Raw genomic sequence first — 60,388 nt, 5'->3', positions numbered from 1 at the left:
AACCCGAGTCCTCAGCGCCGTAGGCAGCAATGCTAACCACTGTGCCACCGTGCTGCCCTACTTGGTGATATTATAATGTTTTGATTGCTCTGCCTGAACTCAAACTGAAGATCACATTCAGATTGCAGGTCTGATGTTAAATTGTTTGGTGCTGGGGGTCTGGAGACGTGTCTCCAACGTGACGTCATCTGAGGTTATTAGCGTCGCACAACATTTTCCAGCAAGGCAGCAAAATGGAGATCGTTTTCCTGTGAGGTTATAGTTTGGTGCCTGAATGGCATTACAGAGTGACTCACTGTTTCATTCATAACTTCCCACCAGTGCATTCTTAAAGAAATGTAGTAGTTCAGATAATGAATCTTGATCCACAGTGTATTTAGCACTAACTGGAAAAGCAACATAATTTTATTCCCCAATATTGAAAACGCATTGACAGCTTAGCTTGTATTTATGGACATTTTGAGAAAATAGATGCGCCAGCAGCAGCTGACTTTCAATAACATAACGGTTTACTCATAACAGGTTTCTTCCTTTAACTTCCAACAAAATCCTTGCAGCTATAATTAGTAGGCATGAGTGTGGGGTTAAGACGATTTCTTTTTCTCTGCGAAGCACTCAGTTTAGTCCATAAATTTTAAGTGGCAAATTGGAATCATCTCTCAGATCATCCAAGGTCACAGAATAGTTGGAATTCCAATCTCTTTGAAACAGTGTCATTAGCTGATGGTGAGCTGATACACCAGCCTCTTCGTTATCTTCTGCAGCCTGATTAATGAGCAGACCCACTCCAGTTGTAGAATTGAAATAGTCAAAAGACCAATTTGAAGTGCCTGCAAGCCAATAAGATTTATTTAATAATTAAAAATAGCATTTACTGTTTGAATCAAACTAGAACCACCCCTCCAATCCAAAATCTGATGAGTGTACATATATAAACACAATTAGGTGCTGAATCTCTTTTGCAAGCCGACCGATTTGTTGAGTCTGCTACTCTCTAATTCCAGATGATACGGTGGACTGAAATTTCCTAACCTGCATTTTTAAGGTCAGGGGGGCTCGGTCCCCACCATCCGGAGAGGCGACAGGTCAGCTTCCATTTTACGCTCTCACCAATGTTGATCGGCAACAAACAGAACTTTCATGGATCACCGGGGGTGGGAAGAGGGAGCCACCTGACAACCACGAGGCACAGCGCTGCAGTGGATGGAAGAGGCAATGCAGCAATGCACCTGGGACTAAATGTTGGGATATGGAGGCCGGATAAATGATAGGGGTCCTGGCGAGGGGAAGGTAGGGGATGCCTGGGCTGGGGGTTGCAAGGGGAGGGGGCGATTATGGTCCAGGCGATAGGCTGGGGGATGAGGGAGGGGGCTTCAGATACAGGTGCACACCCCTTGCCCCTTTTCTCACCCAAGACGTAAGTTTAAAAACTTTTCTATTCCCCCCCCCCCCCCCCCCCCCCCCCCCAATCAGCCCACCAGCCTAAAAATTTGGGCTGGGCGAGAAAGGCCCATGGGGGCTTCCCCTACAGATGTCCTGCCTACCCCACCAGAAGATTGTTTCCAGGTCAGGATGAGTGGGCTCCTGGAGTGAATCCCATCCATGCAATTTCACACTCCTCCCGTCTCAAAATTCAGGCCTATTACTCATACAAGGGGTTCACGTTTTAACCTCCACCTTGATTGATAATTAACTCATCTATACCTATCAAATGGTCAGGTGAAATTCCATTATTGTCTTGGAGTGAATTTGGGGGGAGAGGCAGGTTTGTGTGGTGATAAGGATGAAATATGTTTCAGCAAATTAAAATATATGAACAACGAGTTCAGGGATGAGACACACCAGGCAAATGTGACCGACTAAGGTTGCAATTCTGTATTAAATTAACAGATATACTTTTGGGGAAGATATTGACTGGTGGTGGCCGTTGAGGAGTCAGTGGGAAATGCATCCCCACCAAGCACAGCTGTCCCGCAGTCATTTAATATTCCGAGCAGCACTAATTGGCCTCTCACTCAGGAGGATGGCTTGACTCAGAGATCTGCCAGCCAATATGGACAATAGTTCGAGCACAACATGGAGGGGTGGCCATTGCTGGGTCTACAGGCAGTCCCATCAATCTATGTCCTGGAGCCGGAATGTACTTAAGTTCTGGGGATGCGTCGTGGCAAGAGAAGGCCCTGGGGGGCTGGAAGGAGTGCGAGTTCCTGATGGAGAGGTCTGGTGGTAGGAAGCGCCCAGTGGAGGGAGATCAAGGGGAAGGTTCAATGTGGAAAGGAAGCAAGTGAGTGAGTCACCCCTTTATCCTTCTTGCCCAAGGCCCAAGAAAGTGTAACCTGGTGGGCTTGCGTCCCCAATCCTGATCACCAGCCTGGAATGGGACGAGGCCTTGCCTGCATTCCATAAAATAGAGGGTGGGTCAACCACAGGGGGGGGGGGGGGGGCAGAAGCAGGGGGGGGGGGTAAGAGGGAAGAGACAGAGAAGAATAGAGGGGAGCTAGGGAGGTGTGGTTGGGAGGGGGAGGCAGGGAAACGTTAACAAACTTGGCATCCACAGGAACAGAGAAAAAGGAGAATACAGGTGGAAGACAGGAGGGCCGGCTGAAGCGGAAGTGCACACGAGGTGACAACGGCAGCGAAATCCGTCCAGGAGAAGCAAGGGACAATACCAGCACCAGACTCATTTGAGTATTGCCCTCCGTAATTGTCTCTCTGGTACCCAAATTTATATCTACCCCCCCCCCCTCCCCCCAGTCTTCACCCCACATGTATGTAAATAATTTTGCCAAGAGTACAGAGTTGCTGCTGTTGAGCGGGTGCATAATACCCGACCAGTTACTTTTATTTTCTCTTTTTTTTTTCCCTTTGTGATTTGTGTGCATGTGCCCTTCTCTTCTTCTATATATATCATAGAATCATAGAATTGACAGTGCAGAAGGAGGCCATTCAGCCCATCGAGTCTGCACCAGCCCTTACAAAGAGCATCCTCCTCAAGCTCACGTCTCTACCCTATCCCTGTAACCCAGTAACCCCCACTTAACCTTTTTGGACGCTAAGGGCAATTTAGCATGGCCAATCTACCTAACCCGCCCATCCTGTGTACATAACAGCAAATATACTTTGTTCAAAAACTCAATAAAAAAACATTTATAACAAAAAAATAGAGGGCGGGTCAGGAACAGGCAGGAAAGCAACCGAGGGAATTTAATGGGCCCACCCGAACTCTGACTGCAAACACATCGGCAGGGCCATTAAACTGCTGAAGCTCAGGTTCAGCGAAACAGCTAAAGCATATATGCAAATGAGAATACATAAAACAGATGAAAGATAATTGACCACAAATGCTTAGCTGGATTTCATCTAGAAGGCAGAAAGTTTGAGTTGGGAAGTTTCCCAAATTGGTAGACCAAAATGAGCCTTATTTTGGCTCTGGGAAGGCAGGGGCAGGATGAGGTTGGACCCTCTGGTTCTGGAGGAAGTTGGAAGATGGCACAGATGCGAGTCCTAAGCAGGCTGATTAAAAAGCCCATCTGAGTTCTCTGGAACTTCATCCAAGTTCTATGAACCGCTGTTGGGCCCTCTTGCCTTAATCCCTCAAACCCCATCCTCCTCCCGATGTCCTCTGTGCCCCATGGCAGTTCCACAGTCGCTCTTCATCCTTCATGCCCACAACCCAGATGTACAAAAGAACTAATGAAGCATATAATAACAATAGTAAGTCTTGAAATGCACTTAGAAAACACCCATTCAAAATCTACTTTGACAAATACTGCTGCTCTTAAAATCCTGTAAAAGTATCAATCAAACAGAGCCATTATAGTTTTAATTACAGGAGTTGAACCCTACTTTGCACCTCTTTAATCTAATCTGAATAAACATCCAGGCATTGAAAAAAAACAGTTCAGAAAAAGGATAATTTATAATCTCATAAAGATGTCAATTCACCAAAGCAAACACTCCACTTAACTCCCCCCTGCTGAGTTAATCCATTGGAGTTCAGCCAAGGATTCGTAATAAGGCCATCTGAAGAAACAGATGTCTGGCCATCTGTTTCAGTTGATACAGGTCACAGATTTAACTTGTAGCTCGGTGTAAATGGATCCACTGTTAGAGCTGGGGAACTTAGTGGAGGAGAGGAGATTATTGGAGAGAAGGCAAAAGATGACAGTAAATAATCAAAGTTAAAAATGTAAAATAAGGAGCTGTCCTGGGAGCTGCTAGCTGAGGAGCCATCTTGGAATCTATGCACAATAAATTGAATACTACTGAGATAATTACTTCCTCGTCAACTTTCTCCTAATCGGGCAGCACGGTGGCCTAGTGGTTAGCACAACCGCCTCACGGCGCTGAGGTCCCAGGTTCGATCCCGGCTCTGGGTCACTGTCCGTGTGGAGTTTGCACGTTCTCCCCGTGTCTGCGTGGGTTTCGCCCCCACAACCCAAAAATGTGCAGAGTAGGCGGATTGGCCACGCTAAATTGCCCCTTAATTAGAAAAAATAATTGGCTAATCTAAATTTATAAAAAATAAACTTTCTCCTAATCATCAGTATAACGATGGAAGGAGTCATTGAGATAGTGCCATCATCTGACACGAACTCACCATTATCTGATCACTGTCACTCATTCAGATTCAGATTCTGCTAGAATGTCTCCACTCTAGAGCTCATGGCAATGTTAAATAGAACATGGACACAACAACTGAATATCCGTGGAAATGTAAAAGAAGCTGTCTCAAGGTCAGGGCAATATTTAACAAAATATAGTCATCACGTCCTCCTAATGAATAAGACCTGGGCCACCATTTTCAATTGCTGCATGAATGATATTGCTTCCACCAGAAAGTCAGGAGTGTCAAGTCAGTTTGCTGATATTTCCAATCTTCAACTCCATTCACAAGTGCTTCAGTAATGGAGCCAACCCACAGCAGAACTTAGATAGCATCCAGGCTTGGGCTGACAAGTGATAGATAACTTTCACATCTGCAATAAGAGAAAGTCTCAGCAATTTTCCCTTGACATTCAACGGCACAAACGTCACCGACTCACTTGCCATCACCATTCTTGGGTCAACGCTGAGCAGAAGATGAATGAGCCCAGCCTCCTAATCTCAACAGCATGGCAACAAGGGTACAGCAGAGGCTGGTTGCTCAGCAATGAGTGATTCACTTCACGGTCCCTTATAGGCTTTCTACCATCCACAAGGCTCAAACCCAGAGTCATTGGAATGTTCATCACTTGTCTGGATGGGTGAAACCTCAAAAACGCTCAAAATGTTCAAGACCAGTTCACTAGATTGGAGACATTTTCATCCTGTGCAACGTTCACACTGCCCACACTGCAGCTGCAGTATTTTCAACATACAGGATGCACTGCAGTAACTCATCAAGACTACTTACAAGAGCATTTTCCTCTGCTACAACCTTTCCAACTAAAAGAGGCAAGTTGTGGGAACTGTTGTTGGAACGCCGTCAAGTCCAGCTTGCACACCATCCTGATTAGACATTCATCACTGTGGCCAGTACCCTGGAATGCACGACCTAAAACTGCCTGGGAGCACCATCAAAGTAAGGACGTAATGGCTTAAGAAGAAGACCCTCCACTGCTTTCTCAGGGCAATTAGGAATGGGCAATAATGGCGGCGTTGTCAATATCATTCGTGTCCCAGGAACACATTTTTAAAAATCCAAAGGATGACTTTAAAAGTTCTGTCACATTTGCAACATCGGCAAACATCCTTGAATAATTTCAAAAGCAATTGCAAAATTCGAATAGCAAATTTGAAAGTATTTACCTGGAAATTTCCTCACTGTGTTATTTGGAGATGTCGGTATTGAGGATGATGACCCAGTTTTTACTGCAGTAAACATCACTCATGCACCAGTTCAATCAAAGCTTAATACATGCCTAAATTATCCTTTAAACTTATTTTTTAATTGCTGAAATATTCTAGAATACTTGATGGCACAATCTTCCCATGTTTCTCATTTATCTTGGGCTTAGGACATATTGCATGGAAGATAAAATGCTTACCTATATAGGCAATGTTTTCTGTAACAAAGTATTTGGTGTGACACACTCTCGCATAAGGAATATTGCCAAACCTTCCCACAGGAACGATGAAGAGTCTCTGCAGAAGGGTCACATTTGTGAGGCATTGTTAAGGAATTGACTCACTATTCATCAACAATTAATCCAAGCTCAGCGTAGCTACAATAAACCCCTCAAAAATAATTATCTGCTAGAATTTTTGGAAGTCCTAAGAACTGTAATCAAACATATTTTGGAATAAATTGAAGATTAACAACAATTTTCGAAACACTTTTCTAACATCAATATTAACATTAAGTTACTTCATAGCATGAGTTAATAGTTTAAAAGACAGGTGTTTATCCCACAGATAATTTGTCCTTTGAACAACTTAGCCGAGAATGAATACTTTTTTGTAATTATAAACGCTGTTAGTGAAATAAAGCATTATTCACCACATCAAAATGGACTTTCTTGATACTTCCTAGAGCTTGAAGTGACTGAAGGTAAGCCAGCATGGATGTATCGGTATGTTTCCAGTAACCAATCAACATTTGAACATGAACATGACGTTCAATAGCTGCTTTCCTCAGTGAGTCATCAATGTGTGGCCAATATCTAGATTGCAAAGTGAGATTTAACATCACACACACGTTTCAAACATCCATGAAACAATAACTTGTGCATCCCTGGTGCACTGGTAAATTACTTACAAGACATTTTGTAGAAAACGTGATGTTGGAAAGTATTCCATGACAGAAACGTACAGAAACTTCTTTGCAGCATTGATACCACTGAGAATAGCATCAAGATCAGCGGTTCGACCCTTTGCACACATCCTGGGAGGTGAGCTCTAGAAGAAACAACAGTTTCCAATTGGTGCTTGAGCATTTTTCTATTCAATTACAATACAGTGGCTGGTTATTAAATGGCTTAATATTGTGGTTTCTGTTTAATGTGAAGTTACATGGTTACAAAGGGCGGGATTCTATCTTCCCGCTGGTTATCAATGGGATTTCCCATTGTAACCACCAGTCGTCCCTGCGGAACATGCTGGCTGGGGTGCGCTGCCGGCGGGAAAATTGAATCGCACCAACCAGAGAATTCTGGCCAAAGTATCTATACCAATTGCACTCTTTATATCATCCTGAATCCTATTTTAAATGCACCGCCTTCTAGGAACTGATTAACCGAGAGACATTAAATGGTGGCACACCATTCAATCCTACAGGATTAACCCCGTCCTCTAGCTTGCTCCCAAACCTATGGGAAAAGTACGGGGTAGAGAGCTGCAGGAGGAAAGGAGCAGGGAGGGATGGGAAAGGAAGGAGAGACAATGGGAATAAAAAGTGGCAAAGGGAGTAACAGGAGAGGAGAGTGAGGAAAAGGGTGAGAGAGAGAAAGAGAAGAGGAAGGAAAGATGGGAGAAAAGGAGGGGAAATGGAAGGGTAGAAAAGGAGAGCTCAACAGGAAAGGGGCAGGATTAGGGTGTGGGGGAGCCCGAGGGGAACAGGTGAAGGGAAGAGGAGGGGACAGTTGGAGGAGTGGGAAGATAAGAAGGGTAGGGAAACAGAGGGATAAAGCAAAGAAACAACCTCAGCTGTGTGGCAGGCTGGAAGCATTGGCTGGTAAGTGTTGGGAGCATATGAATTTGTGACTGAGAGATTGGGGACATTCAGTCTGAGGAGACATGAGCATCACCCTCTCACTAGGTTTCCTCTAGAGTCACGTAAAAATTACAGGATGGAAACAGAACATTCATCCCAACTCTAGGGTCCCAGGATCGATTCCTGGCTTGGGTCACTGTCAGTGCGGAGTCTGCACGTTCTCCCCGTGTGTGCGTGGGTTTCCTCCAGTTGCTCCAGTTTCCTCCCACAGTCCAAAGGTGTGCAGGTTAGGTGGATTGGCCATGCTAAATTTCTCTTAGTGTCCAAAAAGGTTAGGAGGGGTTATAGGGTTACGGGGATAGGGTGGAAGAGAGGGCTTAAGTGGGTCGGTGCAGACTCGATGGGCCGAAAGGCCTCCTTCTACACTGTATGTTCTATGTTTTATGTTCAATGTCCTCAATGGTGTTGAGCTTCTTGTGTGTTGTTGGAGCTGCACTCATCCAGTCAAGTGGAGAGTATTCCATTAAACTCCTGACTTGTGCCTTGTAAACGGTGGACAGGCTTTGGGGAGTCAGGAGGTGAGTTATTTTCTACAGGACTCCTAGCCTCTGACCTTCTCTGGTAATAACAGTATTTATATAATAATAAACTTTATTGTCACAAGTAGGCTTACATTAACACTGCAATTAAGTTACTGTGAAAGTCCCCTAGTCACCACATTCCGGCGCCTGTTCGGGTTCACAGAAGGAGAATTCAGAATGTCCAAATGGCCTAATAGCACATCTTTTTGGGACTTGTGGGAGGAAACGGGAGCACCCGGAGGAAACGTATGCAGACACGGGGAGAATGTGCAGATTTTGCACAGATAGTGACCCAAGCCGAAATTGAACCTGGGACACTGGCGCTGTGTGGCCATAGAGCTAACCACTATGCTACCATGCTGCTCAATATGGCTAATCCAGTTCAGTTTCTGGGTATTGGAAGGATTTTGATAATGGGGGTTGAGTGATGATAATACCATTCAATGTCAAGGTTCGATGGTTAGATCCTCTCTGATTGGTAATGGGCATTGCGTGGCACTTCATACACTCCAGCCGGGATTCTCCGAGCCTCCACGCTGCAATCGCGCTAGGCGCAGGGGCGGCGAATGGGAGTCAGACCTGCAATCGGATCTGACGCCACTCCCGCGATTCTGCGGGGACCGTGGTTGTCGCAGAACCGGTCGGGGGCCATTGAAAGAGGCCCCCGCGGTGATGCTCTGCCGATAAATGGCCGAGTTCTCGCCAGCGTGAGTTACTCATGGTTCCACCTGGTGGTAGCTCGGAGTGGCGGCTGCGGGCTCAGTCCGCGGCCGTTCTGGTGGAGGGGGCGGGGGATCCGTCACCAGGGGGAGGCCACCAGGACGGCCAGGCTTGCGATTGGGTGCCACCGATCGGCGTGCGTGATCTCGGGGGGGGGGGGGGGGGGCCTATATTGTTGGGGCCGGCTCGAGGTTTGAGTCTGCCATGTTGTGCGGGGCCGCTATCACAGGCGGCCGCTGTGTGCATGCGTGACCCGTGGCTGGAAGTGCAGGGCCCTGTATCAGCAGCCGGAGCTACGAGGAGCACCCCGGGGCCCTGCTGGCCCCCTGCAAAATGGAGAATCACTCTGAACTTTCTCCAGGAAGTTTCATAGCGCTTCGCGCCCGTTTTCACGCGGGCGTGTGGACATAGCCCCATTATCAGAGAATTCCTCCCTACATATTTATATGATGTACGACACTGAGTGGCCACTTGTTTCTCACTGGCCTAAGTCTTTTACTGACATCATGTGTACAGTGGGGTGATGGTGGGGTGTGCGAGGGGGCAAACACAGTTAGCTCAGTTGGTTAGACAGCTCGCGTATGGTTCAGAATGATGCCGATATGTGCAGGGTTCAATCCTCATTCCGGCTGAGGTGGACAGAAGCATCTCTCCCCATCCTGCCTCATTGTAAAAGGCAGGGTTCAGCAACCCTGAATAATTGAGGAAGGAGAGGGACATGCCTCATTACTTCTCTATTTGCAGGAAAACGTTGCACATAAGACCAGAGGTTGGATTAAGCAAAAGAGAAATCCTTTAGCTCCCTTCGCACATGTAGATGCAATGTTGGACCTGTGACCACAGACAACATGAAGTCCAGCAGGCTGGCAAATGTCAAGGATGGTGTCTTTCATTCTTTCCTTATTCCCTTTGCCTTTCACAATCACTCACGTGCAGCAAAATACCACACAAACAACATTATCATAGAATCATAGAATTTACAGTGCAGGAGGAGGCCATTTAACGCATTGGGTGGGGTTGTCCAATAATGGGGCTGTGTCCCTACGCCGGTGTGAAAAGCAGCGCCGACCACTCCGGCATCAACGGTCGGCGCCAGAGTGGTCCCCGCAGCTCCAGCCGGCGCGGAACGGCCGGCGGGGGTTATCTGGTCCTGCCGTGTGGGACCTGAGTAACCCACGCCAGCAGGACTCGGCCGAACATGGCGGCCACTCGGCCCCTCGGGGCCTGGAGAATTGCTGGGGGGGGCACTTTCAACGGCCCCCGACCGGCGCAGCAGGAATCCCAAGCAGGCACCCAAGAATCGACGGGGGAGAATCGGGAAGCCGATGTCGGGGCGGCAGGGGCACGATTCTCGCGACCCCCGGGGATTCTCCGACCCGGTGCGCGGTGGGAGAATCCCGGCCATCATTTCTGCACTGGCCTTTGTAAAGAGCACCCTACATAAGCCCATGCCTCCACCCTATCCCCATAACCCAGTAACCCCACCAAACCTTTTGGACGCGAAGGAGCAATTTAGCATGGCCAATCCACCTAACCTGCAGGGCTTGGAGGAAACTGGAGCACCCGGGGGAAACCCACGCAGGCATGGGGGAGAACGCGCAGACTCCGCACAGACAGTGACACGAGGCTGGAATTGAACCCAGGTCCCTGGAACTGTGAGGCAGCAGTGCTAACCACTCTGCCCCTCCATGGTAGCATTCCTTCAGAGGGTGCTTCTCAGCCATCACAGTAAAATATAGTTCTTCTTCCGAAAGTGCCTAATCCCCCTCTACTGAAAGAGATGATGCAGATCCGTGTAACAACACTGAAGCCATCATTAAAGTACACAGCCTGTAACAAAGGCTAGCACAGGTATATCCACCACAGGATTCACATAGTGAATATCAGCTTTGTCCACCAGGTAATGGGCACAGATAAGCAGAAGGTACTGAAGGCAGTGAACAAGCAGCAGGACCAGTCCATGCTGTAATCCAGACCTCAAACGGTCTACATACAAAAGAAAGATGCAAACAGATCCTGCAATCATCATAAATTAGCATGTATATCAGCACCAACGTTTTGATAAATGTTAGAGGCTGTATCGTCCGACAGCTGCATTTCTTCGAAAGCATAATATTTGTGACTACTCACCGACAAGTACATTTTCGCGGCAGTTCCATTCAGTTTGACTTCAAGAGGTGTTTCTTTGTTAAAATGTGTCGAATAGAAAGGCGGCCAGGGTGAGGGGATGGTGGCATTTGGGTGTCCGAGGCTCCAGTAAGCATCAAAGATTTTGGAGAAATCGTTGGCAAGGCAACTGCAGTTGTAAACCACAGCACCCAACTCTTTCACCTGTCAGAAATTACATTAAATCATCTGTGACCATATCTGATAATGTAATTTGGGTTAAATCACCCACATCAATGTAGTTTAATCAGGCAGCACCAACACAACCGGGCCACTTTTGTATCTGCTTCAGATCAATTCTCGGTGGTTGATTTTCTCAGCATGTTGCTTGTGATCTGAACAAGGCCTTTTATGTCTGCCTGATTCAAATCAACCAAAGCATGATCAGATTTAAACAATTTGAGGTTGTTCTTAAACATTTTAACCATTACGTTGAACTACTGCTCCCATAGCTGATGTAAAATTGTATCTGATTTACATTGCTAGGAACTAACAACATCGATGTATTCCAAAAAATTATATTTCCTATCATCTGCTACATTTAAGGCCAATGAAACAAATCAATTGCTGATCTTAGTAACTACAATATCTGGGGCGGCACGGTGGTTAGCACTGCTGCCTCGCGGCGCCGAGGACCCGGGTTTGGTCCCGGCGCTGGGTCACGGTCCGTGTGGAGCTTGCACATTCTCCCCGTGTCTGCGTGGGTCTCATCCTCACAACCCAAAGATGTGCAGGCTAGGTGGATTGGCCAGTAAATTGCCCCTTAATTGAAAAATAACAATTGGTACTCTAAATTTATTTAAAAAAAATATAATTTCTAGGTTTTAATGGTGTTATGGACATCATGGACTGGATTCCCTGATTTTGAGGCCATGTCCCCACCCAGCATGGGAACGGTGACGTTTTACAATAGAACAAATGGTGTAAAACAGCCCCTGATCCTCCATTTGGCTGGGGGCTAGTATCAAGGCAGCGTGGAGCACCCAGCTCTAGCGGCCGATACGGTGCCGTGCAACATGGCGGCGGACGATTGCGGACCAGGCCCGCAAAATAGTCCCCCACATTGGCCGGCTCGCGTCCCCGGACAGCCACCCAACAGTGCCCCCGTTCCCTGATAAAGACACCCCTGCACACAAATCAGCCCTTCCCGACTGAGTCCGCTGCCACCATGCCGAGTTCCCGACGGAGTAGACGACACGTGACCGACGCCGTTGGGAACTCGGCCAGTCGGGTGCAGGGCATCGGGGGGTGGGCTTCAGGCAATGTCCTGAGGCTGTTGATACGGCGCACGGCGCACTCAGAGAGTACGCCGCTTTGGAGGGGGCGGATCATCGCCCGATTTGATTATCTGGCTGATTGCCGAACGTGATTTTGGTGTTTGAAGAATCCGGCCCTACATTTTTTTTTAAAGTTAGCGTGCCCAATTCATTTGTTCCAATTAAGTGGGCAATATAGTGTGCCCAATCCGCTTACACTGCACATCTTTGGGTTGTGGGGGTGAAACCCACTCAAACACGGGGAGAATGTGCAAACTCCACACGGACAGTGACCCAGAGTCGGGATCGAACCTGGGACCTCAGCGCTGTGAGGCAGCAATGCTAACGATTGCACCACCGTGCTTCCCTGCCCCACATTTTGTAACTTCTATCACTTTAACATTGAAGCCAAGGGAGGAACCGAATAATTCAACTTAAATTGATGGAAACATCATTCAATGATCCCATTTGACTCAGAAGACTTTTCATAATTATTTTTAAGTCTTGCGCTGGGTGAGAGCTTGAGTGTATTAGGGGTAATCATTTTAAAGACATACGCACAGTTTGGATACTCATGGGGTTGATTTTCAATCCGCATAATTTCTGGGTCCTGTACCTGCTGTACCTGCGTCTCCAATGCAATGCTATCTTTAAATGCAGGTAATTTAACTGGACAGGACATGGTTTGGCACCCAATCATTGGCACTGATCTCTGGGAACTGACTGCTAAGTACAATCTTCCAAGGCAACCAACAGGCATAACAGCCATGATCTAATTGAGTTGAAACCATGCATTTTAAACACACTGGTCATGACCATATTTGTTCACTGGTCAGGCAATGCAAGAGCATCATGTCACAAGCCAGCTAACCTTCTTTTGTGTTGTAAGAAACTGGGGCGGGATTCTCCGACCCCCCCGCCGGGTCGGAGAACTGCCGGGGGGCGGCGTGAATCCCGTCCCTCCACCGGCTGCCAAATTCTCCAGCGGTGGCTTTTTGGCAGGGGCGGGAATCGCGCTGCGCCGGTCAGTGCTGCTGGCAGCGCCCCCCCCCGGCGATTCTCCGGCCCGCAATGGACCGAGCGGCCGCCCATTTTCGGCCGGTGTAAATCAAAGCAGGTCTGTACCGGTGGGACCTGGCTCTACGGGCGGCCTGCAGAGTCCTCGGGGTGGTGGGGGTTCTGGGGGGGGGGGGGGGGGCACAGTGGCCTGTCCCGCGATCGGGGCCCACCAATCCAAGGGCTGGCCTGTGCCGTGGGGGCACGCTTTCCCTTCGCGCCGTCTGCTGTCAACTCCGCCATGGCCGGCGCGGAGAAGAACCACCCTGCGCACACGCTGGGATGATGCCAGCACATGGCCGGCGCAGAGAAAAACCACCCCGCACATGCGCCAACTCTCGCCGGTCGGCGGAGGCCCTTTGGCGCCGATTGGCGCGGCGCCAAGCCCTTCTGCGCCAGCTGGCGCCGGCCTAGCCCCTGAAGGTGTGGATTCCTCCGCACCTTCCAGGCGGCCCGACAGCAGAGTGGTTCCGCCACTCCTCGGAGCCGGTATGGCCCATCCCGCCGGTTAGGGGAGAATCCCGCCCGTTTTCTCAAGGTCAGGCAGAAGCAGAAAGATGCCAATGCGGCATGACCCCTCTCTCTCTCTCTCTCATGTGAGTCTCTCTCTCTCTCTCTCTCTCTCTTACCGTCCAACTTGCAAGTTTGATCCCTGTCTGTAGTTTGACCATCTACGTGCTGCGGGCAGAGATTTTTTTTGAAGAAATCAACCCAATAGTAGCTATCTCCGGAAGAAAAGATAAATTGACTACCTGGAAGCCAAATCCTGAGGGACCACTGATCTCAGCCTGGACCCACTCAAGTTATCAATCTACAAGATCCATATGATTTTAATCTTTACTGGGCTTCAAAATAGCAGAACCTATCCTCCCACTTTGGAATCGATTTTGCTTGTGAACTTGGAAATTGGAACCTTTTTATTATTTTTGCATAGACCATGTTAAGCATGATAAATATGATTTTCCTTTTTAAAAATCCTCAAGGAAACCTGTCTGTTAGTGTCCTTTACAGTCACAGCATGTAAACAGTTAACGTTCACTGAAGTATCAAGCCTTATCCTTTAAACATAATTATTGCAGTTAAACTAGGAGGGAGGAATGAGTGGAGCCATTCCATCTCTCCTCACCTGATTGTAACAATTAATAAAAATTGTGACAAAAGTGGACTCGTCTTTAATATTATCTAAAGATAAGAATTGGATAAGACTATCCTTACAATAGAATTGGAGATTGAGGATATAAAGTTGAAAGAGTAATTTCCTGTTACAAAAAAATGAACATGTTATTAATTGGGGACTTCGGATGATGTTGGACACTCAGGAGTTATTATACTTACCTGAGTTAGTGCTCTCCAATCCATATTAGCACTGCCAATATATATATGCTTTTTATCGACAATCCAGAGCTTTGTGTGAAGCACACCACTCAGCAATTTTTGAAAATTCACCTTCCTTATCTGTACTCCTGTAATTTAAAATAGTGTGTTCAAAATATGGAGCTTGGTGGCAAATTCTACGTTATTTTATCACCAAGTAATACCAATTAAATATAACAGCTGAAGATAAATCTTTATAAACGCGCCTGTGAGTCAATTTTCTTATTTGCTGGTTAATTTATCTTTTATCAATTATTTTCTCATTTTAATTTGAGCCTGAGCACACTTACAAATGTCCAGCATGGAGCGTATAGTAAGAGAACAAAGTACCACAGATGCTGGAAACCTAAGACATGAACAGAAAATGTTGTAAATACTCAACAGGCCAGGCAGCATCTGTGGAGAGAGAATCAGAGTCAAAGCTTCAGGTCCTCGATCTTCACTAGCTCTGATGAAGGGCCACTGGCCTCTGTTTTCTGCACAGATGCCTCCAGAAGTGCTGAACATTTCCAACACTTCCTCTTTCTAGTGCAGCAAAAACAATGGGCGGGTTTCTCCATTGCCCAACGCCAAAATCGTAATTGGTGATCGGGCAAAAAATCGATTCCGACGCCGGTTGGACGCCAGTTTGCGATTCCCCCTCCAAACCGGGTCATCGTGACATGTGTCGCGTGCAGTCGCAATGCCATTGGCGTCTCATCGGCTGGCCCACCAGTGATGCCCCACCCCCCCGATGGGCCGAGTTCCCGACGACTCAGGCCACGTGTAGTCTGAGCCGACGAGCCAACTGCGGACTGTGTCCAGCGCCGCCACACTCGTCCAGAATCTGTATCGCTGGATGGGGGGGGTGGCATCTGACAGGGCAGGGGGGACTGGTAGGTGGTGGTCAGAGGTTGGCCAGTGTGCGGATGTGGGGCCACGGTCAGCGAGTTCGGTTTAGCCCACGGCCGGCACCATGTTTTACAGCGTGACCGGTACAGATCGTCAGCTGTGCGCATGCCCGGCCATTCTCCGGCCTTTGTGGCCCGGCGGCAGGTGTATCAGTCGATGCCGGTGCTAGCCCCTCACCGGTACCAGAATCTTTGGGCGGGATTCCCCTGTACCCGGCGGGATGGGGGGGTCCCGGCAGGACAGAGTGGCGTGAACCACTTCGGCGTCAGCCCGCCCCAAAAGTGCGGAATCCTCCGCACCTTCAGGGGTTAGGCCAGCGCCGGAGTGGTTTGCGCCCGCCAGCTGGCGTGAAAGGCCTTTGGGCGCCATGCCAGCCGGGGCTGAAGGGACTCCGCCGGCCGGCGAGAGTCCGTGCATGCGTGGGAGCGTCAGCGGCTGCTGACGTCATCCCCGCACATGCGCGAGGGGAGTCACCTACCCATCCGCCATTATGGAGGCTGACACGGCCGACGCGTAGGGAATGAGTGCCCCCACGGCACAGGCCCGCCCGCGGATCGGTGGGCCCCAATCGTGGGCCAGGCCACCGTGGGGGCACCTCCCGGGGCCAGATCCCCCCGCGCCCCCCCCCAAGAACCCCGGAGGCCGCCCGTGCCACCAGGTCCCGCCAGTAAGGGACCTACTCCAATTCACGCCAGCGGGATTGGCCAAAAGCGGGCGGGACTTCGGCCCATTGCACGCCAGAGAATTCGGACAGCCCCGGGGCCCATTGAGTCGCGCCGGTCCCCGCCATTCTCCGAGGCGGGCGGCGCGATTCACGCCTCGCCAACTTTTGGGGGGGTCGGAGAATTCGGAGGACGGCGGGGGCATGATTCACACCGACCCCCAGCGATTCTCTGATCCGGTGGGGGGTCGGAGAATCCCGCACTGTGAGGGGTCGGCACCAAAATTCCTGTTGTAAAAGTCGACACATTCTACGCTGGCGGCAGCACTTAGGCTCCAGAACGGAGAATCCCGCCCAATGCCTTTGCCAGTCCTTCAAAAATCAATCGGACTCTTCTGAGCCTCTCATTCCCCTTCAGCAAGAAACCCGACAGCAGCTGCCTGAGATCAAGTTTGGCACAACATTAAATATGAATTTCAGAAAAAAGTTACGCATATAAACAACTTGCTGAGCCAAAAATAAAATCCAATGTCTAAACAATAAATTGATCATTTAAAAACATAATAATTATAAAAATGATCATTAAAAAGATCCAATACAACCTTTTTTGCATTTTCGCTTAAGAAGCTGAGTTGGAAAGAGACAGAGTGGACTCCAAGTCCTGGTCACCAGGGAAGGAGGAGAGAACAGAGCCACGCTAAGGGTTAAGTCCAGTTCACTCCAAGACTCAGGATTCAGATGTGCTCAAACACACTGATGCACTCAACCGCTCTCCAACACCCTCACTTCGACACACACTTGCTGTAACACACACTCGCGCACACTCACTCTCACACACGCTCGCTCTCTCACCTATGCTTGGTCTCACATATAGTTACTCGCTCTCATACTCACTCACTCTCAAACACACACTCATTCTCAAACTTGCTCTTGCAAACACTCACTGACTCTCAAACACACTCATTGGCCCAGTCCCAGGAGGTTGGACGAGAAAGTGGCAGCTGGATTTTAAGGTTAAAAACTCGGAATGGAGTGACAATCCGACTCCGATTGCCATTCCACTGAGGTTCAAGGCTACTTCTGCAGCAAGACAAAGATTTCTTCAAAATACTTGATCATAATTCTGTGGTAAACCACATTATTGTCTTATATTCACTGTGCTGTATTGTACATGCCTGGGCTTGTCCAGGCTGGCTCTGCCTGTGGTTCCTCCCCTCAGGTTTCTGTATAAAAGCGCCAAGTCTCCGCCTCCAGACCCAGTTCGGGCCCAGAGGCTGGAGGCTTGCTGTTTAGTGTATTAAAGCCTCAGTTACGTTTATCACTCATCATCTATTGTTGATGGTGCATCAATTTAATACACTAAACTTCTAAAGATGGACTCTTCACTCAAGATGAACTCCTCGCTCAAGCCTGATCGCTTGCAACTGGACCCACATGCAGCTGACGCTTCAGAGACTTTTGAACACTGGCTAAGCTGCTTCGAGGCGTACCTCGCATCTTTCAATGAAGACTTCACGGACCTCCAGAAGAAGCAGGTCCTCCACGCAGGGGTGAGGCCAAGAGTCTTTAACCTCATCAGGGACGCCCCCTCGTACGCAGAGGCAATAACGCTGCGAAAGGGACATAACGTGAAATATGTTAACCAGGTATATGCTAGGCACCTCCTCGCCACGAGTCGCCAATGGCCTGGGGAATCACTCGCGGAATTCCTGTGTGCCTTGCGCATCCTCTGCCGGAACTGTGACTCCTGGGCGATATCGGCTACTCAGCACGTGGAGCTGCTGATCAGGGACACCTATGTCGCGGGTATACACTCGAACTATATCCGTCAGTGTTTATTAGAAGGGGGGGACACTCGGCCTCCCAGAGACAGTCCAGCTCTCCAACTCACTGGAGGTGGCCTCCCAGAACATGGGGGCCTACACCTCCAACCGTGCGGCACCCTCGTGGGCCTCGTTGGCTCAGCCATCAACCGACCCGGGTGCGACGCAAACCTGCGCCGCGCAGCAACCCGCCAACGCCGGAGACTTGAAGTGCTACTTCTGCGGCCAGAACAATCACCCCCGCCAACGCTGCCCAGCACGAAACGCGACTTGTAACGACTGTGGGAAGAAGGGACATTTCGCAAAAACCTGCCAGGCCCGACCCCCCCCTAAATCTTCTAGGCGGCCTGCTGCCTGTCGGGCCCACCCCCAGCTGCCGCGCCACCCGCCATGTGCGACCCGTGGGTGCTGCCATATTTAATTTTGGCCAACACGTGCGTCCCACTGGGTCCGCCATCTTGGACGCCATCTTACACTTCACCGGCCACGTGCGACCCATGGGGGCCGCCATCTTGGGACCACTCCGCGGCCTCCCGGGAGCCCTGCTCACCCGACCGTATGCTGGTCGCCGCCACCTCCGACCGGCCTACCGACTGCCTCCGTCACACTCGACCAGTCCCGGCCGCACCACCTCGCAAAGTCCACGATGACCGTCTGGATCAACGGGCATGAGACGGCCTGTCTTTTCGACTCCAGGAGCACAGACAGCTTCATACACCCAGATATGGTAAGGCACTGCTCCCACCCCATCCTTCCCGCGACCCAGAAAATTTCCCTGGCTTCTGGATCCCACACAGTGGAAATCCGGGGGTACTGTGTCGCGACCCTCACTGTGCAAGGTGTAGTGTACACCAACTTTAAGCTCTACGTCCTCCCCATCTCTGCGCTGCCCTCTTACTGGGGCTCGACTTCCAGTGCCATCTCCAGAGCCTTACCCTAAAGTTCAACGGACCCCTGCCTCCCCTCACCGTCTGTAGCCTCGCGACCCTTAAGGTCGCCCCACCCTCCCTCTTCGCAAACCTCACCCCGGACTGTAAGCCCGTCGCTACCAGAAGCAGATGCTACAGTGCCGAGGGCAGGGCCTTCATCAGGTCAGAGGCCCAGCGACTCCTACGAGAGGGGATCATTGAGGCCAGTAACAGCCCCTGGAGAGCCCAAGTGGTGGTCGTCAAGACTGGGGAGAAGCACAGGATGGTCATCGATTACAGCCAGACCATCAACCGGTACACGCAGCTCGATGCGTACCCCCTCCCACGCATCTCTGACATGGTCAATCAGATTACGCAGTATCGAGCCTTCTCTACAGTCGACTTGAAGTCTGTGTACCACCAGCTCCATATCTGCCGATGGACCGCCAATACACTGCCTTCGAGGAAGACGGCCGCCTCTATCACTTCCTCAGGGTTCCCTTCGGCGTCACCAACGGGGTCTCGGTCTTCCAAAGGGAAATGGACCGAATGGTTGACAAGTACGGGCTGTGGGCCACGTTCCCGTACCTGGACAACGTCACCATCTGCGGCAGTGACCAGCAGGACTATGACGAGAACCTCTGGCGCTTCCTCCACACCGCAAAACTGCTGAATGAAGCTAACTTATAATAGAGAGAAATGAGTCTTTCTCACAACCCGCTTGGCTATCCTCGGCTACGTCGTGGAACATGGAGTCCTAGGGCCCAACCCCGACCGCTTGCGCCCCCTCCTGGAACTCCCCCTCCCCCACTGCCCCAAGACCCTGAAGAGATGCCTGGGGTTCTTCTCTTACTATGCCCAGTGGGTCCCCAACTACACGGACAAGGCCCGCCCACTCATCAAGTCCACCACGTTTCCCCTGACGACTGAAGCCTGACTGGCCTTCGATCGCATCAAAGCAGATATCGCCAAAGCCGTGATGCACGCTGTGGATGAGTCCATCCCTTTCCAAGTGGAGAGCGATGCGCGGACTTTGCTCTGGCCGCTACACTCAACCAGGCGGGCAGGCCTGTGGCTTTCTTCTCCTGTAACCTCTATGCCTCTGAAATTCGACACTCCTCTGTCGAAAAGGAGGCCCAAGCCATAGTAGAAGCTGTGAGACATTGGAGGCATTACCTGGCCAGCAGGCGATTCACTCTCCTCACTGACCAACAGTCGGTTGCCTTCATGTTCAATGATATACAGCGGGGCAAGATTAAGAATGACAAGATTCTGAGGTGGAGGATCGAGCTCTCCTGCTACAGCTATGATATCTTGTATCGACCCGGGAAGCTCAATGAGCCCCCAGATGCCCTATCCCGCGGTACATGTGCCAGTGCACAAGTAGACCGACTCCGTAACCTCCACAACGACCTCTGTCACCCGGGGGTCACCCGCTTTTTCCACTTGATCAAGGCTCGCTGCTTTGTTATGCTCTTGACGTAGCATAAGCTGCTTCCTTGATGTACACACTGACAAAGGAAGGTTCAGACTTGGAGATAGCTTTAACACATTTATTAAACTGTTAACAATTCTCTTACTTGGATTCGACTCTCCTGTTAATCCTGCTATAGCTACTCAGACTGACAAAACAGTCTGCTACAATCCACGTGTGTGTGTGATGTGTTTCAAATCAATCCTGTGTACTCACTTAGTGACTCCACTGGGAAGAGGAAGATCGTGTGTGCTGTGTCCTTATATATGGGTTGGTGTAATGCCCTCCTGTGGTAGTGTTACTTCTGTGTGTGTCGTGAATGCCCATTGGTCGTGTCCTATCTTACTGACCTATTGGTTGAATGTCTGTGTGTCATATCTCTGGTGCTCCCTCTAGTGTCTATCTAGTCTACATGTATTTACATTAACCCCTTGTGTATTTACAGTGATGCATATCACCACACTCACAACCTGCCCTACTCCATCGAGGAGGTCAGGCCCGTGATCAGGGACTGCCAGGTCTGCGCAGAGTGCAAGCCGCTCTTCTATCGGCCAGAAAGAGCACATCTGGTGAAGGCCTCCCGCCCTTTTGAGCGCCTTAGCATGGACTTCAAAGGGCCCCTCCCCTCAACTGACCGTAACATCGTTGACGAGTTCCTCAACATCGTTGACGAGTACTCCAGATTCCCCTTCGCCATCTCGTGCTCTGACATGACCTCTGCCTCCATTATCAAGGCCCTGCACAGTCTTTTCACCCTGCTCGGGTTCCCCGCCTACATCCGCAGTGATCGGGGCTCCTCCTTTATGAGTGACGAGTTGCGTCATTTCCTGCTCACCAAAGGCATCGCCTCCAGCAGGACGACCAGCTATAACCCCCGGGGAAACAGACAGGTAGAGAGGGAGAACGCGACGGTCTGGAAGGCCGTCCTCCTGGCCCTACAGTCAAAAAGTCTTCCACTCTCCCGCTGGCAGGAGGTCCTCCCCGATGCGCTCCACTCCACCCGGTCGCTTCTATTAACGCCCGCTAACAAGACTCCTCATAAGCGTATGTTTGCCTTCCCCAGGAAATCCACCTCCGGGGTCTCGCTTCCGTCCTTGCTGACAGTCCCAGGGCCCGTCCTTCTCCGCAAGCACGCGAGGAGCCATTAAACCGTCCCCCTCATCGAGAAGGTCCTGCTGCTCCATGCAAACCCCCAATATGCCTACGTGACACACCAGGACACAGTCTCCCTTCGGGATTTGGTTCCTGCAGGCTCCCCAGCGACCATCACCACCACACCCCACCCTACACCATCTTCCGCCACCTCTACCCACCTCCCTCATGAACTGACTCCCGCATTCCCACCGAGGACAGGCATCACCACCTCTGCCCGTACACCGCCCCCTCTTCGCTGACTCAACATCTGGGTGAAGAAGAAGAAGTCAACACGCTCCCAGACGCGCACACCACAGCCGGGACTGAGGCAGTCACAGTGGAAGGTCAAGGCCCCTGACAGACTGGACCTTTAAGACCATTTCACCCCTGCCGGACTTTTTTAAACAGGGGGTGAATGTGATAAACCACGTTAGTGTCTTATATTCACTGTGCTCTATTGTACATGCTTGGGCTTGTCCAGGCTGGCTCCGCCTGTGGCTCCTCCCCTCAGGCCTCTGTATAAAAGTGGCAAGTCTCCGCCTCCGGACCCAGTTCGGGCCCAGAGGCTGGAGGCTTGCTGTTTAGTGTATTAAAGCCTCAGTTACGTTTATCACTCGTCATCTATTATTGATGGCGTATCAAATTCTCCCCCATTCAAGCTCATATAGAAGGGAAGGATTTAACTATTATAAGTACTGTAACAAATATGGAACCTCCTCTGTCTCCAGCAACAGAATTCAGAGAAACCACTTGCACAAATACACATTCATGTTCAGGAGCTTCATCTCTCACAAGCCTTGGACTCAACATAAATGAAAGAAAGACTGCACAATTAGATAGTGTCTTTCACAGCCAATTGAGCACTGTTGTAGTGAAGTCACTTTTATAATGCAGCCAATTTCTATACAGTAATCTTCCACAATGCAAAAATGTACCAGATCATTTGATCTTCAGTGGTTTCTGAATAAATATTGGCCTGGGGACTTGGGAGAACTTTCCTCTCTTCTTCAAAACAATGCCCTGGGATCTTTATGGTCACATACGGGGTTAGTGGGAGCTTTGATAGAATGTCACCTCTGCCAGTTTATCACTCCACTAGACTATCATCCCTAGATTGCGTGCTAAATTCCCTGCGTGGGACTGGACACACAAATGACTCAGAGGAGAATGCTGTTCTGTGCACAACTCCACCTGCCCTCCACTCCCAGGAACACTGTCCACTTCCTGGGTCCACTTGTGTGTCATTCCTGGATTTACCTTGCTTTTTCTTTTTTTCTTTTTCCTTTCTTCAAAATCCATCCGCCACCTCCACTAAGCACATAACACAACTTCAACCCAGCACCAACCCTCAATCTATGTCATGCGGCTAGTCTCCATGACATAAAGAGCCCAAACTCACCCTTACCCACTGACAATACAGCAAAAGATTAACTATAAGCATCGCAGGACATATAAGTAAGACATTTAGAATATAGAATATAGAACAGTACAGCACAGAACAGGCCCTTCGGCCCTCGATGTTGTGCCGAGCAATGATCACCCTACTCAAACCCACGTATCCACCCTATACCCGTAACCCAACGGCCAGATCAGGCCAGAAAGAAGGACAGTGAAGGTAAGTTGGGGCAAGAAAAGAAATAACGGGGGGTATTTATGAACAAACTATGTAGTACTGAAAAATAATAACTTAGAGACATGAAAATGTATATCGGTAAAAACTGTTTTAAATATGCTTGCTAGAAAAGGAGCAAGTTAAGTGAAAGTATTCTTTATGTATTTGTGGTAGCATTGACAATTTTAGGCATTCCTTAAGCTGGGTTATTAGTTTATGTGATTGCTTTGCAGAAAACTCCTGGTCCTTTTTACCTGCAGATCATAAAGAAAAATCAAAAAGTAACTGAAAGTGTGCTTTCATATTTCATACAGAGAGCACAGTGTATCAAAAGTGCACTTTTGTCAACAAAACACAAACTATGCTTTGTAAGATAAGTTTGTTAACAACCACACATCACCCACATATAAAAGAAAAGGTACAAATTCTAGACACCTGAAATAATCCGAGAAACTTCTGGAAATACTCATCGGCCTCCAAAGTAAACAGGCAGGTTAATATTTTAGGTACAGGAGCTTTTCTAAGAAGGTGTTCTGAGGACGAATCATAGAATTTACAGTGCAGAAGGAGGCACTTCGGCCCATCGAGTCTGCACCGGCCCTTGGAAAGAGCACCCTACCTAAGCCCCACACCTCCCCACATCCCCTTTATCCCCATAACCCAACCTATCCTTTTTGGACACTGAGGGCAATTTAGAATGGCCAATCCACCTAACCTGCACATTTGGGAGGAATGACTGTGGGAGGAAACCGGAACACCCAGAGGAAACCCACGCAGACATGGGGAGAACCTGCAGACTCCGCACAGACAGCCACCCAAGCCGGGAATCAAACTTGGGACACTGGAGCTGTGAAGCAATTGTGCTACCGTGCTGCCTCAAAGTCAATGCCAGGAGCGGGATTCGACCCCACGCCTCCAGATGAGACTGCGACCTGAATGCAGCGCCTTAGACCACTCAGCCATTCTGATTGCGCCTGAGACATGGATTCCTTTTTTCTCTTTACAGGGGCTGGTTGACCTGCAGTGCATTTCCAGTGGTAGCTGGATTGGTATCAGGCTCCAGCACCTATCGGCACTGATTGTTCTATTTCCTAACACTGCCAGTGACAAGCTTTTATTGCAGTGAAAATGAGACAGGTTGCCAAGCATTATAGTTCTCACCTTTCTCTTTCAGAATATTGAGGTCGGTGGAGAGTTGGTGGGGAAAAGAAAGTGCACTTGATGCAATGCGCACACGGACATTCTTCAATGGCAATTTCCCCAATTCATGAAGCAGGATTTCACCCTGTGGTAGCAAAAACAAATGCCAAGAGCACAAGACATAAATTTTTAAAAATCATTCAGCCCATTCCCACCATCAGAAAATGTACTATGTACATGTATTGGAAATACAAGGGCCAACAAGCGACAGGGAGGAGTTTGCAAAATTAAAAGTATGAAGGCAACTGGGATTCATCACAAATTAGTGTAACCCCTAAAACAAGTCTTTGGTAATTCTTTAGTAATACTGGTTGACTCTTAACTGCCCCCTCAAGGGCAATTAGGAATGGGCAATAAATGCCTCACAGTCGGTGACGTCCACATCCCATGAACGAATGAAACAAAATGGTGGCATCCTTGATTAGAAAACCTCGGACAATAAAGAGGCGACGTGAAAAGATATATTGTTCCATGTCTTTCACAGCTTAACATTGTAAACATTTAACTCCAACATTAATGGGAATAAAAATAGAATGCAGTGCGTTCATTTTGTTAAATCACAATGGGATCGTAGAACATGGAGTTACTGCCACCTAGTGGTGGAAGTACTTTGTTGCCCTGCTGTGGAATTTTTTAGTCTGTTAATATAAAAACATGCTCGAGATAGACACTGACCTTATTGCCAGAGAGAAATTCTAATCCCATGTCAATAATTTAAATAAATACCCTTCAGTTTATCTTATAATACAGAAGGATGTTATTAAGCTTGTCATATCTGTGCTAACTATTTAAAAGAAGTGTCTAATTTAGTCCTGCACAACACATTTGAAAAAAATGAAAAATGAAAATCGCTTCATGTCACGAGTAGACTTCAATGAAGTTACTGTGAAAAGCCCCGAGTCGCCACATCCTGGCGCCTGTCCGGGGAGGTTGGTACGGGAATTGAACCGTGCTGCTGGCCTGCCGGTCTGCTTTAAAAGCCAGCTCTTTAGCCCAGTGAGCTAAACCAGCCCATGGGTATTTCCCCCAATCACTTTGCAAATTAGTGCCCTTCCAAGTACGTGTTTAATTGTTTTTATAATGTTTCCATGGAATTCACTTCCAACACTTTTTCAGGCAGTGTATTCCAGAATAACAACCCTCTCTTGTGAAGAAATGTTTCCTCTGGTTCTTTTGCAAATCATATTGATTGTATGATTTCTGCTTGCCACCCTGCTTGGGAGATAGTTTCTTCTTACTTGCTCTGTCAAACCTCTTATAATTTTGAATGTCTTAATTAGAGCTCCCCTTGACTTCTCAGCACTTCCAACTTCTCCGTGTAACCACTCTGCCTCCTCTCTGCTATCCTGATAAACCTTCTCTGCTTAGACCGTGACAAACTTCCTAAAATGCGGTGCCTAGAATTGTAAGCACTACAATTCTGAGAAGTAATCAGAGAGTTGTAATGATTTAGCAAGACTTCCTTGTGCATTGTGCACCTAATCACAGTCCCATATGTTTATTTAACTGCTTTATCAACCTGCCCTGCCAGCTTCAAAGATTTGTAAAAATGCACCTACTCCCACTCCTTTCCTTGCTCTAGATTATATTGCACCTTCACGTTGTTACTCCCAAAGTGCATCCCGTGGTGGCATGATGGCACAGTGTTTAGCACTACTGCCTCACAACGTCAGGGACCTGGGTTCAATTCTGATCTTGGGTGACTCGCTGTGTGGAGTTTGCACATTCTCCCTGTGTCTGCGTGGGTTTCCTCCTGGTGCTCCGGTTTCCTCCTTCAGTCCAAAGATGTGCAGGGTAGGTGGATGGCCATGATAAAATTGCCCCTTAGTGTCCAAAGGTCAGGTGAGGTTACGGGGATAAGGTGGGGGAGTGGGCCTAGGCAGGGTGCTCTTTTAGGGAGTCAGTGCAGACTCAATGGGCTGAATGGCCTCCTTCTGCACTGTAGGGATTCTATAGAATATAGAACCTCACAAGTGGCTTTATTGAACAGCATCATCCATGTGTCTGTGAATTTCACCAGTCTATCCATGTCCTCCTGAAGTCTGCTGGTTTCCACGTCACTATTTACAAAGTTGCCAACTTCTGTAAGATTCTCAAACTTCGAAACTGTACTCCCGAAACCCAAGTTATATATAATAGACATAATGTAGAGATGCCGGCTTTGGACAGTAAAAAGTCTTACAACACCAGGTTAAAGTGGGCAGCACGGTAGCATGGTGGTTAGCATAAATGCTTCACAGCTCCAGGGTCCCAGGTTCGATTCCCGGCTGGGTCACTGTCTGTGTGGAGTCTGCACGTCCTCCCCGTGTGTGCGTGGGTTTCCTCCGGGTGCTCCGGTTCCTCCCACAGTCCAAAGATGTGCGGGTTAGGTGGATTGGCTATGCTAAATTGCCCGTAGTGTCTTAAAAAGTAAGGTTAAGGGGGGGGGTTGTTGGGTTACGGGTAAAGGGTGGATACGTGGGTTTGAGTAGGGTGATCATTGCTCGGCACAACATCGAGGGCCGAAGGGCCTGTTCTGTGCTGTACTGTTCTATGTTCTATGTTCTAAAGTCCAACAGGTTTGTTTTGAATCACTAGCTTTCGGAATGCTGCTCATTCCTCAGATGAATGAAGAGGTATATAATAGAGGAAGCAAAGGTTCCAATACTGCCACCTTGGGGCCCCACTGCATGCTTCTTCATGGTTAGAAAAATATCCATTCAGCACAACTATGTCTCTTACCCCTTAACCAACGTCTCTTTAGTATCATGCGTTTCTATATTCTGAATAAGTCTGTTTTGAGGTATTTTGTCAAATATATTTTTTAATCCGTATATACATCTACTGCACTACCTTCAGCCACAACTCTCAGTTACGGCATCAAAGAACTGAACAAAGTTAGTCAGGCACAATTTGTGTTTAACAAATTTGTCCTGGCTATCCCTGGCTAATCCATGCTTCTTCAAGTGAGAATCTTCCCTGACAATGATCTCTAGCTTTCCTACCACTGGCATTAGACAGAATGGCCTATAGTTACCATGTATATCCCTCGTCTCTGTTTTGAACAGGGGTATAATATTGAAGTCCTCTGGAACTGCTCCAATATTCAAGGAGGATTGAAAGATCGTGGTCAGAGTATCTGTTATCTCCACCCTTGGTTCCTTTAGCAACTTAAGAGCTCATGCCATCTGGACCAGGTGGCTTGTTAACTTCTTCATATATAGCAAGTCCTATCTTTCTATTTTGATCCTAATACAAGTTTACATTTTGATTCATCTCAAAAGCACAATAAGACGGCTCAGAATACAAACAACCAGGTACTTGATAAGCCCGAGCAGTTTTACTTACAGGCTTGGAGGTGGGATCAGTCACATTTATATCACGTCCAGTAAGAGTCCAATAAAAAGAGGCAATGTCCAGGCTGCTGTTTGCTATATTGATTAGGTTTAACCAGGAGTTGTATGTCGATTGATATTTTGTAGCATTTTCATTATAGGCTAAACCGTCTGGGACACTCTCTGCAACAACAAAGCTGAAAGAACAGTGTGATTTGCTGTTAGGTACTCTATGTCACAGAGCAGCATTATCTAGGAAACACATTTACCTGGATCTCCTCTGACCCAACATTGGGCTAAAATTGCCAGTAGCCATTAACATAGCCTGGGAGCAACTCCAGCTCAGGCCCACCCGGACAAGGTCTAGAATTTAAAGACTAGGAACAGGGCTAGTGTAATAACCTGCACGGGACATATGGGGCGGGATTCTCCCCTCTGGGGGCTAAGCCGCCGCACCGGCGGGAAAATCGGCGCCAACCACTCGGGCGGCAATAGCCCCCGAAAGTGAGGAATTCTCCAAATTTTCGGGGGCTAGGCTGACGCCAGAGTGGTTGGCGCCGCTCCAGCCGGCGCCACAGGACTGGAGCAAGTTCGCGCATGCGCGGAACGGCCGGCGTATTTCCATGCATGCGCAGACCGGCGGGCATATTTCTGCGCATGCGTGGAGGCTCTCTTCTCCGCGCCGGCTCCCGGGCAATATGATGGAGCCCTACAGGGGTCCGGCCCGGTGGAAAGAAGGCCCCCACGGAAACAGCCCACCCGCAGGATCGGTAGGCCACGATTTCGGACCAGACCACCATGGGGTCGATCCCCCCCCCTCAGGACCGCCCCTGCACACTTACCTGCCAGGTCCCGCCGTGCATAAGGTGAGTAAGTCACACCGGCGGGACGGCAACTCGGCCCTTCGGGGCCCGGAGAATCACTAGGGGGGCTGCTGTCAACGGCCCCCGACTGGCGTGGTGGGAATCCCACCGGCCCCCGAAAAACAACAGCGGAGAATAGGGCAGCCGGCGTCGGGGAGGCGGGGCACGATTCGCGCCCCCCCCCCCCCCCGGGGATTCACTGACCCGGCGGGGAGGTCGGAGAATCCCAGCCACGGTATGGGGATGATTGTCTTCTCTGTGCTCCTTAAGGAGGAAGAGTTCTCCTGCTAGGGGCTGGGTAGTTTACCCGTACTTGTATAAAAGGTCGGCCAGTTTGGAAGAGACCGAAAGGAGAGAGTATCTGGTGAGGTTCTGCCGGTACTCGTGTATCCAATTGTTGTAAAATTAATATCATTTACTTTTTCCTTACTTTGGACTCCCTTTATCTTTTTAAAGCTAGAAATCTCTGAGGCCCTAAACTCGGTGCGAGTTCTTTAAGAGTGGAGCCTTCTGACTGAATTTGGGCTGTTGATGGCGAATAGTCAGAAAGCCTCAGTATTATTCCAATATCCTGAAGGGAGGATAAGCCTGAGAATTAAAGATTACTGTCACCTGCTCTTCTTTTCCCGACAGAATGTCTGATCCAAGGAACTCTGGAGACAGGCCACAGTGCAATTCTTTCAAAGGCCACCCCTACACATATGAATTTACGTGGACAGAAAAGGACCCATCTCCTGCACCAGCGAATTGCTTCGAAATGTTTTTCAGCTGTTTGGAAGTGGACAACGATATGTTGAAAAACACCAATCCATGGGAATGTATGTGCATTAAAAATCACAGATAGCAGACATTTCAGCCTCAATAATATTCTAATTATGCTGTTCATTCTTCATATCGCTGCTGTCTGGTCCTGTTATTAGCGATTGCTATAATTGGGTTCGTCCTTGCATTTTCCAACTTTATGTCCAAGTATGTCCCCATATTAGGTTTATGATCATTTCAGGGTTTGGAAACTGTGAGAATCATAGAATTTACAGTGCAGAAGTAGGCCATTCGGCCCATCGAGTTTGCACGGGACAAGGAAAGAGCACCCTACTTAAGCCTACACCTCCAGCCTATCCCTGTAACCCAGTAACCCCACCTAACCTTTTGAACACAAAGAGACAATTTATCATGGCCAATCCACCTAACCTGCATATCTTTGGACTGTGGGAAGAAATTCGAGCACCTGGAGGAAACCCACGCAGACAGGGGGAGAAAGTGCAAACTCCACACAGACAGTGTGCCGAGGTTGGAATCGAACCCGGGTCTGGAACGTTGAGGCAGCAGTGCTAACCACTGTGCCACCGTGCTGCATCAAGAGTGCAACAGATTGAGTTTAATCGCGTGAGCGAGTAGGTGACATTTTGGGGAAAGACTTTCAAATGCAGGTATCAAGATTTTTAACTTTGGAGGGCAGGATTGAAAAAACCATAACATTGAATGCAATTCTCCATTTTGTTTATAAAGGCATTACATACAAAAGTAAGGAATTTCTTTCGGATGTACATTATAAAGAAAGATTTGAATGAACTGCAACTTTTTTCTCTGGAATGGAAGCATTTAAGGGAGGATATAATGGATGTTTTCAAAACTTTGACAGTGAAAGACTTATCCATTGATTAGCAAAATCAGTATAACAATTGGCGTAGGTTTCCAATAATCGCTGGAAGAGTAAAGGACAAATTGAGAATTTTTTTTTGCAGCGGGTTATTGAAACATCAAACACAAATGGTTCTGAAGCAGATATTATGGGACCAATTTTCTTGATATTTGTCCCAAGCAAATATTAATTCTCCATAAAAGAAAGGCAGGACAATTGGAGCAAGGTCCTGGCAAGTTTCCATTTCCTTTAGGTTACATTTGCATGTCTGCCAGGAAGGAGGTGCTGAGCGGGGCCTGAGTGGACTTATTAGCATCATATGAGTGAGGTGGGGTTGTGGGATGGGGGCGGAGGAGCGGAGTCCCAGGCTCTCCAGCCGCAACGTCCTGTTCAGCAACTGTCAAGATCTACAACTGTGGTCCGTTTGCCTCTCCTGTTCTCAATTGACAAGTCCAAATTAATGCCAGATGCTCCAAAATTAGCCACAGCTCTGTGTGATTTAGCAGTTCTGATCTTGTCCAGGATCCGAGCAGGAGGTGACCTGGAAATAATGTAAACTATTGTGAAACGAAACAAGGGGCCTCCCATTAAGATGCAGATGGGGAGGAACTTCTTCTCTCTGAGTGGCCTTAGGGCGCAACTCTCTGGCCGCATTACCCTCGAGCGAGAGCACAATGCAGATTCCTGGGAGAGACTCCTGCGCTTCTCCCGGCAGCCTCCGTGCCTCGCAAGATTCACCCAAGTCCTTCGAGAGGTCGGATTTGGAACTCTACCCAAAAGGGGCAGGACCAAACGGCAATCGCGGAAGTCGGCCTACTTACACAGGATACACCGACATTCCTCGATTCCCCAGCCTCCGCAGGGAGGCTGCAGCCAGGCGCCGATCAATGTAAGTCCACAAGAACGTGGACCAGGCAGAACGGCACCCAGGAACTATCATTGGGCCATTGGAGGCCCCTTGGTGGTCAGGATTAGTGCAGGGTCACCCCCCCCCCCCCCCTCCGGCCCTCCCCTTGGAACATGAGCACCTTGGCGTTGCTCAGCTGCCACCCTGGCAATGTCAAGGTGCTGGTTGGAGTACTGCATGGGTGCCAGGCTGCCAGTGCAAGGGTGGCACTATGATGGGTCAGGGCCTGAGGAGAGCTTGCCAATGAAAGGAGGGAGAGTGGAGGGTGCATTTGAAGGGTGGGGATGTGCAGGGCAGGTAAGTAGGGGCCTCCGGGAGGTTGGGGGGTGTGTTAGGTATGGGTCCTGGAGGGGTGGGGTGCTGTAAGGGGGCTTGGGAAGGCCTGAAGAGGGGGTCCCCCTTAGGGGGGTGGGAGGTGGGGTAGTGTCATTGCCCGTGGGTGGGGGTGAGGGGAATTCACAAGTTCACTTAGAGAGCGGGTCACCCTTTCAAAATGGCGGCCTGATTTCTGATTCAGCTCCCCGGTGCTGAAAAAAATTCCAAGGGCTGGATTCTTCCTCTCCGCTCACTGCAAGATCACCATGGGCGGGATGTGGACCCGTAAAGGTCCATTAACCATGGGTGGGCTAAACCAGTGAGAAACTTCCCAGGGCCCAAAAAAGTGACTAAGCGAAAATGAATAGTGTTGGGGAAACTGGGTGTGTGTGTGGGCCGGGTGGGTGGGCCGGGTGGGTGGGCCGGGTGGGTGGGCCGGGTGGGTGGGCCAGGTGTGTGGGCCGGGTGGGTGGGTGGGCCGGGTGGGTGGGCGGGCTGGCCGGGTGGGCGGGCCGGGTGGGCGGGCCGGGTGGGTTGGCCGGGTGGGTGGACCGGGTGGGTGGGCCGGGTGGGTGATCCGGGTGGGTGGGCCGGGTGTGTGGATCCCACCACAAAGTAACGTAGAATGTTTTGGGGAGAATCATGGCTTTTAGGCGCCCTCAGGACGGGTTTCTCCATCGGCGGGATCCTCCACTTTGCCTCCACCACACTCATGCCCTCGGATTTCCCAATGGCCTGGGGGAGCCACAATGGGATATCTCACTGGCCGGCTGCCAGGGAGGAGGATCCTGCTGCAGGTGGGGGTGTGCCACACCAGAAAATGTGTCTGGCGGAATGGAGAATCCAGCGGGGCGGGCCGTAACGGCGCTGAGGAGTGACGTGAACCACTCCGGCATTGGGCCACCCGGAAGGTGTGCCAACTGGCGCCGAAGGGCCTCTGCCGCTGGCTCGAGTTGGCGCATGCGTGGGAGCTCCAGCGTGTGCTGGCGTCATCCCAGCGCATGCGCAGGGTGGTTCTTCTCTGCGCCATCCATGGCGGACCGTTACACCGGCCGGCGCGGAGGAAAAGAGTGCCCCCACGGCACAGGCATGCCTGCGGATCAGTGGGCCCCGATCGTGGGCCCCCCTGGGTCAGATACCCCCGCGCCATCCCCCGAGGACTCCACAGGCTGCCTGCAGAGCCAGGTCCCGCAGGTACGGACGGACCCGATGTATTTTACGCCGTCGGGACCCGCCGAAAACAGACGGGGGTGGGAGGGCGCTGCCAACTGCCCCTGACCGGTGCGGCGCAATTCCCGCCCCCTCCGAAAAACTGGCGCCGGAGAATCCAGCAGTTGGCGTCGGGGCGAGATTCACGACGCTCCCCTCCCCAGCGATTCTCCGGCCCGGCGGGGGGGTTGGAGAATCCCGCCCTTAGTCTTCGGAATTCTCTTTCACAGAGCACAGCAAAGGCTGATGTGGCACAATTGTGAGTGAGAAATATTGTAATTGAAGTTTCAATATGGTTGTGAAGGTGTAATATTGGGAAAACCTTTCTTCATAAAATAGTATTTTTAAAGATTTTTGATTGAGAAGGGAGTTAAAGGATATGGGGCCAGACGGGGTGTGGAGCTAAGGCCACAATCAGACCAGCCATGATCTTATTGAATGGCAAAGTGGGCTGAAGGCACCAAATAGCCTAATCCTTCTCCTATTACTTATGGCCTTACTTAATTTCACATGTAGTTGTGTAAAACGAATGTGGAGGGTAATGAGAAAAGATTAATAACTCATACAGGTGTTAGAGTAGCTAAAACCAGTTGAGAAGCCAGCACAGGAAAAGGTGCAAAGAGCTGACTGCCCAGTTTGTTCTGTGATTAGAAATTGTGGAGTTTGCCCGTTCTCCCCGTGTCTGCGTGGGTTTCCTCCGGGTGCTCCAGTTTCCTCCCACAGTCCAAAGGTATGCAGGTTGGGTGGATTGATCACACTAAATTGCCCTTAGTGTCCAGGGATATGAAGGGTAGGTGGGATTATGGGGATAGGGTGGGGCAATGGGCCTAGCTGGGGTGCTCTTTCAGAGGGTCGTGCAGACTTGATGGGCCGAAAGACCTCCGCGTTCACTGCAGGGATTTTACGGTTCTACGGACTACTTTGAGAACTGAAAAGGCTGAGTTTTCTTCAGGTCTTTATAGTTTTGATTTCATGATTTACCTTTCAATTGAATTGTGTAACTTACCTGCAGGGATCATCACAAGTTGGGGTATGCAGTCTTTCCCAAGCTTTTTGTCCACCCGATATATTCTCCATCAGTTTGCGCATTGATTGAATCACAGCAAACGTTGCCAAGCAAATGGCTGTGAGTAAAAGGAAAACAACTGGTCCTTTCCACTAAAAAAATCAATCACAATAAACATACACTTTTTAAAAGCAGAAGCAGGGAACTACAGTCAACCATCCAAGGTTTCTATTTTTCTGTGTTTTGTTTCTCATTGTACTTTTGACTGTTTATCTTGGTCTATATTCATACAGGTCAATCATGATTGCTTCTCACTCAAGTATCACTGAAACCAAAGATTTATTCATTTGTATCGTAGCAGGATGGAATGAGGACAAATGCAAAGGGTTGTTCAATTAAAATTTTGAAAGGAATAGAACCATAGAATTCCCACAACGCAGAGGGAGGCCATTCGGCCCATCAGGTCTGCACCGTCCCTCTGAAGGAGCACCTTATCTAGGCCCACTACCCCCCCCCCTCCACCCCACCCCCCACTATCCCCGTAACCCCACTTCACCGACACACCCTTGGATACTCAGAGGCAATTTAGCATGGAAATTCCACCTAACCTACACATCTTTGGACTGTGGGAGGAAACCGGAGCACCCAGAGGAAACCCACGTACACACGGGGAGAACGTGCAGACTCCACACAGTCTCCTGAGGCCGGAATTGAACCCGTGTCCCTGGTAGGGTGAGGCAGCAGTGCTAACCACTGTGCCAACCGGCCGAATATGGAACCAAGTTTTATATAAAAAAATCCTGATCAGGGTTTTAACCTAAATCAGCAGAGGGAGGATTCAGGTGAAGGAAAATGTAGATATCTGAAGAGAAAAGTATAGGAGGCTGGATTCTCCGTTGGCGGGATCCTCCACTTCACCGGCAGCGCACTCTCCCTGGACGTCCCAACGCGTAGGAGTGCCCACAATGGAAAACCCCATTGGCCGCTGCCGGCAGGGGCGAGCCGCACCAGAAAACGAGTGTGGCGGGATGGAGAATCCCACCCAGGGATTTAGATAGACATGCAGAGGACTTAATGGTAACAGTGCATCAGCAATGTGATCATAATACAATTGATGCGAGTAATCATAATACAGTTGATACAAGTGATCATAATACAATTGAATTCCATATTAAATTTGAAAGTGACATAGTCCAGTCCCAAACAAGAATCTTAAACTTAAAGAAAGCCAATTACATGGGCATGAGGGAAAAGCCGGCTAAGGCTGATTGGGTAAATAGACTAAACAGTGTGGTGCTAAATTAACAGTGGGATATATTTAAAGAAACAATGCAAAATGTTGGACAAAAATATATTCAATTGATAAATAAAATCTAGCAAGAAAGATCCATCTGTAGCTTAATAAAGATCTGCAGGATAGTAGCAGATTAAAAGAAGGTTACAATGTAGTTAACTAGAGAATTAGGAGTGGTTTAGATACCAGACAAAGGTTTATAAAAAGGGAAAAAATAAGCGGGTGTAAATGAATCAGGAAGACAAAAAGAGATTTGAAGAGCTTGTGCAAGTACATGAAAAGAAGAATAGTTAAAGTAAGTATTGGTCCCTTAGAGACAGTGAGAGGAGAAATGAGGGGGAATTTACCAGAAAAAGAAAAGATGCCAAAAAGAGTGACAAACTTAAGATAATTAATATCGGCAAAGAAAAAGTATAGTAGAAACTTAATGGACTAAAATCTTGGCATATCACCAGGGCCTGATGGCTTACATCTTAGGCTTCTAAGAGAGGTAGCTACAGAGCCAGTGGATGTGGCGGTTATGATTTTCCCAAATTCCTTAGATTCTAAGGAAATTAGAAATGAGCAAATGTAACTGTGCTATTTAAGAAAGGAGGGGGTATATGGGGAGCTACAAGCCAGATAGTCTGACATCAGTTGTAGGGAAAATACACATTTGCACATGTGTTGTAGGAAGTTTAAACAATACACTTAGAAAAGCATTCTATACTCAGGCAAAACCAATATGATCTTATGAAAGGGAAATAGTGTTTCACAAACTTGGTAGCTTTTTGACGTTGGAACTAATGGGGTAGATAAAGGGGAACCAGTAGACATAGTATATATTGTGGAGCCAAAATGATATTACAATTGAATTCTATATTAAATTTGAATTTGGGACTGGAGTTTGTCACTTTCAAATTTAATATGGAATTCAATTGTAATACGATCATCTTTTCCCAACGGATCTTTTCTATAAGGTTACCAATTAACCCTGCCTCACGGCACAATAAAAGATCTAAAGTAGTGTCATCCCTAGTTAATGCAGGTCGCAGTTTAAGAGCTCCATCCCTCTGATTCTCCTCTATTTCAAATAGACGCACAGATTAAAGATGACAAACTTGACACCAGTACCACAGCATTGTGCTTAGTATTCATTGAAGCACTCCTCCACCAATTCTTTCGGCCTTCAAAATAGAACGCATGAAATGGAGACAAGTACTTCAGCTAAGTTAAAGCATTCTAGTTCAGCCATTAATTCCACTGAACCTGCTCTCCCTTCCTGTTGGTTACCTTCTCTGACCCATAAGAAATATGCGCCAGGCCCTATTTTCTATTCTTTTGCTGATCGGTTTGAAAAAAAAAAGTATAAAATGGAAAACCTCAAGAAATGAGTACTATCACTATGGATTTAGTACTCTTGCGACCACACAGTAGTGGCATTACACACTTCGATTAGTAGTCTGGATATTTAGAGGCAAAATTTTGATGGGTATAGTAGCCCACACGGGGCCTAAGGGGTGGGAAGGATTGTCTTCCCCATTGTACTTGCGGAGTATGATCTCCTTCACTAGGGGCAGCGGATCTCTATTAAACTCTGTACAAAAAGTTGGCCAGTAAGGCACTGAGCAGAACAGGAACCCGGTAGTATATATCGTGTTGTAAGTATAACAATGGGCACGATTTTGTGGGCTCGTTGCACTCGAGCGAGTGCACAACATGGCCGGTAGATTCCGAGAGAGTCCTCTCGCAAGCTTCCCGGCAACCTTCGCGCCTCACGGGATCTAACCAAGTCCCATGAGGCTTCGGAATCTGAAACACACTCAAAAGGGGCATGGCCAAATGGTGCGCGCCTAAGTAGGGTTTAAACCAGGGTCTACCGGCCTCCTGGGATCTACCATCCTCGCCAGGGAGCCTGCAGCCATGAGGCATTCAGTACTGGTCCACTCAAATGTGGGGCAGGTGGACCGGCAACAGAGGGGTCTCCTGGACCAATGCAGATCCCCGAGTGATCAGGGGTAGTTCAAGCTGGCTCCCTGGCCCTCCCCCTGAAACGTGGGCACCTTGGCACTGCCCATCTGGCACATCGGCACTGCCACCCAGGCACTGCCAAGCCAGCTGGAGCACTACCCGGATGCCAGGGTTGGCAGTGCAAGCGTGCCCAGATGCCAGAGTGGCATTGCCAAGGGTCAGGGTCCGAGGGAGAATGAAAGGAAGGCGGAGGGTGGGGGGTGAAACAGGTAAGTAGAGGCCGCAGGGAGGTTGGGTAGGAGAGACGGTGAGGGCCCTGGAAGGTGGGGGGCTGTAAAGGAGCATGGGGGGGCCTGAAGATGGGGGTTCCCAAGGGACCCCATAGACGGGTATCCTCGCTTGGGGGGAGGGATAGTGCCCATGTGTGTTGGGAGGGGGGGGGGGGGGGTGACATTGCCCATGTGAAGGGGTGTGGGGGACCTGCAAGCTCATGTAGAGATGGCGGCTCGATCGCTGAGTTCAGCTCCCCAGTGCCTAAAAAAATTAACCGGTGAGGATTTCTCCAGGGCCCAAAACCATTTAAAACATAGAACATACAGAACTCCTCCAACGCTGGGCACGCCCAGAACATGTGGGTGTGGTTTGCTGGGCTCCCCGAACACCTCACACATCTGTCCTCACTCCCAAAAAACCGGCTCAGCCTTGCCCCGGTCATGTGCGCCCTGTGCAGCACCTTGAATTGTATCAGGCTGAGCCTCGCGCAAGAGGAGGAAGAGTTTACCCTTCCCAGGGCATCCGCCCACGTACCCTCATCGATCTCCTCCCCTAGCTCCTCCTCCCACTTACCTTTTAGCTCCTCTGCCGAAGCCGCCTCCTCCTGCATCACCTGGTACGTTGCCGAGATCCTACCCTCTCCAATCTACACCCCCGAAAGCACCCTTTTCTGGACCCTGCGCGCCGGCAGCAGTGGGAACTCCACCACCTGACGCCTAACGAACACCCTTACCTGCATGTATCTGAAGAAGGCATTTCCAGGGGGGAGCCCGAATTTCTCCTTCAGCTCCCCAAGGCTCGCAAACTTCCCGTCGATGAACAGGTCCCCAATCCTCCTAATACCCGCCCTGTACCAGCTCCGGAACTCCCCATCCATTTTCCCCGGGACAAACCGATGGTTCTCCCGTATCGGAGATCACACTGAAGTCCCCACATCCCCCCTGTGGCGTCTCCATTGCCCCCAGATTTTGAGGGTTGCCGCCACGACCAGGCACATAGTGTACCTCGTCGGAGGGAGTGGCAGGGATGCCGTCACCAACGCCCCCAGGCTCGTGCCCACACAGGATGCCATCTCCAACCTCTTCCATGCCACCCCCTCCCCCTTCATTAGCCACTTGCGTACCATTGCCACGTTGGCAGCCCAATAGTACCCGTAGAGGTTAGGCAACGCCAGCACCCCCCCCTGTCCCTGCACCGCTCCAGAAACACCCTTCTCACCCCCGGGGTCTTCTGCGCCCACACGAACCCCATAACGCTCCCGCTGACCCGCTTAAAGAAGGCCTTAGGGATCAGGATGGGGAGGCACTGTAACAAAAACAAAGACCTCGGGAGCACCGTCATTTTAACTGACTGCACCCTACCCGCCAGGGAGAGCGGCAGCATATCCCATCTTTTGAACTCCTCCTCCATTAGCTCCACCTCCAGCCTTGCTAAGTTGAGCTTATGCAGGGCCCCCCAGCTCCTAGCCACCTGGACCCCCAGGTATCTAAAATTATTTTCTGCCATTTTTAGCGGTAGCTCACCAATCCCCCTCTCCTGGTCTCCCAGGTGCACCATGAACAGCTCGCTCTTCCCCATGTTGAGCTTATACCCAGAGAAATCCCCAAACTCCCTCAGGATCCTCATCACATCCGCCATTCCCCCCCACTGGGTCCGCCACATACAATAGCAGATTGGCTGCGTATAACGATACCCGGTGTCCCCCCCCCCCCCACCGCACCAGCTCCTCCAGTTCCTAGACTCCCTCAAAGCCATGGCCAGGGTCTCAATCGCCAGCTTAAAGAGGGGGGGGGGGGGGGGGATAGAGGACACCCCTGCCTCGTTCCTCGGTATAGTCGGAAATATTCCGACCTCCTCCTGTTCGTTGCTACCGGGGCCTCATACAGCAGCCTCACCCAGCTGACCCTCCCCGAACCCAAACCTCCTCAACACCTCCCACAGGTACCCCCACTCCACCCTATCAAAGGCCTTCTCTGCGTCCATAGCCATCACTATCTCCGCCTCCCCCTCCATTGCCGGCATCATAATTACATTCAGGAGCCTACGTACGTTGTTATTCAACTGCCTCCCTTTCACAAAACCCGTCTGATCCTCGTGTATGATCCCCGGGACACAGTCCTCGATCCTCGTGGCCATATCTTTGCTAGCAGTTCCGCATCCACATTAAGAAGTGAAATCGGTGTATATGACCCACACTGTAAGGGGTCCTTGTCCCGCTTTAGAATTAGAGGAATCAGCGCCCTAGACATAGTCGGGGGCGGGATCCCCCCTCCCTTGCCTCGTTGAAAGTCCTTACCAGCAGCGGGCCCAACAGGTCCACGTACTTCCTATAGAATTCCACCGGGAACCCATCTGGCCCTGGTGCCTTCCCCGCCTGCATACTCCCTCGTCCCTTGGCCAGTTCCTCTAACCCAACCGGCACCCCCAGCCCCGTCACCTGCTCCTCCTCTACCCTCGGGAACCTCAGCCGGTCCAGAAAGCGACCCATCTCCCCCTCCGATAGGGGCTCAGACCGATACAGTCCCTCATAGAAGTCGCTGAAGACCCCATTAATACCCATTGCACTTCGCACCGTGCTCCCCCCTCCCTCCCTCACTCCCCCTCCCGCGCTGCCTTCCGCTTCCGAAGCTGGTGTGCCAGCATCCGGCTAGCCTTCTCTCCGTACTCGTACACCGCCCCTTGCGCCTTCCTCCACTGCACCTCCGCCTTCCTGGTGGTTAACAGGTCAAACTCGGCCTGGAGGCTGCGCCGCTCCTTAAGTAATCCCTCCTCAGGGTCCTCTTGAGTACCTCTACACCCTTACCATCTCCCCCACTAGCCTCTCCCTCTCTCTCCTCTCCTTCCCCTCTTTGTGGGCCCTGATGGAGATCAGCTCTCCCCTAACCACCGCCTTCAGCGCCTCCCAGACCACCCCTACCTGCACTTCCCTGTTATCATTGGCCTCCAGGTACCTCTCTATACACCCCCGGACCCACCCGCTCACCTCCTCGTCCGCCAACAGCCCCACCTCCAAGCGCCACAGTGGGCGCTGGTCCCTCTCCTCCCCCAGCTCGAGGTCCACCCAATGCGGGGCATGGTCAGAGATGACTATTGCCAAGTACTCCGTGTCATCCACCCTCGGAATCAGTGCGCTGCTCATTACAAAAAAGTCAATCCGAGAGTAGGCCTCATGAACATGGGAGAAGAATGAGAATTCCCTGGCCCCCGGCCTCGCAAACCTCCATGGGTCCACTCCTCCCATCTGGTCCATAAACCCCCTCAGCATCTTGGCCGTCGCAGGCCTCCTGCCCGTCCTAGACCTAGAGCGATCCAATGCCGGATCCAGCACCGTGTTGAAGTCCCCCCCCCCCATTATTAAGCTCCCTGCTTCCAGGTCCAGGATCTGGCCCAACATGCGCCGCGTGAAACCCACATCGTCCCAATTTGGGGCGTTTACATTTACCAAGACCACACGCACGCCCTGCTGCTTACCACTCACCATCACATACCTACCTCCATTGTCTGCCACGATGCTCAATGCCTCAAACGACACTCTCTTCCCCACCAAAATCGGCACCCCCCGATTTTTTGCATCCAGCCCCGAATGGAAGACCTGCCCTACCCACCCCTTTCTCAGCCTTACCTGATCTGCAACCCACAGATGCCTTCAGCGAGATGACCACATCTGCCTTCAGTCCCTTCAGGTGCGCGAACACACGGGCCCATTTAACCGGCCCGTTCAGGCCTCTTACGTTCCAGGTTATCAGCCAGATCAGGGGGCTGCACCCCCCCCTCCCTCCAGCTAGGTCTCCCTCTAGCTGCATTGCTCCCCCCATTGCACTCCCGTGAGTCAGCCGACTCCTGCTGACCCCGGCCACTCCCGCCGCTCCATCGATCCCCCCCAATGTGGGAAACTCCCCTCCCCCTTCCTGTCCATCAACGGGCTCTCCCCACCCCCCGTGACCCCACCCCCTTCCACTCTTAGCTCGCAAAAGCCCGCGCTTTCCACCCCATCCCCTCTGGCATAGCTCCCTTTCCAGGCCTAGTCCCAATTTCCCCGGCTTGGGCCTCCGCCCCCCCCCCCCCCTTTCGGGACCCCATCCCGATTTCCAGCCACTGACACCCAAAGGCTTTTACCTGCCCCCCACCTACGAACCCACCCGACAGACAGAGAAGAAACATTGCCCAACCTAACCACAAAATCCCCCCAAAACACAACACAACAGTCCAACCATCCCCCCTCAGCGTCCCCTCGTCCCCGGCCCTCAATCCAAGTCCAGCTCTTCGGCCTGAATAAAGGTCCACGCCTCCTCCGGCATCTCAAAATAATGGTGACAGTCCCTGTAGGTGACCCACAGTCACGCCGGTTGCAACATGCCGAACTTCACCCCTCTCCGGTGCATCACTGCCTTAGCCCGGTTGTACCTGGCCCTCTTCTTAGCCACCTCCGCGCTCCAGTCCTGATAAATCCGGATCTCTGCGTTCTCCCAACTGCTGCGCTGCTCTTTCTTGGCCCACCTTGACACACATTCTCTGTCCGTGAACCGGTGGAACCACACCAGCACCGCCCACGGCGGCTCGCTGGGCTTGGGCCTCCACGCCAGGACTCGATGGGCCCCCTCCAGCTCCAGGGGCCCCGGGAAGGACCCAGCGCCCATCAACGTGTTCAACATGGTGACCACGTAGGCACCCACATCTGATCCTTCCAGCCCCTCCGGGAGACCCAGAATCCGCAGATTCTTTCTTCTCAACCGGTTCTCCATGTCCTCGAACATCGCCTACCATTTCTTATGGAGCGCCTCGTGCATCTCCACCTTCACCGCCAGGCCCAAGATCTTGTCCTCATTCTCTGAGACATTTTGCCGGACCTCGCGAATCGCCGCCCCTTGGGCCGTCTGGGTCTCAAGCAGCTTGTCAATTGACGCCTTCATCGGCTCCAGCAGCTCTGCCTTCAGCTCCGTGAAGCAGCGCTAGAGAAACTCCTGCTGCTTCTGTGACCACTGCGCCCACGCTGCCTGGTGTCCACCCGCCGCCATCTTGGTCTTCCTCCCTCGCACCTTTCTCTGCTCCAATTCCACTTTTTTCACCGCTCCACTCCTGGTCCAATCCATACAGTGCCGGGGGAATATTGCTGTCCCCTTCCCACACTGGGAATCGTCAAAAAAGTACCGTTGGGGGCCCTATAAAGAACCCAAAAGTCCATTTCTAGCGGGATCTGCCGAACGTGCAACTTAGCTCCGCATAGCTGCAACCGCAAGTCCAATCTTTCATAGCTGAATACATGTTCAGCAGTAGGAAGGAACTTCCACCAGCCCTATTTAAAGGTGAGTTCTTATTGACTTCCGCTGATTGTTGCTATGAATGTAAAAATATTTGGTGCTGTCTCGAGTTTTTTTTTATGTTACTAAATTGTACTGGGAGTGGCGTGGCGGGTGCTGAAGGGCTTTTGGCCGAGTTCAAGGTTTCCAGTTGCCTCCAAACATTGATGCGGTGGTAAGCATTATACATGGAATACAGCATGACTGAGAGAATGAGCCTGGGTGACACAGAGGCGGACAAGCTGCTAGAAGAGGGAGGAGGAGGCGTGCTCTCTTTGGGAGGCCATATTCACTCATTGTGTTCAGGGAATAATTCCCATTCCTGAACCTCAGTGCGTAACAGTGTATGATATCTACACAGTATTAAGGATGACTTCATTGAAATCTGTCACCTGCAGTAGCCACAGCTGCAACCTCAGAGCAGAGCAAGGATGGCACTGCCAGTGGCTGTTAAGGTGCCCATGACGTTGAACTTTCATGCCTCTTACAAACTGGAGTTGAAGATATTTGCACTATCTCAGAGTTTGCCATCCGCTGCTATGTTAGGAGGTTGTTGACACTCTCCAGTTAAAGAAACCTGATTATATGTCATTTTTTCTCATCAGAGAGCACTGGCAGGGCGAGCACACAGCTACATGAGGATTTCAGGCTTCCCTGTGAGACGGTGTCATCGTACACTCACATTTTAAGGGTGCTGTTGAGGGAGAGATTTCTAGATTGCCATGACACTCTGCAAGCCCTTTTTCACATCTTTACTGTCACAGGTACTTTGTGAGTCTAAGCTTTCATGGCAGTAAATTGATGTTGAATGACTTCAAAGTGAGCTTCCAGTGTAACAGACATCAGCCATCAAATGATGCATCACGAATGAATCCACAAGTTTGCTAATGGAGTTGGCCGCCACTTTCACACTGAAACCATTGGTCTCCGAGCTCTGTGTAAATCCCTGTTCAAGGTTGGTGCCAGGCTCTGCCATTCTCCTTGACATTGCACGGTGGCATTCTGGCAGCACTGCCAGGGACCAAGCATTCATTGCGCACATCCAGCAGCCTTCTTCTGTAACCTACCTCATCAAAGTCCTCATATGTATGTTCTCTGCAGCAAACATCATGTGCAACCTCACCCTCTGAAGACCTGGCACCTGCGCTATCCTTATCCACTGCCCTGGCAGCAAGCCACTCCTGCCCAGTAACTCTCAGCTGAATTTAATGTCCCCCCCACCAACAGGTTTGAAGGAATGCTAAATCCAGCGGACAGTCGGACCACCGCCCACACAACCACCCCTGCCCCATAATTACACCAGCATTAGCCATGGTGTTGGGCAACCTGCCCGACGATGGGAGACGTCCATGACAAGCGATGAACCCATCAGGTTTCCCTACCTAGGCTGGTGGTGGGCAAAGGGGGCAAACCTTTCCTTAACTGGTTTCCTGGGCCCATTGGATATAAGACCCCACCTTTCTCCACTGCAGGTTACCTTCCCCTTGGCCTCTCAAACTCCAGCACCCACCACACTCACCAACCCTGCCCCTCATAAATTACCACACACCTGCAAAGTTCGGATCCAGTGCAACTCACTGCCTCAGTGAGTGCCGCAGTGTGGGTGCAGTACCGGCAGTGGCCACTGCTCCTGCTGGCAATACCGATACAGCGAGAGCTGCCAGACTTTGATTGGCTGGCAGCTCTCTGAGCCAGGATATCTTGTCCCTGAGGGACCTACTAATAATTGCAGGGCAGCTATTCTCCCCATGAGCAGTCTCCTCCCTTGACCTTTTAGCCAGAGGGGTGGGGACTGCACGTCCCATATAATCTAGTGCACAATGTGCATACTCCACCTCTATGCTACCCTTTAATGTGCAGTTCCAGTATCTGAGCCAGTGGCTGTAAGTGAGAATGAGTACAGGTGCTTCTTCATCATCATTGTCTTCCTGCTTTTCCATCCAGCGCCGGCCCTAGGGTTGCTGGCGCCCCGGGCAAGCTGAACTTCGGCGCCCTTGGGGGGGGGGGGGGCCGAGGGGGGGGCAGGGCCGAGGGGGGACCCGAGGGGGGGGCGGACCCGAGGGGGGGGCGGGGGGGTGGACCCGAGGGGAGGGGCGGGGGGGGCAGACCCGAAGGGGGGCGGGGGCGGACAGAGGGGGGGGCGGACCGAGGGGGGGGCGGGGTGGGGGGGACCCGAGGGGGGGCGGGGGGGGGCGGACCCGAGGGGGGGGCGGGGGCGGACCGAGGGGGGGGCGGGGGCGGACCGAGGGGGGGGGCGGGGGGAGCGGACCGAGCGGGGGGGGGCGGACCGAGGGGGGGGGGCGCCCTGGGGGAGGGCGGCCACCGCACATGCGCTGGTTGGCACCTGCCCAACTGCGCATGCGCGGGACCCGAGTCTCTGGCGCCCCCTAGCACATGGCGCCCCGGGCGACTGCCCGAGTTGCCGGTGCCTTGAGCCGGCCCTGTTTCCATCAGTAAGTCTTTCATCATTGCCTGGCCAGGTTGCAGCTCTTGGGAATCTGTAAGGTGAAAGGTACGTGGATCTCATGTGAGGGATCACTGGGTGGGGAATTAAGAGGTATATATTTGTACCCCCTGCAGCTTCTAAATCAGAAGCAATTGTAGGTTAAGGGGATGGGGGTTGGAAGTGGAACACGAGAACCAGGAATTGATGAAGAAGATCGTCAACTTCTATGGTTTTAGCCACGTTACTGACCACGGCCTCAATAACTGCTTGGGCATGCCCTTGAGCTGCATGCCCAAAAATGGAAATGGCTGCTCACCTCCTCAGTTCCCCTCAGCAGTCATTGAGCCAGCTTCACAATTTAAAAAGGAGTACTAAACGACGCCCGCGTGATTTGTCACTGGGGAGCCGGTTAATTCCCAGAGGCCTTTCCATTCAACTGCAATCTCGCGAATGAGATGGAAACTAAAGCAAATGAAGTTTAATGATATGCTCGCTATATTTGGCCGCGATCTGGAACTCGCCATCAGGAGAGGGCCGGTTAGATTGCAAACTGATTGCAACGCTCGACGCAAATCGGAATTTTGGCTTTTCCTGCCATTTAACCAGCGCGCCCAGATGTGCATCAGGCGCAACGTGGTGGTTAAATGCGCTCATCATATCAATATAAAGTAACATACATGAATCTAGCAATGTTTTCTACAGTATCTCTTCTGTGAGGGCCACGAAGAATCCAGCACGAGTTTTCAGGATACAAAGAAATAACATTTATTTACAATAACATATATATTTATGTATATACAACAGCAGCAGCAGCAGCAGCAACGTCCCTTGCTGCTCTCTCCTCTCTCTCTGCTGGTTCCAAACTGGCCAGCTCTATTTATGCAGGGAGTCTGCTAATGATTTCTTCACCCCCCCCCCCCCCCCTCATTGAGGAAGCTCATACTCCCACAGGATTGTGGGATTGTCATTAGTCCCCAGCCAATGGTAAGCAGGCAGGTTATAACAATCTCCTTGTGTTATAATGAAGAGTTACAGGAACAGAACACCATTTTAATTATGAATCTTAATCAAATACCAAGCCTGTTTCATCCAAGTGGAATTTCCATTAATCTTGGTATTTGGTGAATAGGGTGTCCCCAAAGTTTTGCCCATATATGTGAGACAGGAATACCCCAGGCTTGAGAATGAAGCCACATACAGTAAAAACAGAAGAAAATGTGTTGTTTCCCTGTCTCTTACAAGATGTTAGCCTGCTGGCCTGTCAGGCAGTCAGAACACTAAATAGTTGGAGTGCAAATAATGAAGATTCTACTCTATTCTGTACATGAGCACACGTTGAAGTTATTTATTATTTAAAGTGTTAACCTCTATCAGATTCTTACAATAACACTATATGGTACAGGCCTTACATTCTTACCTACCCACTCGCGTTTGCATTTCCCTTGACTTTTAGCACGTGGTATGCGTGAGATTTGATGCACTACGCTTCTTAGGGACTTCATCTGTATAACAAAAAGAGGTTCAGATCTTTCAACAGTGCAACATGTTATTACATTTATAGTTTTCCAGGATAATCAAGGACACAAACGGACTGAACCTCTGTTGCCAAAAGTTATTTTAAAAATCCATTACTCAAGTTATTCTCATCAGTATTTTGTTGGAAATGTTGCAAATCGTTTCGACCTCCATGACACAGAAGGGCTATACTCTTCTCTAACACCAGGTGGCAGGTTGTAGCCACAAAATACATGGAAGAAAATTCCCCGGCAGGTAGATATAGGCCAGGGGTGGGCAAACTTTTCCGTGCAAGGGCCACATTCAGAAATTCACAATTCACAAAGGGCCGCATAGTATATTAAGTAAAATAATTACTTCACCCGGTTATGATTCTGGGCGCCTCATATAGAACATAGAACAGTACAGCACAGAACAGGCCCTTCGGCCCTCGATGTTGTGCCGAGCAATGATCACCCTACTCAAGTCAACGTATCCACCCTATACCAGTAAGTAACCCAACAGCCCCCCCCCCCATTAACCTTAAAAGAAATTTAAAAAAAAAAAAAAAAAAAAATTTTTTTTATTTTTTTTTTATTTTTTTAAATAACTTGGTGGGCCGCAGAAATACCTTTGGCGGGCCGCATGCGGCCCGCGGGCCATAGTTTGCCCACCCCTGATATAGGCTGAGGTTTGCACATCGTTAAATGGCATTAATATAAAATGACTGGGGGCCAGTTTTGCTCAGTTGGTTGGACAGCTAGTTGTGATACAGAGCAAGGCAAACAAAAGCAGCCTCATGGACTATGGTGACTTCATTTTACTATTTCAAATTAATAGGTTAATCAACTGTCACAAGCAAGACCTGGTTCAAACAATGTCAGATTACAGTCGCTTAATTTAAACTATTATATGACATGTACTTTTAAATATATTTTTATTGTAAACTCAATTTTTGAGCCATTGAAACACTTCGCCCAATGTGTCTGCACCCAGCCCGCTACAAGAGTAATTCACCTCGCGCCACTCTCCAACCTTTTCCCTGTAGCCCTGAAAACCTTTGCTCTTTGGATAATGAACTAATTCTGTGTTGAAAGCCTTTACAAAGCCTTTTTTTAAGAAACTATATCAAGGATAGTCTGTAAAGGAGCAATAAGAGGGAGACAGCAAGACTTATGCAGTGAGGCAGATGGTATTAAATTTCAAGCAAGGAAATCAAATGACAATTTAATAAGCATGGCAGAGAGCAGACAGCCTACAGATTTATTTTTCTTTTTAAAAATAAATTTAGGGTACCCAATTATTCTTTTTCCAATTAAGGGTTAATTTAGTGTGGCCAATACACCTAACCTGCACATCTTTGGGTTGTGGGGGTAAAACCCACGCGGACACGGGGAGAATGTGCAAACTCCGCACGGACAGTGGCCCAGGGCCGGGAACCCGGGTCCTCAGTGCCGTAGTCCCAGTGCTAACCACTGCGCCACGTGCTGCCCTCGACAGCCTACAGATTTAAGCAGTGGGGCGGTCAGAAAAGGCCACAACGATCGGTAAGTTGTTGATCATTAAGCGGCAGTCCGGATGAGGCTACTAAGCTGAGTGGAAGAGTCAAGAGAAGCTGCCAACAAATGCCAGCCGGGTCCCTGGTACACCCAACACAGAAAGACCACCGAGGAAGAGAAATGGTCTGGCCAGGAAGGGTCGGAAGGGTAAACCGGACCCGGCTGAAAGACCCCTGGAGCATTGTGGCACAGCTCAGTGTGAAGAAGGAAAGAGTTTTAAGGTGGTAGAGCAGAAAAAGCAGCCAATGATGACAGAGAAGCAGAACTGTGGATTGTCAGAAAAGAGTTAAATGGGAATATGTAGAGAGAGAGAGAGGATTTTTATTTACAAAACCGTCCTTGATGACTAAGAAAACAGCAGCTGGATATGGGCACCAAGCTGCAAACATGAACACAGACATCATTAGGATTTGTGCTTTTTAGGGACCCACGCGCAATAGAAACTGCGTCAAGATTTTGAAATTAATTCCACGAAGGTTGCTTGCAGGCTGAGACCTTGTCCACCCGCTCTGCATTTGAAGCATGTCTCAAAGGTGAAGATGCTTGTGCACCAAACCATCAGACCAATCAATTATTAGCCAATAAATCCTTCAAACGCATTGTTGAGGCTGTGAGATGAACTGAGCTCCATCCTACTGTGAATGGGATTGATTTTTGGTATTATGCTTCACGTTGCCAACCTCGTAAAAATACAATACAATGGCAAAATAAAATTAACGATATGCCTAAAATAAGGAAGGAAACGGGCATGAATATTTTCTAAGGAGACCCATGGGCAAAGGCATGGGAGTGGAACTGGTACATTTGCTCTTGCATGACACAACGGACCAAATAACCTCTTTCTGTGGTGTGACCATTCCATAATCCTACGTCTGATCCAGGCAGATTCCCGGAGAGTTGTTGCATTTTTGGATAAGACAATTGCATCAGACGTTCCCTCATGGTTAATGCAAGATTCATACTGGAAACCCAAGATAGTTCTTGGAGATGAGCCGACTGGAGAAAGGCAGGCATGATGTACCATGGAAGTCAGGAAAGACCACAAGAAAGGCCATGGGATCACGAGAATGGCTGAACGACTGCTTTCCGATTGCTAATGACCAAATTGCATGAATTGAATTATCATTTTTCTTACTGGTGGGAAGAACTGTGTTGACTTTTTTTTGCGTTGTTATTTATATTTAGAGATACTGAGATGTGACTTTCCCCCACATCTCCAGCTCTCACAATACACCGCGGTATTGCAGCAGCGAGAGGAGTTCTGTTTCCCCTTCAGTACACCCATTAGAATCTTTGTAAAAGGTTCTAATGGATAACATTTTACCTTATTTTTAATCTTCTTTCAGGCCAAATTAACTAATTTGAAAGTCAAATATTAATAATTTGCAATCAATTATTGGTTACCACTTGTAATCTTTACTTTCTGTGTTAACTGGGAATTAATTTGATTTAAACTTAACCTGAACTACATGGTCTGGCAGCATAGAATATTTTTTTTTTTGGAAATGTTTTTTATTGAGTTTTCATATTTTATATCCAACAAATTACAAATTATTAGAAAAAAAAACACGCAAAAATTGACATGTATATTTACAGGTAAGCATCTTCATAATAACAACTGTGGCCGCCCCCTTTAACCGGCATACATATTTTACATTCCCCAATATGGCCGAGGCACATGTTTATAGGCATTTATTTACAATTTGGTTTTGCCATCAGACTGTCGCTTGCGGCTTTGTCCTTCCTTTTTTTTTGGAATAATTTTTATTCAAGTTTTCAACAACAAATTTTATCACAACAGAGAAAAACAGTAACCCCGCCCCTCTAATACAAAAACAATAAATTAACAAGAAAAATAAATAAGCGTAAAACCATGCGACCAAACCCCCATAACGAACCCGTAGCCCTCCCCCCCCCCCCGGCTACCTTCCCCCGATTCCCGTCCATTTTCCCCTGATTCTTGGCCACCCGACTATTCTTCCTCTTGTTCGTTGGCCACAAACAGGTCCCGGAACAATTGCATGAATGGCTCCCACGTTCTGTGGAAGCCGTCGTCTGACCCTCGGATGGCGAATTTGATTTTCTCCATTTGGAGAGATTCCGAGATGTCGGACAGCCAGTCTGCATCTCTGGGCGGTGCTGCTGACCGCCAGCCAAACAGGATTCTACGGCGGGCGATCAGGGTGGCAAAGGCAAGGGCGTCCGCCCTCCTCCCCAGGAATAGATCTGGCTGGTCTGAAACCCCGAAGACCGCCACTATCGGGCATGGCTCCACCCTCACCCCCACCACTTTGGACATAGCCTCGAAGAAGGCTGTCCAGTACTCCACAAGTCTGGGGCAAGACCAGAACATAGCATAGAATATTTTTAGCCTGGCAGTGGATCGACGAGTTTGGTGGACAGCCCACATAATCTCTGATGTTAAATATCAAGGGTGCAATTTCCCCAAAATTGCAGATCATGTAAGAAAATGTGTGTGAAACTCGGTAGCTTCACAGATACCTTTTCTCACCATTTAACAGCATCCTGTGCAATTTCAGAGCCCTGGTGAGGATCACACAGCCAGCTGGTGGGTGGGGCCTACACATGCCGGCAAAGCCTGGATTCTGAGATCGGGGCCCCATTTTTAAAGGGTGCTCCAACAAATAAGGCCCCCTCCCCCATTGTGATCGGGAGCCCACCCCTATGGAGATGAGGAACTGCCCCACAGAGATAGGGAACACCAACAAAGATCAGGAAATCACCCCCTGGCATGGAGGTAGGGAACCCCCATGGAGATCGGGACCCCCCCCCAGCATTGGGGCACCACCCCCGACACACGTCATCTTCGGGGCACCAACTCCATCACAACATCAAGTCGGGGCAACCTCTCCCCCCAACACAACGCCAACATCAGGACACACCCCTGCCTCGCAAGGGGCATTGCCCAACCTTGGCCCTGAAACTCCTGGACTTACAGGCACCGCTGTGCCGCAGAGCGATCGTTACAACTGGTTTGTGCTTTTGAAAACAAGTAATGAATTGCACTGGCATGACATCACGTCGCCAGGGTACAGGATACATCGTGGGCGGACGTGACAGCGTCGGGACCATTATATTAAAATATAATTAATTCTATTGGAGGGTGTGAACCTGATTATGTCACCAGTGGGGAAGGGAAATATCTTAAACTGAAATCTCGCTGGCACAAATCCCATTTTTGGCCACTTGCGAGATTTAATGGTCATCATGGGACTTGCAAACGGGCTGCTAGATTGCACCCCAAGTTTAAAGCATGATTGTTATCCCTGAGCCGCATTGTTCCTATTCATACCACATAGACGGCTATATTCGGCTACGAGCATTGAGTAACTGGGTGTGGAGATTGTCCCTTTAAGGGCAACTGAGCAGAGTGTGATCACATGGCCAATGGACCAATCGGGACTCAAAGTGTGGACTCACCCCAGTGTGCGGAGGTCTCCTGGGTAGAGACATTTTGGGGAGCTAGCAACAGTGACGAGCCTGCTGTTTTCTTATTAATAAATACCTGTTGTGTTTCTAATGAAGTCTGTGATGTTAGATGTTTAGCTGCTGTTGTATAACAAGTCAAAGGTTCTGCTCCTTTTACAAACACCTTTATTTCACTTTAACAGACTGCACAAAACTCTATCTTCACATCACCTGACACAAAAGCCACCTGAACCCCTTGACATATCAGTGTCAATTATTGGATACTTAACATAAATGAGATAACTAATTGGAATGTCTCTTAACCCATTACTTTACAGTCTCCCCTTCCTTGGAGAAAAATAATTATTAGGTGAAAACAAAATGACAAGAAACTCAAAAACACACACACGCAATTTGCTCTTATAAGGGCGGAATTCTCCACAAGGTCCGACGTCGTCGTGAAACCCGGAGAGGTTCAGTATGGCATCGGAAGCCTCTCCCGGCCCCCTATTCTCCCCTCCCCGGGGGGATAGGAGGGCCGTACCGGGAAACCCGGCCGCCGGCCTTGTCCCTGGCTTCAAGGCCCGGCGCGCCAAGAATGACGCGGCGGCGGTGCCTAATGACGTCAGCCACGCATGCGCGGGTTGGACAGCTCAAACCCGCGCATGCGCGGTTGCCGTCTTTCCCCTCAGCCGCCCCGCAAGACGTGGAGGCTTGATCTTGCAGGGCGGCGGAGGGGAAAGAGTCCGTCCCCTTGAGATGCCGGCCCGACGATCGGTGGGTACCGATTGCGGGCCCGTCCCCTCCCGAGCACGGTCGTGGTGCTCGATCCGCCCCACAGGCCCCACACTTACCTGGCGCGCCATGTTCACGACGGCAGCGACCAGGTGTGGTTGCCATTGTCGTGAACAGGTCGGGAAAGGCAGGCCGCTCGGCCCATCCGGGCCGGAGAATCGCACGGCGGCCCGCGTTTCTCCGAGCGGTGTGTTGCAAAACCGAACACGCCATTTTGGGGGGGGGTGGGAGAATAGCGGGAGGTGCGGGAGCGGACCTCCCGCTATTCTCCCACCCATCGTGGTTGCGGAGAATCGGGCCCTATGTCTTCCACTTTGGGATCATTCATTTTTGTATTCAACTCTAAGATATCAAAACTCACGTCCGGTCTAGTCTGTCCACCTAACCAATTCACTTTAACTTTGCAGTTGCTCTTTTTCCATCTTTGAAACCATTGCATCTTTTTGTGAAACCCGGCCACGACTAATTGCTATTGATGCTTTCCAAAGAGGATTGTTGACGTAATGTTGCCCCTGACTTAGTATGTCCGATTTCCAGTCCTATATATTTTAATGCATCGGAAGCCTGACTTCCAACCCTGAATTCTTTCCTCAGATCAGAGATTACAATAGCTTTGAAATCACTTGTCCCACCCCACAGAAATTCATCGATATGCATCATAAAGATGCCAGAAATGTTTCCTTTATAGTGCTGGTAAAACATTGCCGGATCTGCTTTCAACTGGCAACAGCCTAACTTAACAAAACTGATCTTACCGAAAATTACCAGACTCTAGATGCATCATTTAATCCATTTACACATTTGTTCAACTTCCAGAGTACTCCTTCTCTGTTAGCTGCCTCTTTAGGAGGATGCAGAAAAATGTCCCTCTGGAGCTGATGCCCCTGCAAAAAGGCAGCTTTTATGCCAATAAATTTGCATTCCCATGCCTTTGTGGCTAATAGAGCCAAGAAGATCTTTAAAATGACCTTTCCTGCCGTAGGTGAATCTACCCTTAAATTCTAAGTTTTCTTCAAATCCCCTTGCCACTAGCCTGGCCTTTGCTTCATGAGTTCCACCCGGAAGAACCTTTTCTGTGCAAATCCATCGATGGGATAGAACTTTTTGTTCCTATTTGTTCATATTTCTTCCATGGAGAAATCCTCTATTTTCCAGAACCTATCAAAATTCGACCATGCTTCATATGCACTTAAAAATCATCCTTTTTAAAAAATCTTATCCATAAAACGTAATAGAGTCTCCAGACCTTCTTCTGAGTCTTCCAATTCCAGCTCAGAAAACACTTTGCTTCAGATTTTACTATCATAAGGTAGAGAAAGAGCCAATGCATACCTTGGTTTCTCTTTCCCAAGGCAGTTACGTTAGTCTGCATAACTACTGCACTTCTCCATTGGTCGCTCCCTTTCAGAAATTAAGGGGGGGGGGTAGTCATATCCAGCCATTTTTATCCTATGTTCAGCCATATATCTTCTTTATTTTTTCTTCTCACTCACTCCTTGGTCTGGTCTGGAAAAGTTGTATCTTTTAACCCTTGACATTTGCACAGCAACCATGCTCTATCTCTATCTTCACATCACCTGACACAAAGGCCATCTGAAGTCCCTTTACATATCAGTGTCAATTATTGGATACATAACATAAATGAGACAACTAATTGAAATGTCTCTTAATCTATTACTTAACATGTGAAAGTGCATCTTTTACTCTGGGGCGCTGACAAGAAACCTCAGATATTTAAATAAATGCAGAAATCTACACAATTTGGTGATCTTCCTGTGTCTGGAGGGGTAAGTACCGGTGAAAATTAAATCATGCTTTCTGCCTTCAATGTAACTTTTTTCTTTGCCAGTTGTCTCCCCGTGTCCCACTCCTTTCACAGATATGCTTCAAATCTTCCCTATCATTCTTTAGCACTTCACCAAAACTAGCCATTATTCTATTATTTTTGGCGGGAGACACAATTGTGTGAAGCCATCATAATCTTTACAGAACTCCTCCAGTACAGAAGGAGGCCATTAGGCCCATCAGGTCTGCACTAACCCTCCAAAAGAATGCCCCAGTAAGCCCACTCCCTATCCCAGTAACCTTAGACACTAAGAGGCAATTTAGCTCGGCCAATCCACTTCAAATGTGCGTCTTTGGATTGTGGGAGGAAACCGAAGCACCCGGAGGAAACCCATGCAGACACGATGAGAAAACACAAACTCCACACAGACAGTGACCCAAGGTTTGAATTGAAACCGGGTCCCCAGGCACTGTGAGGCAGCAGTGCCAACCACGGTGCTACCATGCCGCCCTCTTTAAGCAAATGATTGGAAAGGGTATGGAATCCAATAATGGGAGATGCAACCATTGGCACATTTCACTCCGAGTAGGCTGGGCAAGAGATACCTGATAAATAACGAAGAAAGTATTGTTTACTGCGCTGTTGCACAATCGCAGTGACCTTAGCTACTATAAAGGTTGAGGTCAATTATCATTTTTGAGAAAAAGCCAACAAGAGCTGAATATTACTTCCAATATGAGTATGTGATACAATATTGTAAGTTTGTGAAATTGATTATTGTATTGTAGTACATCAGAACATCCAGTACCAATATGTTATGTTCTACTTGATACATAATGCGCATCAAAATAATTTTGTGCTGTAGGTCAAATTTTCTGTTTTTTTTTTAAATTGGAAACACAGAACCAAACAAATGTTTATTTAGCTCCCTTTTAGCATGAGTCCCTTGCTTCAATCTGCATCGCAAACGTACAAAATTAAACAGGTTTTGAAATCACTGACATACAATGTGCCAAAAACAACAACGTCATCAACACCACAACAGGCCAACCTCCTCCTCTTGTTGTCTCTTTCTATCTCTCTCCCTTCCTCCATGCCTCCGATCACCCAGGCTTTCGGCTCTCTTCCAGATCTTAGTCCCTTTCTCTCGCTCACTCCTCTCTGCTTTACATCCATCTTCTAAACTGTTCTCGGGCTGTCACTCCTCCCAGCAAACCCTACCCCCCCCCCCCCCCCCCCCCCCCCCAGGAGACGTATTGTATTTCAAACAAAAAACTTGATTTTTAAAAACTTTAAAAATAAGAATATCTGCCTACCTTGCCACATGCACTTTCAAAGCACAACTCCGGAGTGGAAATGGGAAGTCTCAGATCCTTTGTAGCAAATGTGAGAACTCCTTTGAATTATGAACCTTTGGAACAAAATGTGTAGATGGGAATGGAAGAGACATGCAAACCGCAAAACTTGTACTGCTCATAGAGGACAGAGATTTAGCAATCTAGTGGTTGTGGAACAACGCCTCAGAATGAGTCAGTCCCTTCAGGACAGCAACTTAACAAATAAAGCTCAAAAAGGTTACATAGTGAATAGGCAATGCCTAAGTCTGAATTACATGCTCAAAGGATTCTAACAATAAACTACAGTATCTATAAATCAGGAGGATATGACCTCACACTCTGGGCGGGGTTTTCGGCCCCCTACACAGCATGTTTTGCAGTGGTGAAGACGGCCTGTCATTGGCCGGAGGCGGCACCCTCTGGTTCCACCATTGTCAATGAGTTTTCCCCGTTGTTTGCACCCTCTGCCACCCCCGGGACCTGTAGCGGGGTTGCCAACACCAGGAATGGAAAATCCCACTGGTGGGAATGGCTGGAAAATTTCAGTCTCCAAATTTTTATAAAAACATATCCTCACAGCTAATTTTAGAAGTTTTAAAGACTGGACAAAGACCCTTTTAAAAACATGTCTGCCTGTCACCTTTGAACAATAAGAGCTAATTGGCAACTTCACGGAAACTGACACCTCACTATCTCTGAAGAGACTCTAATGACCACCTAAAGGCTGCAGAGACCAAAAACAAAGGGCACATACACTTCATAAGCCAGGCCTTGCCAACCAGAGCTGATTTGTCAGATAGGACTTCCCTTTAAGACTTACTGGCTGAAACAGTCTCAGGGACCCGGAACCCGACTCACCCTTTGTCAAAGGCAAATTGGGACAGTGGGAGTCATGTGAAATGACTCCCTTACTGGGAAAAGCAGTAATTTTGCCTTAAGGTACCAAGAAAAATTAGTCTGCTGTTTTTCCATCGGCCAAGCAGCAGCACAGAAATGGGGTCATGTTCAGGTTTGAAGGCATGCCGCATCCACAGGGCTTGAACTGGAATGCCTGCCCGAACTCCTCCAAGACTAATTCACATCCATCTCATTGTGGAAGTCATCTCCACTGGAAAAGTGAATTATCCAGCATCAGTTTTCAAACTGTTTACCTCTGTGATGGAACATACTACCAATGGATTTTGATACTGGACTCTGGACTCCTGTAAAACAATAATTCTTTCTTTGTGGTCTTTGCCCTTTCTCTATCCTTTTACTGTGCGATTGCCCGGGGCCTATTTAGCCACCCCCTCCCCCGCATTGTGAGTGTATGCTAATAAAGTAACTCTCGGAGTTCATCCTGTCTCAGGTTTTCTGTGAAATTATTAATAGAGAATTGGACCACACCACAACTGAGGGGTTGGGATACATGCCATTGCTTATAAAGGAGGAAGCAAATCAAAACAGCAGGTGGTAAGAGGAGAAATAAGGGCTGTTTAAATTAAGCCCCTCCTCTCTGTAACATAGGCCATTCAAAAGAGGCTTCTTAGAAAGTGTCACACTGAACTAAGAACTCTAAAGTGCAGAGATAACATCAGACACACCTGATGCTGATGTAACTATGATATAACGACTGGTGACTGTAACTAAGATCTGGAGGGAGGAAAAATTCAAACCTCAAGTTGGAAGTTCCTAAGATGTACATGGAAATAAATAATAATGGTCTTGACAATCTATAGTCTTGAGTAGTTTACTAGTACCGAGCTGGAAACTGAATGCACTTCACTTTGATGTGGTGGATGTTTGTAAACATTGTGGTTTACTCACCTATGAAGAAAATGAATGGAGCAAGGCTAACAGCTGGTCTGTGGAAGCTGTCAATCACAGCCCACTACCAGAAATGGTAGTGGGCGGTACGGTGGCACAGTGGGGCACCAGGGACCTGGGTTTAATTCCGGCCTCGGGTGACTGTCGTGCGGAGCCTGCACTTTCTCCCTGTCTCTGCGTGGGTTTCCTCCGGGTGCTCCGGTTTCTTCCCACAGTTCAAAGATGCGCAGGTTAGGTGGATTAGCCATGCTAAATTGCTCCTTAGTATCCAAAACGTTGGATGAGGTGACTGTGTTGCGGGATTGGGTGAGGGCCTGACCCTCGGTAGGGTGCTCTTTCAGAGGATCGGTGGAGACTCGAAAGGCCAAACAGCCTCCTTCTGCACTGTGGGGGGGGGGGGGGGGGGGGGGGGGGGGTTCTAAGATTCAATGAAATCGCTGACAGCTAATGGATCTGTGGGGTTTAAACACAGGTCTCACCTGTTATCGTTCCAGGAATGGAAACGTGAAGCTTTCAGGTAAGTGTTACAACTGTAATTTCTTTCATTGCTCAGTCTGGACTGCTCTCTAACTTCCAGACAGGGGTCATTTTGCTGTGGGGGTGGGGGAGGTCTGTGGGAGGGCGTCCCTCTATTTAGGGTCACCCCCATACTCAGAGGAAGGGGGCACCCTGGAAATCTGGGGGTGGGGGTGCTTTGCAATGCAGTGGTGGGGGCTGATTTGCAGTGCGGTGGGGGGGGGGGGAGCTCTGGCTGGCCATGGGTCCTCTCTATTGGGCCACCCACTCAAAATGGCGGCAAGATAGCGGGATTCCCTAGAGCAGGGTTTTTCAAACTGCAGGACATGACTCGCGGGTGGATCACGGACGGGTGTTGAGAGGGTCGTGGAGCGGTGGGTTGCAGCATTCCCAATCGCAGCAGAAGCACCCAGTGGCTGCAATCGGCTCTTGAATTGAGAATGTCGGTCGCGACCAGCTTTTAAATAGAACGTTGCAGTCATACAGCCAGAAGTGTCAGCAGAGGGCATGTCACATGCCCGGCTCATACACTGATATCACACGCCCTGTACGTCTATGCTTTTGGTGCAAACTGACGGAGGAAAGATTCCTCCATTTTCTAGCTGCGAGCAAGCATGGCAACGTGACTGTGAAGAGTTGAAGGTGGGTCGTTTTAAACAAAGAAAAAACTGAAACTGACAACAAAGCAGTGTAAAGATTATTTCTTGCGGTATGGCTTTGTTAATTGTGCCAATCCAAATCAGGATGCAAAACCCATGTGTGTTATATGCAGGAAGGTACTGACAAATGGAAGTTTAAAATTATCAAAACTTCAAAAGCATGGCGGGTTCGAGGGCAAATCTCATGATTTTTTTCAAAGGTTGCAGTGAGAACGTAAATCATCATCTGAAGTCCTTATCAGAAATTGGCAAAGTAAATAAATTGTGAGGACTAGACAGGCTCACCTTCACATTAAAGGTAAGTGAAAATGGTGTGTCATGAAGGTCGGCCTTGTGGGTCGCGAAGGTTGGCTACCGTGGGTCGCTAAGGTTGGCCGGTTGGTAAAAGTGGATCCCGGGAAAGGAAGTTTGAAAATCACTGCCCAATAGAATTGCTTGTATTCCTCGCCATGCATAAATGTGCATAGTGAGGGACTCTGAAATGCTCGGTGATTTGTGCTCCCACTGGAATCCAATTTAGTCTGACGGGAAAATTTAATCTCCCCATCGGAGAATTTTGCTGATGGTCTGGAAAGATGGCCAAACGACAAACCCAACAACCCAGTTTTTAATGACAGGGATAGTCATTCCATGAACACTTCAGCTTGATAGTCTCCAAATAATTTATCAAGGTCACTTACAGATAGCTAAATGTTGAGCAAAAGCCCAGCAATCAGTTTGGTGGCCAGGTATTACTTGCTCTATTGAAGAATTCATTCTGAATTGCCATATGGCTTCAGTGAACAGCCGAGAGCAAAGAGAATCACTGTCACCCTCCACCTTTCCATCAAAGCTATGGGAGTGCCTGGAAAATTTTTTTCCAAGTATATTTATTGGAATTTTACATTTACGTATCAAAGTTACAAAATAATACCATACATACTTACCATACATATCATACATACCATACACACATACCATGCATATCATACACACATGAAAGTAAGCTAACGGGGAACATAGAAACTGACTGTAAAAGTTTCTATAGGTATGTAAAGAGGAAAAAGATTGACAAAAACTAATGTAGGCCCCTGACAATCAGAAAATGGGGGAATTCATAACGGAACAAAGAAATGGCTGAGGAACTAGATTTATACTTTGCTACTGTCTTCACAAAGGAAGACATGAATAATTTACCGGAAGTTATGAGTTACACAAGTTTTAGTGAGGAGCTGAAAGAAATTAGTTTTAGTAGAAAAATGGTTTTGGGTAAATTAATGGATTGAAGGTGGTTAAATCTCCAGGGTCTGATAATCTTCACCTCAGAGTACTTAAGAAAGGGGCCCTAGAAATAGTAGATCCAGTGGTGGTCATTTTCCAAAATTCTTTGGACCCTGGAATAATTCTTACAGATTGAAGGGTAGCTAATATAACCCCACTATTCAAAAAGGGAGGTAGAGAGAAAATCGGGAATTATAGACCAGTGAGCCTAACGGCAGTAGCAGGGAAGTTACTAGAGTTCATTATCAAGGATGCCATGGCACAGAATTTGGAAAGCAGTATATAATCAGACAAAGTCCACATGGATTTACGAAAGAGAAATGATGCTTGACAAATCTACTAGAATTCTTTGAAGATGTAACCAGTAGAGTTGACCAGGGAGAACTGGTGGATTATTTAGACTTTCTGAAGGCTTTCAACAAGGTCTCACATAGCAGATTACTATGTAAAGTTAAAGCGCATGGGATTGCAAGTAGTGTCTTCAGATGGATAGAAAGTTGGTTAGCAGACAGGAGGCAAAAAAGTTGGAATAATGGGTCTTTTTCCAATCGGCAAGCAGTGACTAGTGGGGTACCACAGGGATCTGTGCTGGGACCCCAACTGTTCACATTATATTTTAATGATTTGGATGAGGGAACTAAATGTATTATCTCCAAATTTGCAGGTGATACAAAGTTGGGGGGGAGGGTGAGCTTTGAGGAAGATGCAGAGATGCTTCAGCGGGTTTTGGACAGGCTGAGTG

General features: G+C 49.0%; 1 protein-coding gene across 1 annotated transcript; it reads right to left on the bottom strand.

Annotated features, from left to right (window-relative positions):
* Nucleotides 1-373: 373 nt before the first annotated feature.
* On the bottom strand, nt 374-55,215 carry LOC119953670 (5'-3' exonuclease PLD3-like). Its single transcript, XM_038778182.1, has 11 exons — nt 55,120-55,215; nt 46,415-46,507; nt 33,746-33,897; nt 27,817-28,000; nt 24,451-24,574; nt 14,748-14,875; nt 11,065-11,265; nt 6,740-6,879; nt 6,482-6,644; nt 6,030-6,126; nt 374-830 (listed from the first exon to the last, which is right to left on the bottom strand). Exons 2-11 carry the CDS (start codon nt 46,505-46,507, stop codon nt 616-618), a joined length of 1,497 nt encoding a protein of 498 aa, XP_038634110.1. The 5' UTR covers nt 55,120-55,215; the 3' UTR covers nt 374-615.
* Between the last annotated feature and the right edge of the window lie 5,173 nt (nt 55,216-60,388).

Source organism: Scyliorhinus canicula, chromosome 2 (genome assembly GCF_902713615.1).
Source record: "Scyliorhinus canicula chromosome 2, sScyCan1.1, whole genome shotgun sequence".
Lineage (NCBI taxonomy): Eukaryota > Metazoa > Chordata > Chondrichthyes > Carcharhiniformes > Scyliorhinidae > Scyliorhinus > Scyliorhinus canicula.
Note: the sequence above shows the minus strand (reverse complement) of the source record. Positions and strands in the feature narration are given on the sequence as shown.

Excerpts from the sequence above, each read along its gene's own strand:
- LOC119953670 (XM_038778182.1), bottom strand. The coding sequence starts at position 46,507 with ATGAAGTCCCTAAGAAGCGTAGTGCATCAAATCTCACGCATACCACGT. Across the intron at positions 33,898-46,414 it reads GCGAGTGGGTAGGTAAGAAT|TGGAAAGGACCAGTTGTTTT; the intron begins GTAAGGCCTGTA and ends TGATTTTTTTAG. Across the intron at positions 24,575-27,816 it reads CTGATCCCACCTCCAAGCCT|GGTGAAATCCTGCTTCATGA; the intron begins GTAAGTAAAACT and ends TTGCTACCACAG.